This window comes from Papaver somniferum, chromosome 6, assembly GCF_003573695.1.
Source record: "Papaver somniferum cultivar HN1 chromosome 6, ASM357369v1, whole genome shotgun sequence".
In the NCBI taxonomy this organism is placed as follows: domain Eukaryota; kingdom Viridiplantae; phylum Streptophyta; class Magnoliopsida; order Ranunculales; family Papaveraceae; genus Papaver; species Papaver somniferum.
In genome coordinates, this window is record NC_039363.1 from 49,221,301 (window position 1) to 49,293,389 (window position 72,089).

Sequence of the window (72,089 nt, forward strand, 5' to 3'; positions counted from 1 at the left end):
TACAGCTCCAAAACCCAACATGCTTGATTTCCTTGGTTCTTCAAATATGCGTGTGTTTATCCTGTACTTGTTTAAGATCCATCAGAGTATTATTACATAGCATCAATATTCAATTGTATCACAACTTTGACAATAATACTACGTTGATATGTATCACTCCCCCTTAGTCAATACTTCATCTCACAATGAAAACCACCCCCCTTACATAATGATCCGTAAACCATATGTATATGTACTGTGAACTACAAAATAATTCCCCCCCTTTTTGTCAATATAAATTGGCAAAGGTACGAAGACTGGTGGGATCCTAATGAAATTTTCATAGAGGAACTTCTTAACCAAAAGGAAAACATATCAACTTTACTTTAGATGATATCACAGAGTCGAACCTTAGTGACTTCATCAAGGATTTTATTACGATATAAGTCAACCCATACATGTTCCACAACCGCTTCTCCCCTCAAAGATATGGCAATTAAGCACAAGTTCATTTAAGAACTCTCCCCCATAAGATGTCATTCCCGAAAGAACAACAAGAGCGACCTTACTCCAGAGATAAGGATTTATATATTGGATTTTAAAAACCCCACAAGGAGATACGAACTAAGAACCAATAATTGAAAGTCTCTCATGAGATCCTATTACTAAACAATAGAACTATCTTATGGTAATAATACAATATGTAATCATGAATATCAAGTATTCTAATCATCTTTTCTAAGATACAAACTTGTATAAACAAGAATTAATATGCTTAAAAGGAAGAATAACCTTTTCCATAAGGATTTACACCAAGAATGGTTACCATAAGAGTATAAAAAAGATTTTTTGACCATAAAAACCAACATCCAATGGCTTTGATTATTGCATCTAACCTGTTATACTTAAGAATTTCATTCACAAATCAAGTTAGGTAATTAAGAATCATACACGTGGTATTTAGCCATATTCATCTTAGCCACACCTAGTTCAAATGACTTAAATTAACTAGTTATAGAGTTGTTCAATTGCTTAGATCTTATAGAAGTATACAAGACACATCGAAGCAAAAACGATTTGATTCACTCGAATCGATTCATGAACTTTATAGCCACGGTTTGCAAACTTGCATTCCTTAGTTATTATAAGTATAAGTTCACGAATAATTGTTTTTAGAAATAACCAACCTAAGTACGCGTACTTAAGTACCCGGAATAAGTTTGTAAACAATTCACAAACTCCGGCAGATTTTTTCGGGACGAGAACCTCCAACAGTTCGCGGACTTTAGTTCCGGTTTCCTGAGCAGCAAAGTTCTCGGACTTTGGTTCAAGGAATAAGGACTTATACATATATGTGTTACCACACAATGCTTATATCCATCAATGGTTATATATTCTAAACTCTCATTTCAATCATTGAAACATTCTTAGAGGACGTTATATAGTTGTTATTCACAAACTATTTTTCGTCAAATCCATTTTCAAGTAATTGAAACATAACATGTAAATATGAACTTGGCCAAAGCGAAAGCTTACCAACACATATTTTGAGAAATATGTAAGCGAGTTAGACTCAACTTGAAACAATAAATTGTTCCACATAAAGAATTACCCAACACAATATGTGCCCCTAATTCTTTTGCAATCCTCACCGCATTTACTAGGGCTTCTTGGTGAGGATGCACTTTCAACACAATCAGGTTGTGTTGAGGTGAACAAAATCTTGCTCACTACAGGTATTCGAAACAAAATCATGCACGAACTCTAGGAATTTAAAAACTTCCTCGAAACTTTGAATAACTGTTCCATACCTTTTTAAGATGTTATCCCTTGTCGAACTCTTGTCTGGGAGATCCTTCTTAATAATACTTGTTGTTTTATTGATCTTCTTTGGTACCCATTTCTGAGTAGATTTTGGAGCAACATATTTATTTTTCTCCCCAATATAATTATAAAATTTCTTGGAGGGAATACTAGAAGAACTGAAATTATGAGACTCAGTTTTTCTCCAGTTTGGAACATCAGATCTTGTCATCTTAACAAAATCAGATCTGGTTTTATCTCGTTTAAGATATCTGCAATTCCTCAGCAAATGACATGGCTTTCCACAATAAAAAACAATGTTTAGTATAATGGAAAAAGTTATGTTTCGAGTTACCTGAATGTGTATGCGCTTGCTTTGGAGCTTGACAGAATTTCCTCTTTTCTTCATCGGCAGTTGGTAGAGATATTTCACTTTTGTCAACCGTGGAAGGTTTTGGTTTAGAGGAATCTTTAGCTTTGACAAATTTTACCTCTTTGAAAATACCAGGAGCGTCTATTCCTTCATATCCCAATCCTCGTGTATCACGATGAATTCTACATGCTCCCAATATCGAGGTTAATTTTTATGAGCTGCTATTTCTAGACAAACTCTCTTTTAAGCTCGAGTTTTCTTCTTCCAACCTTTTGACCTTTTCGAGTGCAATAACTAGATCATTATTGGATAATTCATATTGAACATTGAGATTTTCCCGTTCTGAATCAAATAACAAGTTCAACTCAATGTTCTCCAAGTTATCTGGCTTTGCTTAAAGAGTAATTTTCCGATCTCGACCTTTGGCAATTTCTTCTTTAAGGTTTCGTATTTCGTTGAGATAATATCTTGCACCACTAGAATCAAGTTGGTCTTGCAAGTCTTTATTACGAATACGAAGTCTGTCATATTTAACTTTCTCACTGAAAATGGTGCTTTCAGCTTCTGAGAGTTTCTGATGACATTCTTTAAGAAGATTATTAGCAACTGGATCAACATGGAACACTTCTTCGTCAGAATCAGAATCAGTATCCGAAAGAATTTTTCCAGAAGCTAATGCAACCTCGCCTGCGTACTCTTGGGGATTATAATATTCAGGTCCATCATCAAGAGTAGGCAAAGCAGCTGCATATGCCGATTGTTTACGGCTCCAGCTAGGACATACTGAAGACAAGTGTCCGAAACCATGACAGTTATAACATTGTACATCATCATTAGGAGATGTTGTAACTTTACAAAAACTCTTTTTCCTATCTCTCAAGAATTTTCTAAATTATCGTGGAGTAACATCCTTAGTATCTGGTGAACCAGATTTATCCTTAGAGGATTCAGAAGCTTTAAGAGAAATCACCTCTTTTCTAGATACGTGTTATTTATCAAATATCTTTAACTTTCCAACAAGAGTATTTCTGGAGAAAGTAGAAAGATCATTTTCTTCTTCAATGGCACGTTTCTTAGACTCGTATCTTGATGGTAGAGACCTGAGAATTTTGCACACAATAACTTTCCCCGGAATAGTTCTTCCTAACGAAAATGAGGAGTTAACTATTTGAGAAATCCTTTGGTTAAACTCATCAAAGGTTTCATCATCATACATGCGAAGGTTTTCCCAGTCAGAAGCTAGATTTTGAAGCCTTTCTTCTTTCTCTACGGCATTCCATTCGAATACGATTTTATGATATCCCAAGCATCTTTAGACTTATTACACGTAGTAACGTGGTGCTGAAGATCTGGGGTAATGTCATGGATGATAGCATTCAATCCATCAAAATTTTGCTTTGCAGCAAGAATCTCAAGATCATCGTAATTACCAATATCCTTTGCAACAGTTACACCATCTACTGTAACTAATGGAGGATTATAGCCATTAACAATACGAACCCATGATTGAAAATCTCGCGCTTGAATAAAATCACGCATAAAAAATTTCCACCATGAATAGTTCGTTCCATCGAAGGTTGGTGGTACGTGTATAGAGATAGCAGTACTGTCCATAGAATCAGATTGATACAAACACAGACTTATAAGGTCTTAGCGTGTTTGCCTGCTCTGATACCAATTGAAAAAGCAGGGGTCTAACAACCACACCCAATAATTTGTTTGGAAATATGTATGGACTAACTCTAATACTTTCAAGAGAATCAACTAGACAGTCAGACTCAATCTTAAGAAAAGTATATCAAAGAGTTATATCTCAGTTTCTCAATTCAATCCGCAATCAAACAAATAGGGATTTGCGAGCCAGATTATAAGAAATAACTTGGACGATATCAAAAACCAATATCCAAGTGTCAATCAATTTAATCAACAACCCAAAGGATTGATTGAACTTACGTACAACCTGTGATATTTCAATTATATAAACAAATATAATGCGGAAAAGAAATAACACATACACCAGAAATTTTGTTAACAAGGAAACCGTAAATGCAGAAAAACCCGGGACCTAGTCCAGAATAAACACACAATGATTAAGTTGTTACACCAATTTCCTACCACCTATTCGGACTAGATGTAATACCTGCTTCAGAAAAAACTCCTAGCACAACACCGATTGTCTTTAGAAATTCTTCTCGTAAATATTCTAGCAGAACCCAAGGATCTTTTTAGAAGATACAACAACACAATTGATATGATTCGATTTTTGTTTGCACAAAACACCGATTTGATTTCCCTTTAGATGTAAATCAAGGTTTCGGAAATCTTGTGTTTGTTTTGAGAAAAACAATTAATAAGTAAAAGTAATATCAAAACAAACTTGTAGATTTAGGGTTTTAACTTACAATCAGTATACGTACACACAAGGAGTCCGTGAACCTGATTTTCGTAAGTGAACTTGGGTGATTCCAAAGATCAATTTCCAAGTTAAGAAAACCCTAATAATTCTACAACAAAAACAACTAGATAAATCTGGAGATATCTTGTTTAAAACTTCTTAAGGAATTTTACGAGATACCTTGATCGAAGTTTTCTTTCTAGCTTCCGATTTCGACTAACAAGTGTTGGTATACGATCGGAAACTAAAATCTATCAAAACCTAGGGTTTATGATCAACAACTCTTGAATGGTTTTATATCAGAAGAGAAAACCTTAGAATAGACAAGAGGTGAAAAACCTAGATTACAAGTTGTATAATAAATTACGAAGATTAAACCCAACTTGGCTTTGTGATCCCCAAAACAAAGACTTTTATCTCACTCTTGTTCATGAAGAACAGAAGACATGGAAAACAACCTTACCAATTTTCCAAAAGGGGATAAAAACGTGTAGCACTCATGAACCCTTTATTTATAGTGAATAAGGTAGCTTGAAATCTAAGTTAGGATTTAGGCTATTTTCCTTTTTCAAGACTCTCTTAATTATGGGAGTCTTTCCTAAGTTACAACTCTTGCCAAAATAATTAAATAAATAATTAATTAGCAAATATTGTATTGATGTGAATAAATCACATTTTAACTTAGGAAGGAATCAAAAGTTATCACAAACACTTTAATATGGTAATCAAATCTGTTTGGATTAATAGCCATCTTGCCTAGATAAGGAAACATCACCAACTTGACCAAAAATGCCTTTTAGTCACATAATTGGGCCCAAGTCCGTGAACCGCCATGAATTGTTTCCTACTAACAAACTGTAATAGTTACAGCAACACTTATAACTGTTACTTTAATAAATCACTCATAACTTCATCGTTATGACTCGGAATTGAGTGATTCTTGGCTCGTTGAATTTTTAAGCTCATTCACTATAACATGAGAACCTTTCCAGGAATAAAGTTATTGTCACAAAAGTCGTGGCTCAAATAACCTCGAGTATATATACACAAATGTACATTAGCCGTCATAGGAATTGTTCCATAGAGTGAGCATTTGTTTCGACAGATTAGAAAGGTATAATTGAAAAAGAATCCAAATGAAATCAATCACCACATACCTTTGTTGATGAAGTCCTTGTTGATGTCTTCTTGTAATCTTCAGTCTTCATCCTTCAAGAATAGCTCTTCTTAGACCTAATCTAGTCCGAAACTATCTTTAGTATACTACATCAAGAATGCGTTTTGGCAAAAAAATTTGACAACTATCTTGACATACCAACGCTAGCGGGTTCAACCAAGCAATGCTCTAAAAAAACTTCATGATGTTCTTGTTTGGGCATCACAAGAAGTTGTAAAACCAAGATCATATGTTAAGACTAATCCCATTGACGTTACAGGTTGTAACTGTCCAACATTTAGGCAAAGGAATTAGTGTTGTGATAAACCTAGATTTGCCTATAAATGTCATACGAATGCTTTTCACAATCGTAATGGTTATCAAAAGGATAACTTTGTAAAGATGAAGACAAGATCCTTTGCTCCCAATTGGAGAAAGACTAACTTGCAAAAGAATAGTCAATCCAGTTTTCTTCCGAGAAATCTAGAAGAGAGTATTGGGAAGAAGGTTCATATTGTTCCTAAACGCACTCAGAAGCGGGTACCAAAGAAAGCCAATGATGCTTTGAGTGACCTCCTAGAAAATTCCATGACTATGGAGAAGGCAGTATCCATAATGTTGGAACTTAAAAGGTTCTTTGGAAAAATGGATTTGCATGTGAAAGGTTCTAAAAGTGATCACTTTCATGATAATCCAAGAGTGAACAGAATAATCCAAAAACTATAGATGGTGAAAAATCCATAGTTACGGGAAAGTTTGTTTTAGTCACTTGTGGTGAGCAAGGCATTGTTCACCTCAATACATTGTAAGTGCATCCTCACCTAGGAATGCCCTGTTAAGTATATGGTGAGGGAAGCACGAGAATTGGGGTACACATATTATGTTAGGTATGATATTGAATATTTGGTAATGTCGTAGGATTCACGACATGATCCTTCTAAAAGGTATGTCTATAAACTTGAGCAAGATTTGTGTTCTTATCATTTGCTTAGAGTACTTATAATAATCCATGTATCTTGCTTATCGTTCATCTCTACCTAACTTGATTTGTGTTTAAGGTTCTTAAATGTTCAAGGTTTGAAAATAGTAGTTCGGGATGTTTGGACTTCATGGTACACATACTAGGTATGCATATCATCATTTAAAATCAAAATATAGGGATTTCAGTACGCATACCCGTTTGCATAATGCTCCAGGACACGAAAATTCGTTTTGCAAACCGGTAGGTATACTGGCCTGTAGACGTTGATATTCGGTAAACGTGTTTTGGCCGTAACTTCTTCGTCCGAACTCGGAATGACCTCATTATTTTTGCATTCTCTTCCTATTTGAATTCTCTTCAAAATAAAGATAAGAAATCATGAATTTGGATGAGTTAAGATTGGTGTTTGTCCCGTATCTTGTTTTTTGAGTGTTTTGCTCCGTTTCGTCGCACTTTTTCCACTTCTCTTGGACTTCGACACTTGGATTCTTGGAGTACTTCTCTTCTAAGCTCATTTGTAGCTTCTGGAAGATGATTTTGCAGTGTTAATATTTATGGTTTTATATATTGCAACTTGTTATGGGATATGTGTGTTTGCGTCCGTGAACTATGATTGTCCCATATATGCTCAAAAGTTAAGCCTATTATGTCATTATGCAAATGTTGATGGAAGATAGGATGAACTTTTGTTTACAAAAATTAAGTATATTACATGTATCTATGCAAATAGTGATGAAAGATAGAATGAATCTTTGTTTATTCCGCAGTATTGGTCTTCCCTGATCCACATTTTTGTGTAAATACGGTGCGGCTCCGTAAGTTCTCTTATGTGAGAATTTCCGATTAAATTAATCATGGGTTCTCTTGTGGTTAATTTAATTGAGTACTTTGGACACAAATTCATGTTTCATGTGATTTATTAATGTCAAAAGATGATCATGTGAAAATCGCCTTGTAACATTTTACATGATTTGTGTGAGATAGTCATTTGATGTAGACTCAGAATGTTTCGTATTGATCATTCGATCACTTGAAAATTGCTTTGAAGCTAATAGTTTGTGTAAGACAGCTATTGTCGTCTTCCAAGAATGTTTCAATGATTGAAATGAGGGTTTAGAACATGTAACCATGATTGGACATAAACATAGTGTGTATTCACATTCGTGTAAAGTCCAAAACCAGGAACCATGGTATGCGTACCCATACAAATACTGGTTGGTTGTTGGAAGTCCACAAACTAAGTATGCGTGCCCGTACGTGAACTGGAGGAAGTTCAAGCTCCGTGAATTTCTTCTGGAGTTTGGAAGTGTAAAGTGGTAAGCGTACCCTTATGCGTACCTGTTTGCATACTTAAGTAGGTCATGTCCTAAAATCGGTTTGTTCATGAACTAATACATTTATATAATAAGGAATACAATCTTTTGTAAACCATGGATATAATTTTCATGAAATGATTCGAGTGAATCAAAATCGATTTTGCTTCAGTTATTTCTTGTATACTTCTATGAGAATATAAAAAATTGAACAACTCTCTAACTAGTTTCAATTGAGTCATTTGAACTAGTTATGATAAAGATGAATAAGGTTGATATGAAAGTGCTCATATGGCTAACCTTTGGTTAACTATAGTTGAACCAACTAAGTGTACACGTTTAGGTACGGTTACCTTTATCTAAATTATGCTACATTTCATTTATGTATAACAAGCTAAGTTCGATCTAATAGTTGAAAGATATTAGCTTGAATCTAATCAGATTTTCATCTAACGGTGAATATTGAATTATTTGTTACCAAGGTAACATTGATTGCAAACCCTGATTTGAAGACTATGTAAAAGATAACTCTAATAACTGGGAAACCTAATCCCCACACCTCCTGTGTGATACTAGTTGCGACTAGTGTCGATTCTCCTTTAACCTTAAGTTTTTAACGAAACCCTGTTGGTTAATGATCTAAATACTTAATTGGGATTGTTCTGATCTTGCTGTTTTCTATCATGATTGAGTACTATCTTCTTTAAGATTCGCTCGAGATTTATTCTCTGATAGGCAAGATTGAAAAGTAGTCACAAACATCTTTTTCTCATCGTTTGTGATTCCACAATATCTTGTTTTGTTAATCGATTAAGATTATTGTGAGGTGATTGATAATACTAGGTTGTTCTTAAGGAATATAAGTCTGGTTTATCAATTGGTTCCTGTTCACCTTGATTTATCAAAAGACGGAACAAAACTCATAGGTATATCTGTGGGAGGCATATTTATCTATACAATAGACTTTTCTGTGTGATACATATTTGTTTATCAAGTCTTCGACTTTGGGTTGTATCAACTCTTAGTTGTGGGTGAGATCAACTAAGGGAATCAAGTGCGTAGAGTCCTACTGGGATTCAGAGAAGTAAGGAGCGCAACTGTACCTTGATCAGTGTGAGATTGATTAGGGATCAACTACATTCCTGTCCGAAGTTAACTTGGAGTAGGCTAGTGTCTGTAGCGGCTTAATACAATGTGGTGTTCAAATCTAGACTAGGTCCCGGGGTTTCTTTGCATTTGCGGTTTCCTCGTAAACAAAACTTCTGGTATCTGTTTTATTTCTTTTCCGCATTATATTGTTTTATATAAATGAAATATCACAGGTTGTGCATTGAATCGATCAATTGGTAAATCCAACCTTTGGTTGTTGATTGAAATTGATTGATCCTTGAACATTGGTCTTTGGTACCATTCAAGTTATTTCTCTTATATTCAGTCGGGCTCGCAAATTCCTATTTGTTTGATTGCAGATTGAATTGATAAATTGAAATACAACTCTTGGATATACTTTTCTTGAGATTGAGTCTGACTGTCTAGTTGATTCTCTCGAAAGTATATTGGAGTTTGTCCATACAGATTGCTAAGCGAAATATTGGGTGTGGTTGTTAGACCCCTGCCTTTTCAGAACCGTGTACAATGACTTGTTCATGAAAGATTAGCCGAAACTATCCGGACGAACGATAAGCTTAACCATTTTTTTATAACAATTTAAGACTTTAATCTTGAGTCACAAATGTGATCAAACATGTCTAGATATTGTTAATAGAGAGTTGTTTAAATGCATATTATCTCATAAAAATAATTTTGATGATTTTGAAAATATTCGACATGGTAAGTACGTGTACTGTATTCTTGTTCGTGAGTATTTTTTTCATGGTACGTGTACCGGGTATATATACGCCTAAGACAAAAATGGATTCAGTAATCCACAGATCTTTTCCGGTTTGTATACCGGGTATGCGTACCTTTCCGGTTTAGAAACCAACAGGTCTTTTCCACTTTGCATACTAGGTATGCGTACCTTCTTGGTTCACAAGTCAACATACCTTTTATGGTATGGATACCAAAAATTCGTTGCCGAACTATAGCTACGCCGTCACGTGTACTGGGTACATGTACTGCGGCTCCCGACTTATTACAGTTGTCCCAGTATGTGAACTAGTATGCATACTGTCCTGTATCCAGATTTACGGTAGTTCTATATCTCTCTAATAATCGATTTGAAACATTCCCGAGTAATATTAATGACACATATTACTTTCCCAAGCTATTTTCAAATGATTAAATCTTGAATCATAAGTCATAAATAATAGATTGTTCTTAGAAAAATTCATCAAGTATGAAAAAATGTTCTTAAGCTTAGTTAACATATTTCGATTAACGAGACTTGACTCGAAATTTCTATTATGTATGTACTGTCTAATTTAGTCATGCGATATTTTTTCATAGATAGAAAGGTGAAAACTTGAGTAATTGGTGGTTTAGTCTTCACTTACCTTTTGTTGATGAAGTTATCCAAAAGATTCGGTTGATATTCTCCTTCAAACAGTAGAACGCACTGATGTCTAGTACTCAACTACACAATTCTGTCATAATCTGAGACTTGACTAAATGTAGACTAGAAATCAAGATATAGTTTTGATCAACTAAATTTGACAACAAGCTTGAGATAGCAACACTTGTGAGTTCGACCGAGCAATGCTCTAACAATCCCCCCCTTTGTCAATTTTAGTGACAAAACTATCACTACATATGGATTAAAAAATAAATCTTCAAAACTCCAGAATCCATCATGCTTGATTTCCTTGGTTCTCAAACTCCTTGAATTTTTCGTTACTTCAAGTTGCAATGATTCTGAACGTGTTCAACTCAGCATCGTTGTTGTTGAAGATCCATAGCGATAATAACTTTGAAACATAATATTATTATCTTCTCCAAAGTTCAATTGTATCACAACTTCGAAGTAATATTACGGTGATATGTTTCTCCCCCTTAGTAAATACTCACATTTTTTGCATAATAGGTGAAACCTATAGATTTTGTTTCACTCCCCTTTACATAATGATCTGTAAACCATATGTATGTAGTGTGAAACTACTAATTGATTTTCCCCCTTTTAGCAATAAAAATTGGCAAAGGTACGAAAACTTTGGGATCGTAATGAATTCAAACAAAAAAATGCTTCAAGGATTAAAGGAAAACATATCAACTTTAATTTAGATGCTATCACAGAGTATAAAATACTTAGCGTCTCATCTAGGAGATTTAAATACAATTATCCCCTTTATATTCCACATCCACTCTCCCCATAAAGATATAGCAATTAAGCACAAGTTCAATAAAGAACTCTCCCCCATTTGATGTCATTCCCAGGAGAACAACATGAGTGACCTTACTTTAATAAAAGTAAGTATTTTGCCGGACATTAACAAATCACATGGATTTGTATCCTAAACATCGACATAGATTAATCTCAATGCCAGTTACGAACAAGGATACAATTCTAATCGATATGACTCAACAAAAGAAAATCTTACGGAATTGATAATGCAGTAATTATACAAGAGTGTGACCACGAGTAGATCAATACTGCGAAAAATTCTCACAAATCTTGTTCTGTTTTTAGTTCATAAAACTTAATATATTTAACTTTTGAGCATATATGAGATATCAGTTCAGTTGGAAAAAAATAAAGGACATATAGATCTCATAAGACTTTACAATACATTAAACCAATAATGGTTCTCCTACCTTCCTGTATTCCAGAAACTCGGATATCTATGGTTTGTGAGATGGTTCGCCAACCCACCCTGAGTTGAAATTACAAAAGTTCTGAATTTCTTACTTTTGATGTTTGAAACATTCTAAAATGATAAAATCATTGCTTGGAAAATTTTCAAATAATCCACAAAATTCTTGAACAATAAATTGTTTCGAACTAATATTGTTAAGGACCTTTGAACATCCAATGTTTGAATCATATTTCGAGATGTTTAACAAGACAAGCTTGACTCGAAATTTCTTCTTTACTATAAATCTACTGGAAGTCATACGACATAGTCTCAAATAGATATAATGGTATGATAGTGAGTAAAATAGAATGGTTTAGTCTTCACATACCTTTTTGATGAAATTATTAAAAATGTCTTCGTCGATCTTCAGTTTTCGAGGGTGATGACTGATACTCAACTACCATATTTTAAACTTAGTCTGAGACTTGACTTAATAGACTAGAAACTAAGATATAGTTTTGTTCAACTAATATTGGCAACAAGATTAAGATAACACATCTTTAGTGTTCAACTTAGCAATTCTCTAACATTAATGACTTTTGGTAACACAAACAGGTGTGTATCTTGTGCCAATTAGTTCATAACTCCCATAATTGATTTAAAATTTTCTCAATAGCCATAGAAAGTATGTGTTATTGATTGGAAATTTCCAAATGATCAACTTGAAACAAGAATAGTCTGTAAACAATAAATTGTTCTAAACTGTAGTAGGGGAAAATTTTTGGAGAAAAGAGTAAAAGTGGGTAGGTTGATGAGAAACGAGTTTAAACCCTAAAAAAATGTACTACAATGAGTACTTTAGATTCGAGAGATCAATCTGTACAATTCTGGCATAAACTAAGAAATGGAGGTTCCAATATTGCTTCGGTCACAAAATGACGGAGAATGGTTGATCTTAGGGAGGAAAGCAGAAAAGGTGTTGAGATCAGAGAGACTTGCTCTATAAGGTGTGGTTTCTTATGACTTGTATCAAAATGTAGAGCTTTCTTGTAAAACGTAAGTTGCGTGTTCTTTATATTCTCTGGATACTTGTGTTAGTTGTTGTTTTCAATATAGATGGAAAATCTATTTTATAGTAAGTCCTAATTGAACACCCTGACCTCACAAGAAGTGGAGGTTGTTGAGTAGTGAAAAAGCGAAGATCATGTGGAAGCGACGAGAACCATGTCCCTATTTTTATGGGAAGACTAGCCGGTTCTACATACACTACCCCTCTACTTTGTCAACCGTCCGTGTTTTCCTCACACTTTCTCATAATGGGTGTGTTGCACATTACATGTTGTAAACCGCCTAACCAATACCCTGATGAACATCCCCCAGCTATGACATGTTTGACGTCTCGAGTATTTTTAGTAGAGAGTGGATCTTAGTCGTGATTTGCATGATTAAGGCGTGCCTACAAGGCTAAAGCCTACTTGCAGAACTAGGAATACCTGTATGATAAAGTCCATATGATATGGATCAAGTCGTATCACAACTAATAATATGAAGCGTGGTAGTTGCTGAGTGTGCCCACTATCATGATATGTTAGAAGTGGTCATGAAGAGTGGAGGAATGAATACATGATTATTCCAGCAACCATCATGTGTCGTGAGCCTCGTAAGTAAAATCTACAAGTAGAGAAATATTTCGAACAGTCACGTGCAAGCTATGCAGAAGTTGGTCATAAGTGACAAGTCAAGTCATAAGAATGGGACTTGCCATGAGTAGTGCTCAAAAAATAACACATGGTTCTTTAGGTTAATTAAATTAAATTATATAATCGATGCCCCAAAAGAATCGTTCATAAACGATGCATGTGAAGCATCGTTTTCATGCAAGAAGCTCAAAATATTCGATGCATGTAAAGTATCGTTGTATAGAGCCTGCCTGAATTAGTCGCAGATTTTATAGTTTAAAAAGTGACGCGACCACCCTTCTTTGGCGGTCCATTGGTGGCTGCACACGTAGGTTGTGGACGACATGATTGGTCCGTTAAGAAGAAGGATGGGAGGTGGCAATCACGGTACTTCATTGATCACCTGAGATTGCATCTAGGCTGGCGAAACCATCTGACAAAGTTGGACGGACGAGATGAATGGCGACATTTATTGGTCGTCGTTGACCAAATTAAGACCCTTATAGGCAACTCGACTAGCTTACTTTGGTCGATGATTTGAAGCAGAGCATGTAGGCTAGGAGTGATCTGATTGGCTGAAAAATAGAAACACAACATGTAGATATCATGGAGCTTGCTCGGTCATGCCAGGAGTGAGCCAAGCTTGTTAAATCGACCGGCCAAGTCATGTGGTCGTGATCATCGTGCGACCGACTTGGACGACCAAATTTAATTCTTTATATAAAGGGGCAGTTCGACTAGCCTACTTTGGATAATGATTTGGAGCGGAGCAGGTAGGCTAGGAGTAATGTGATCTGTCGAGGCAATAGGTGGGTGGTCCGTCATCACAACACCTTATTTGCCAAGCATGTAAGAGTTTAGGTTAGTTAATTGACCAGACCAAGTTGTGTGGTCATGATTAGTTTGCGACTGACTTGGGAGGATAAGATCTTTTCTTAACACCAATTTAAAGCGGAGCTTGTAAGCTAGAAGTGACGTGATTGGTCGATAGGAAAGAGGGGTGCAAGGAGGCCAATATGGAGAAATGACGGTCGGCCATGTGAGACGTAAGTTAGGACTTTCCCGGTCGTGCTCCTTCCGTGACTGACCTAATCAGTCACAATTTTCTCTTTATTTATTTTTTTCACCTATTGCCTCTATGATGGGATAGTTTCTAGCTTGCCTAGGTTTAGTCTCGACCAATAGGGATCATGATATGGGGCATGCTCCATTTTTAGGGCAAAAATCCAATTTTGTGAATTAACAAAAAACTAGGTTAAAAAACTGAATTTTGTGAATTAGCACAAAATTAATCAATTTAGGTGAATTTTGTACGTTAACACAAAATTAATTTTTGGGATACTCTTATGAGTAGCAGTTCTTGTTAGCACGACTTGCGGTGCCTTTCATGCGTGTCTTAATTTAGGCATGCATCCATGTTACTCAGCTAAGAATGAACATGAACGTCAAGTCAGTATTAAGAGTTCAGTTAAGAACATAACATTAAATAAATACTCAATTGGCTCTATACTAGTGAGGAATTCATCTAGGAACTTGAGTTTTCATGATAAAATATTAGAACACCTGGGATTATTGCAACATGCATCAATATTGTACTAAACATATTACGGTACTGCATTAAGCAGTTTATACATATACATATATTTTGAGTTAAGACAGGCGAAGCTCATAAACATAGCTACATGTATACAACAATAGAGGCACAAGCTCTCCACAGGTTTATGATATATCTCTCAAATATCTTACGGAATGTAGACATATCAAGGAACTGTATTTTAAACGTCAGAGCAGTAATATATATATATATATTGATTTTACGGTTTTCTCCCTAAGCTAAAAACCACCATCAACACTAACTAAAATTGCTATTGATATATGAACATCCATTGTTTGAATCATATTTCGAGAGTTTAACCAAGACAAGCTCGACCCGAAAATTTCTTATTTGCTTTATTAAATCCACTAAAATCATGTGACATAGTCTCATAATACAGAATGGTAAATGGTGTGAGTAAATACGATAGATCAGTCTTCATATACTTCTTTGTTGCATATGTCTTCGTTTGTTCTTCAGTCTTCAATCTTCTTCAGTGACGTGCGATACTCAACTACCGTTATCTAATCCTAGTCCCGGACTTGACTTTTTAGTAGATTAAAAATCAAGATATAGTTTTGTACATCTACCATTGACAACAAGCTTGTGATACCAAAGCTTGAAAATTCGATATGAGTGATGCACTAGCATTGCTAATCAACATTATAGCAAGATAAGAACACTATTTTAGACCAAGACTAAAATACGAAAATTCCCTCAAATATTTCTTCATAAACTATACATATTATATTGAATTAAGGATAAAATTCGAAATCACTTTTTATAATATCAAGACAATACAAGTTGTGAAGAACCAAGTGGTGAAGTTTTTATCCCACGACCATAGCAGTTTCACTGTTTACTTTATTTTATTTTATTTTATTTTCAATTTATATTTTGATTATGATTAAGAAAAGTAAAGAACGAAAAAGCAAGGATACAGAGTGCACCACCAATATTTTGAATCAAATGGGCTTCAAGCATACGAATAGGGATAATGCTTTTATAATTAAATAACTTTAATATGGAAATACTAAAAGCACACAATCACAACAGTTTTGTTAACGAGAAAAACTGAAAGGCAGAAAAACCCAGGGACCTGGTCCAATTTTGAATACTCTCGGAATTAAGCTGTTATACAAAGACTACTACAATTTCATATAGTCGAGACCAAGTAAACTAACTCCAAGTTACTCAATTCCTTCAATATCCTTATGCCTACAACCAATCTGGTCTATTCACGGGAATCTAAAGATAAAGTCCACTATCTTAAGTCGCTTCACATGTTGTGAAGACTCCAATAACTCAACTCCTTTGGATTGTAATCCGAAAAAGTAAAGGATTAATCTGTTTTAGTAACCGCTTCATCAATCTCCCACATCAACAAGTTTTAAAAAGAGGGGGGGGGGGTATAACAACCACACCCAATAATTCATTCGGCAATCTGTATGGACTAATTCCGAGAGCTCCAATATAATTCCGAGAGCATCAACTTAAAAGCGAGCTCTATCAAGAAATATATCAAAGAGCTTTATCTCTATTTCTCAATGCAATCAGCAAGTCGAACAGATACAAATCCGTGAGCCTGATTGATATGAGAAATAACTTGGACGGTACCAAAGATCAATGCCCAAGTGTCAATCAAGTTATATCCAACAAACAAGGTCAGATTTATCAACTGATTGAACTACGCACAACCTGTGATATTTCAATTATATAAACAAATATAATGCGGAAAAGAAATAACACAGACACCAGAAATTTTGTTAACGAGGAAACCGCAAATGCAAAAAAAAAACCGGAACCTAGTCCATCTTTGAACACCACACTGTATTAAGCCGCTACAGACACTAGCCTACGACAAGTTAACTTCGGAATGGAATGTAGTTTATCCCTAACCAAGTCTCACACTGATTAAAGTACAGTCGCATTCTTTACACCTCTAGAACCACGCCGGATTCTGCGCACTTGATTCCCTTAACTGATCTAACCCACAACTAAGAGTTGCTACGACCCAAAGTCGAAGACTTATAAACTCACAGATATGTCTATTCTTTATTTGGTTTTTTTTGTTTCTTCTTTAGATAAATCAAGGTGAACAATAACCAATTGATAATACGGTCTTATACTCTCAAAGAGCAGCCTAGAAATATAAATCACCTCACAATAACCCAATTGATTAACAGAAAAAGTTATTGCGGAATCACAAGAGTCTGAGACGAAGAACTGTAGTGATTACTTTTTATATCTTACCTATCGGAGATAAATATCGAGCAAATCTTAGAGAAGATAGTACTCAACACGATAGAACAAGTAACACTAGAATACGCAACTACAGATAAAATAGTTGGATCTGGCTTCATGAATCCCAAATGAAGTCTTCAAGTTTTTGACCTAATATGGTTTTGGAAAAACCTAAGTTAAAGGAGAATCGATTCTAGTTTGCAACTAGGACACAAGAAAATGTCGGGATTAGGTTTTCCAGTTGCTATAGTTCTCCCTTATATAGCCTGTCAAATCAGGGTTGCTTACAATCAAAGCTAAGATATATTAGTAACAAAGCATTTAATATTCACCGTTAGATGAAATCCTGATTTAAGATTCAAGCTAAGTCTGCTTAAAAATAAAGCAATCAATCTCCACCGTTACATGGTCTTAGCTTGTTACACACAAATGAAATATACCTTCATTTAGATATGGGAAATCGTACCTAAATGTATATATTGAGTTGGCTCAATAATAATTAACCGAAGTTAGCCATATGAACACTTTTGTTTTACCCCCCTCATTCTAACACTTCTAGATCAAATATGATGATCAATCAATCATGAAAGATAATAAAATGAATCTAATTGTGTTTCAAATAGAGTTGTTCAATGGTTCACTATTTCATAGAAATATATATGAACAAATTGAAACAAAATCGGTTTGATTCGTAATTGTACAAAGTACTTATACAAGAATCAATTCATGAACATTAAGCCACGGTTTTCAAAGATTGCATTCCTTAATTCATAAATATTTTAGTTCATGAGTATGAGAATCATACTTAACCGATTTTAGAACTTAACCACTGTGTTCGAAAAACAGGTATGCAAACAACAACTCCGGACCTTGGCCTGTGCAGCCGTTCACAAACCAGGTATGCGAACAACCGTCCCGGACCCAACTCAGGTGAAACCGTTCACATTCTAGGTACGCAAACAAGGTTTTCGTACCTTTACAGGTAAAACTGTTCGCATACTAGGTACGCAAACTAGATTCCCAGACCTGAATTATTACAATACAATTGGCATACTAGGTATGCATACCGCGTTGTATCCAGACATGGTTAATTGTTCTAAACTCTCATTTAAATAATTGAAACATCCTTGGAAGACGATAATGGCTGTCTCACACAAACCATTAGCTTCAAGTAATTTTCAAGTGATCGAATGATCAATATGAAACTTTCCAAGTCGACATCAAATGATTGTCTCACAAAAATCATGTAAGATGTTTCAAGGCAATTTTAAATCATTTTTTGACTTAATATTTAGTTTCCAAAAAATAAATTGTTTCCAACTAAACTATGATAAGTGCATGATTCATATGATTTTAATGTCAATTCCATACTTGCTTTAGTTATTATTCTTGCATATTTTCGTATTATTACTCTTATTTTCTCTAATTTATCTCCATTAGGTGAATCATCCAAAAAGGAGTTCCAAAGTGCTAAACATAGATAATAAGATAAGTATTCCAAGTATCCAAGTGCCCAAGTCAAATAGAAGTGCGACGAAAAGGAGCAAAACGCTCAAAATCAAGAAACGGGCCAAAGACCAAGCTTAACTCATTAAAGTTCAGGATTTCACATCATAATATTGAAGAGGATTGAAATAGAAAAATAATGCAAAAATAATTAGGTCATTCCGAGTTCGTACGAAGAAGTTACGGCCAAAATGAGTTTTATCGAATACCGAAGACAGGAAAGTTTGCAAACCGGTTTGCAAACTACGATTTCGTGGGTCAAAGAATTCGCATAATGTTTTGAAAACTAAAGTCCTTGGACACTTTTTTAAAAAGATGGTTTGCAAACTATTGAAGGATAAAACTCCCGAACTATTTTTAGGTCTTCTTTTACTACTTTTTAGGTCGGTTTCGGAACCGACTAGGATACTTGAAGGCCAAGCAATGTAAACTTGTATAAATAGGTATTAGGACTTTCATAAATATAACATCTCATATCATAATCTAGGGTTTATTTTACATCAAAAACCTAGGGTTTACCCCTTTAGGGGGAAACCACCATTATTCATCTTCTTTGTAATATGAGTAGCTAAATCCTTTGTTGATTAAGGATGAATTCAATGTTCTAAGCGTGAAGCTTTATTATTAATACAAATCTATTGAGTTTTTTTTATCATCATCGTTTGTCTTTACCGTATCTAGGGTTTATGAGTGATTCTTAGATTGATTTGGGATGCATACTAGATTAGTCTATTGATTGTTCTATCGCTAGTAGAAGTTATGAGATAAGTAATCGTCGATTAACTCTCTACACAAGTAGAAATATCAAGACCTTGCAGAGGGATTCTGTGGAGCAATTGCGAGTAAAGATAACATCAGCAAGTGAACCTTGATCTAAGAGTTTAACTACTGGGATCAACCCAAATATATAAATCTTAAGGTGTTCGATTGAATTACACCTTGGGTGATCTACTACTTGGTGGTTCGTTGGATAGAATCTGGTAGTCGAGAACTTCCGTATTTAGTAATAGAAGGAGTTTTGGGAATAACACTGATCTATATGTTATTCTACGGTTGGTGATGAATGGTTCTTATGAATGATAGATAAGTATACTAATACAGCCATCGCTTGGTAACGGCGAAGGATTCCTTGATCATCTCTTTTCTTTATTATTGTCTTTATATTTATCTTACCACCAAAACCCCCTTTTGTTATTTACTTTGTTTTTCTGATCAAATAACATATCAATTACTCAACTCTCTGTGGGAACGATCTCTTACTACCGCTATATTACTAGTTAATTAGTGGGAAATATCTTTATTAGTTTGTTGAGCCTAGGACATCCCATACAAACTCGTCAAGAATAATGATGAACATATTTAAAGTAAAAAGCTTCCAACACATATTTCAAGAAATAGATATGAGATATAAACTCAGCTCGAACTATCAAATATATATAATATAAAAGTATATATAGCTATACGACTTAGTCTCATTAAAAGATAAAACAGAATAGACTTCTGAGTGACAGATAAGTTTTAGTCTCCACATATCTTTTGTTGACGAAGTTCCTCCAAGCTCTCCTCATCAAATCTCCGTCTTCAATAGATTAACGTCGTGAAGTATAAATCTCAACTACACATTCTATCTTAATCCGCGACATAACTATAAGTAGACTAGAAATCAAGTATATAGTTTTGATCAACTAAACTTGACAAACAAGCTTGAGATAGCAACGCTTGCGAGTCGTACGACCAGTGCTCTAACAATCTCCCCCTTTGTCAATTTTAGTGACAAAAACTATCAATATATATGGATTACAAAATAAATAAACTTTGTAGCTTCTCATCCATCATGCTTGATATCCTTGGTCTTCGACATTCCTTGAATTCTTCGCTACTCCAAGTACTCCAGCGTTCTGAACGTGTTCAACTCAGCATCGTTGTTGTTGAAGATCCGTAGCCATAAAAATAAGAAAACATATATTATCAATCATTGTTATACAATGTCATAGTATCATTACACCAGAATCAAAGTCCAGTCGCATCACAACTTTGACAATAATACTATGGTGATATGTATCACTCCTCCTTAGTCAATACTTCATCTCACAATGAAAACCACTCCCCCTTACATAATGATCCATAAACTATATGTATGTAGTGTGAACTACCAAATAATTCTCCCCCTTTTTTTCAATATAAATTGGAAAAGGTACGAAAACCATGGGATCATAATGAAATTCTTAAATAGACAATTCATGACTAAAAGAGAACATATCAACTTTGTTTCGATGATTTCACATAGTCGAAACTTAGTGTATTCATCAAGGAGTTTGTAAAGATACAAGATAACTCCTATGATATTCCACAACTGCACTCCCCACAAAGATATGGCAATTAAGCACAAGTTCAATTAAGAAATCTCCCCCATTTTATGTCATTCCCGAAAGAACAATATGAGCGACGTTACTTTTACAAGAAAAGAAGGATTTCTTTGGACATAAACAAACCACATGGATTTGTATCCGGTAAACTCGAATAAATTAACCACAAGAAGACCTTATTAATTAATTTAGTCGTAAATGCTCAACAGAAGAAAACTTATGGAGCCATACAGTACTTTCACATAAAATTGGATCAGGGAAAGATCAATACTGCAAAGTTTTCAAAAGTTCATTCTATTTTTTTTATCAATATTTGAATAATGACACAATAGACTTAAATTTTGAGCATATATGAGATAATCATGGTTCACGGACGTAAACACAACATATCCCATAATATATTTTTGCAATATATAAAACCAATAAAGATTAATACTGCAAAATCATCTTCCAAATAACTTAGAATTTAAATAAATAAATCTAAAAACATTACAAGATGAAAATCGTTGGAAAAGCTATGTGTAATCACAATATTTGCTATTCCAAACCCTGGTTATCCTTCTTAAAACATAAGAATAAATTCTCATAAGAAGTTTTCTAGACAATATAAGAAGTTCAGACTTCTTTGATAACTTCATACCTCTCCATGACTCCATCATAAAAGGTATTATCGATATCCTAGATCCTTTTGACAGTAGAAACTCCATGTTTATGAGATAGAACATTCACCTTTCGATTAACAATCCGAGCAAGTTTCCTAGCCTTGATGCAATCAGAGATGAGCTTCTTCGGGTTCCATATCAAGACCTTTTGATTTTCAAGGATTTTGGTCTGATCATCAATAAGATGATTTATTTGCAGTCGAAGATTTGGAAAATTCCACCTTTAAGTCATTCTGATAATGAATTAAATCCTTGACATATTCAACAATCCAAGAGTTGTACTCTTTCCTTACAATCATCTTCTTCAAGACAAGTTATTGGACCGAGCTGCTTCATTTGATATCTTCTTCCATGTCAAGATTTACCACTTCTTGAGATCTTGGCAAGTTCTTCATGTTTTTTTTTCTTTTTTAATAGGGATGGAGATGAACAAATATATGGTGAAAATATATATTTGCAAACAAGAGAAAAGAGATACATCTCTTGTCATGGAACCTTTATATAAAATCTTAGGATTAAGAGTTCATGGACGTTCGTGGACCGGTTACGGAAAGTTACTGGGTCAGCAAGGATCCAAAATAAAGAAATACACTCTATTTTCAGTTGTCTCGTAGATTTTCATAGCTCGATAATTAGAAGATTCACTTTAAATTAGAACACATGAAAAACTCAACAAGATATATAAGTTACTAGGATTCAAGATATGACTCAACAATCACATATGAAGAAAACAACTTTATTTCAAAGATTCAAACACAAAATCAGATAGTGTCATACAATGAACTTGAGTATCCCACAAATATCATCCTTGTAAATCTCAAGTTAGTTTCAAGAATGAATTTACCTAGAACTAGGTAACAGAGTGAGATATAATCCCACTACGTAAATTGAGGAAAGAGTTGTAAATACCTTATGAGTGTTTGTGGCATGTATTCCTTACCTTACTTCGGTTATATCTTATTCTATAAGAATTAGACATTTACCTTTTGAACCTCCATCAGACGAACTTCTATGAGGATTAAGTCTAGGACCCGTTGAGATCTGTTTCAGGGAATAAAGATTACATGAATCCCATTTCCTAGACTTAGACCAGGCAGACTTATTCTCATAACTACTGGGGACGTGTATATTAGTGGTGTAAGAAGTTGCACCATTATGAAGAACACGATTCCTGCAAATATTTCTGGAGGAGTGACCCCGAAAACCCTTTTTATGAGATTTATGGTTTTATGCAGGAATGAAATTCATTGTTGATATCATCACACAATTTACTCTGTGAACTGTAAAAAGAAGTAGATTTTGAAGATCAGAAATTTGTTTCTTCCTAGCAAAACAATGTAGAACATTATGATTCGTTTTCCCGCAGACTGAACAGGTTCGTGGATAAGAGACATTGGTTGAAACCTGTTTTAGACTCATAGCCTTTTCGGAATTCCGTAAGTTATGCAAACGTTTCTTAGCAGACAATTCCTTAGGAGTAATTTTCTCCATGCTAGGCACTGAAGATGACTTACTCACTAAAACAGAGTTTTCCCCCTTACACAATGATCCGTAAACCATATGTATGTAGTGTGAACTACCAAATAATTGTCCCCCTTTTTGTCAATATAAATTGGCAAAGGTACGAAAATTATGGGATCGTAATGAAATTTTCAAAAAAAACTTCAGGACTAAAAGAGAAAATATCAACTTTGTATCGATGATTTCACATAATCGAAACTTAGTGTATTCATCAAGGAGTTTATAAAGATACAAGATAACTCCTGCAATATTCCGCAGTCGCACTCCCCACAATGATATACCAATTAAGCACAAGTTCAATAATGAACTCTCCCCCATTTGATGTCATTCCCAGGAGAACAACATGAGCGACCTTACTTTTACAAGAAAAGAAGGATTTCTTTGGACATTAACAAATCACATGGATTTGTATCCAGTAAACTCGAATAAATTAACCACGAGAAAAACCTTGATGATTAATTTAATCGAAAACACTTAACATAAGAAAAACTTACGGAGCCATACAATACTTTCACATAAAAGTGGATCAGGGAAAGATCAATACTGCGGAATATTTTCAAAAGTTCATTCTATCTTTCATCAATATTGGCATAATGTCACAATAGACTTAACTTTTGAGCATATATGAGATAAGCACAATTCACGATGTAAACACATATATATCTCATAAGCAATTGCAATATATGAAATATAAAAGATTAAATACTGCAAAAATCATCCTCCAAATAACTTTAGAATTTAAATAAATAATCTAAAAACATTGCAAGATGAAAATCGTTGAAATAGCTGTGTGTAATCACAAATAATGCTATTCCAAACCTTAATTATCCTTCTTAAAAATAAGAATATATTCTCATAAGAAGTTTCCTAGATATTATTTTAACAATGAACAAAAGACATTTCACTTACTTTGAAGACTCTTCTCATATTCCCTATATTCATCAACCTCATCTTCGATCAGATTATTGATTTTAGGTGTTAGGTTTTTATCTTTCTTATAAGTCTAATGTCTTATCTATGCTTATCTTTCTGAAACCATTATCAAGATGTCAATTTTTAGCGGAATGTAAAATCTCAGTACAATTAGTTTTTCGTTTTTTTAAGTTTCGAAATTTGTATTCCGTTTTCTGATGTAATTGTTCTGATCAAAATTTCATATTTATGAAATTACGACGCATTAACTTTTCCTTCCAAATAAAATATAATAATAAATAAGTAAATAAATAAATAAAATGTCAGATATAGAATATTCGATCTGAGTCCAATTTTGTGCACACTTCTTCAAAGAATATGCAAAAAAAACAAACCAATCCTATTGGTTTGCCTATCAACCGTTAAATATTTATTAAATTATTTTTCATTAACAAAAAATTATCTAAAAACGGAAATCAAGATATATCCTATCCTAAAATACAGCAACAAGAACTAGTCAAAGTATTCAAAACAAATAATAACCTCCTGTTTTCTCTCTTCTTTCTTTTAATCTGAGTACGATGATCGAGTATTGCTTGCTTAAAGATGGGTGTCTTCATAACCAGCCCTAAAAATCGTCAAATCAGAGTGTTTATTGCAAAGGAATCATATGATTTATATTTCTTCAAAAATACTGACAATACATTGTATTTGTTCTTATCAGCCCTCAACATGCAAATTAGTGTCTTCATTTAAATGTTTTCTAGACCTACTCCATCGGTTTTGATATTGCCAAGATCACCGTGATTTTCATTTGGCATCCAATCAATTGATTTTCTTATATGCAAAGGGTAGAAAAAGTACTTGAACACCAAATAATATTTCCATCACCAATCCTCTCCTTTTTAGATTTTGAGCCTCATCAATATTTGATTTAACTCAATAATTAAAGGCTATTTAGATCAATTTAAGAAATAATTTATGAGGAAAAAAGGAACACGATAATATGCATGCATTTCCCAAGCTATTTTTTTTGTAAGTTCAAATGCATTCAAAACACTAACTTAGGGAGTTAGGAACCCTTACATCAATAATAATAGAGCCTTCTAATACTTGACTAAGATCTCCGTCCCTTGCATTAGATTTATCTACTTCTAAACTTTGCAAAATACAATTAGGTGGAATACTGTTCCAATCAACAAGATTAAGGAAGGGTTTTGCCTCTTTTACAAGAATATCGGCCACCTTGTTAACTAATCCGGGAATGTAAAAAAAAAAAACCTAAAAGTTTTGGCAACGATTAAATTCTCTTTTTACTTCGTCCATAATTACCTGATTCTGCCAGGTAATTTGAGAAGGTTTCCCATTTAAGTAGTCAAAAAGGTTCTTGCAATCTCCCTCCACACTAAAGTATGACAATCCCCTTTCTGTCGCCCGTTTAGCTTGCCAAGCTAATTTCTAAAACCAGTAGTATACCAATTTGATTCGTTATACTTACCTATTTCCGCGTGGTGTAATCAATACATTTTAGGATAGAAATATTAATTTTGGAAATTAAATTTCAATTAAAATAAAATAAAAGAAAAAGAAAAAATTTTAGTAAATACTTGACTGTCCCATTAACCCGACAAATAAGATCAATTTGTTTTGTGCACACTCTTTAAAGGAAAAGAGTGTGCACAAAATTGGACTCTTCTACAACTACTAATACGGTTTTAGGATGGTTCACAAATATAGTATCCCCCTCTACTGTTATCTTTCTCTCTTTGTGCTTGCTACTAAATTTGTCCACTTTGTAGAGGACGGCACGGGACTAACCAATCAGCGCTTTGCTTTGAAAAAGAAAAGAAAAAATCAACGAACAACGGCTATCGCTGCGGCGAGTATCTGTTGCTTTAGTTACGTACTATTGACAACGGATCTTCAGACTACATTATCTCCCAGTTTGAGATCAATTGAATAAGCTTGTTTTTTTTTTTGAAGCAGGATAAGCTTGACGAAAATATCTGTTTTTTTTTTTCTTTCGGTTTTTTCGAAGAGAATTTGTAAAGAATTTTATTAGGAAGTGTGAAATAGATACAACCTGGATGAGTTCACTGAGCAAGCGAAGTTACAATGAGACAGTTTTACTGTCTAACACCTCCAGCCAATTACTGATTCGTTTAGCAAAAGCTGTAGTTACTCTCCTGGTCGAGAACCCCATTGGAATATTAAGCTTTTGACTTCGTTGATTATCGAGTGCTTGTTGTCCCTCCTCCTTTTATTAGCCATTAATTGCTCTGCAGTTTTTTTTTCTGTCCAGATTGCGCACGAAAATCTCTGTTGAAAAAGCCCTTTTGCATATATACATCCGGATCTTGGTGGTGAAGCTAGAGATGATCGTGCTACTTTTTTGGAGTTTTTTTCTTGCTTCATTTTGAATGGCTATAACTTAGAAAGTTCGTTAAACGTGTGTTACTAGTAGACCAAATACTATCTAATCCCTGTGCTCTGATGTCACGGTGCTCTCATTTTGTCGTCTGTACTTGGCTTGAAGGGTTTTTGCCGTCTGTTGTGTGCATCGTAACCTGTGATGACTGTTTCCAACTATCAAAGTTCTTCCAGAATATAGAAGTAATAAAGTCAATGGAACAAAACATTGAATGTCATGCGGTGAAAGAGGAAATTCACGCACAAATTGGTTGTAATTCGTATCCTATCAAGTCAAGGTTTCTGTTCCGCCAGTAGCTAATCACACACGTAAGACACATTTGTCTAAAGTAGAAAAATCAAGAATATGACTTTAACGAAGAAAAACATTACATTTTTCATATTATAAGCTTTGCAAAACAAACCAGTTTGAATGAAATCCATCATCATCATCAAGTAAGGAAACCCTAATATTTTTTACATAGATCATAATCTTCGGATTATCACCATGTCCGACGATGATGATAGAAGATATGGTCCTTTTGGCGGTAATCATCACGCTAAATTCAATGTCAATGGAAGAATCATGATGACAGCCATCATTTGCTTGTTCGTCGTCATTGTACTCGTTCTTATGTTACATATATATGCTCGTTGTGCCTTCCTGCGTCATGCAAGACGTCGTGCTGCTCTCCGTCAATTTGCTATTGGTGGAGGTACAGAACAAATTCGTTTGAATGAACATGAACCTAAAAGAGGATTAAATCCATCAGTTATTTCTTCTCTGCCATCATTTGTTTATAAACAAGTTGATTACCATATTGATCATACAATTGAATGTTCAGTTTGTATAAGTTCATTAGAAGATGAAGAAATTGCTAGGATTTTACCAAACTGTAATCATACTTTTCATGCCGAGTGCATCGATATGTGGTTAGTTACTCACTCTACATGTCCTATTTGTCGTATGGAAGCCGAGCCATTAGTCCAACAGGTGGAACAGGAACATACCGGCAGCGTCCCAGTTCTTCCGGTGACCACACCTACGGCTCCTCCAGAGAATTTGACTAATCCTACATCGATGCCATGTTCCGAGGGTGCGTCTGATAATATTACGGAACAATCTGCAAAAATTAGTACTGGTTCAACTTCGAGATTGAGTTCGTTTAGGAGGATGCTTAGCAGAGAAAGATCAAGCAGAAGAATGCAACCCAGGGCAGTCTGACGTTGTTGGAGATATTGGGAGGCAGTGAAATTAACGATATCATCTCCAAGTCGTCAAAATACATGTACACATTTTCTTCTTTCTCTTAGATCAATGGCTATACATCTCAATATACTGTAATTGCAATTATGCTTGTTCTAAAATTCTTGTTTTATTTTTATAATGTTCCTTTCTATTAATTGAGGGGATTAATAGCAATTTCAAATATGAGATTTAGATACTTATTGGATTTTTTTGGTATATTTTAACTTAAATTACAAGTTTAATTTGTAGTTATTTGCTTTATTGGGAGGAGCTGTAAAATGATAAAACCGTACCTAATCCACGGCATCACTAAGTATGAAATACATCAGGTCCATGAATTTGTTTTATCTGTTTCCGGAAAATGAGAAGGTGGGATTATTATGAAATACATCGGGTCCATGAGTTTGGCATCACTTTTTTTTTTTTTTTGGATCGGTAAAGAATTTGATGCTGGCGAGCTGTTTTCAAAGAAACACTAAAATTGTGTTGTTTGGCAGAAAATATATTGGTTTGGGAAATCTGACGTCCTTCAAGGCTCAGGCAGATGGAAGGTTACACTACAACTGGGCAGAAATTTGGTTTGGCAATCTGATGCCCTTCAAGGCTCAAGCAAACTGGAATTTTACTCGAGGCTTTGGAAAAGGGTGAAAAGAAGTGAGATGGTCTTGGGATTTTACGGCTTGACATTTTGGGTTCTGCTAGTTGGCGTCGCTCTCACCAGCCATAGAATTCTACTCTCCTTGCCCCCGGATGTAGATTCGTAACACGTTTTCTGCCAAGAGGTTCTTTTGGAAGACTTTAGTAGTGTCCTCATATGGAATTATGGCTTCTTTTTCAAAATTTCAAAGGAAAGACAAGTAGATTGGAATGAGTCATCTCATTCATTGATTTCATTTCATTTCATTACATAATATTACATTTCAAAGGAAGACCATTAGACTGGAATTCGTATAGCATCTCATTTGTAGATTTTCGTTTCATTACACTTCAATAGAACTAGGGGTAGAGTTTGTCCAGTCCAAGAACATAAATTACAAAATCCTAATCTGGTCTGGACATCAACTAGCAAGGGGTGCAGCATCAAAATAACAGCAGCCTATCATCTACTTAAAAATCTTACATAACAACTAGTAACAAAGGAATGGTTATGACTAAACCTTGACCGCCCCAGCTACCACCAATCTGACCGTTGCTTGTATCACCTGTAACGGGACCTGATGACATACCCTGTGCTGTTCCAGTGAAACCCCCATTTACCACTACTTGAGCACTGCAATAACAACACACCAAGTAAAGAAAATGTCAGAGAAATTTATTTTATTTTAAAAAAATTCTCTAAAATCACAACAAAAAATCAAGAAACAAACAAACCTTGTTGGAAATTTGCAGTTCCCGTAACCTGTTATTGACAGAAGGAGATCAAATTAACATTACATAGAAATTGATCAAGAACAAAGTGGGTTTTTGAATGTGATAGTCAAATTCAAAGACTGTATGAAAGCAATATCTCACTTACTTGGGTCTAAGGAAGTTAGGGCAGCAGTGTTACCAAAATCACAAGTTGGTTCACTTTTGTTGTTCTTCTGAAAGTAATCATTGAAAGCAAAAGAAGCAGTAGATTGAAAATTAGAAGGATCATAACAAGGACCACCTTGTTGAATTGGTCCACAATTAGCACCACCAGGACCACAAGCCCAATCTAATGATGTTTGAAGAGCTAAATCTTCTGCGTTGTTCTTCGCAACGCACCATAACATCTTCTGTGAATCATCACCATTGTTGTTTGATTTTGAGTATGAATTGAGATATGGGTTTTCGTTGTGATCGGGTTTTGATGCTGAATATTGAAGAGAAAAACAGTGAAGAGATGAATGAGTTACGAAGAGGAAGAGAAAGAGGAAATAGGAGGAAGAGGAAAGTGTTAAAGCCATTTTCAGATTTCTTTTAGATAAAAGCCATTTTCAGATTTCTTTTAGATAAGGAAAAAGCGAAACTGAATACAAACTGAGGGCTTTCGAATGAGTTTTAAGTTTGGCAGTTAGGGTTCTCGGAATTAGAGATGTAAATGACCGTTGGAAGTGGAGATCGAGAGTAAATCTAGTGTGAGAAGTCGGTGCAGAAACTCCAAACATAACTCAGCAGTCTGTCATCCAAGGATGTCGTACATACGAATCAATTGTGGTTGTAGGAATTACCAATAGTTACTGTTATAGTGGTTTTAGTTAGTGGGAGGTCCACTCATTAAAGCCGAGTAACCGGAGATCCATAATAAAAAATAAAAATGGACCCAATTTCTTATCACTTGGTCCTGTATGCGTGCGGGACCAAAGCTGTGTATTTCAAAAATTCCTAAAACAACCTTCACCTAACAAATAACGTTTTCAATTTTCTATATTCTCGATCAAAATTTCAGATCTGTTTTCTTCTCTCCTTTCACTTTCTTCTGCTGTTGTTGGTGTTAGTGAATTTCGACGTAGGGTTTCTGAAAGTTGTGTCTCTTTTTGCAGGTATGTTATCTAATCTTCTCTATCATGTTCGTTTTTGTTTTCTGTTATGTTTACAACTGAATCATGAAGATTAGATCGATTTTATGATTGGTATCTCGATTTATAATGATGTTCTCTCTATTAGTGATTTCTGTGATTTACATTGTTTATATTTCTGTTAGTTAGTTGTTTTTTGTTTTTGTTTTTATAAATCTTCTTTATGATTGTTCGATTTTATGTTAGATTATTATGTTTTCAGCTCAGTTTAACTTTTGATTTGTTTTTTTTTTCTCTCGAAATATGCTTGTTATTGTTTCAGATGGTATTATCTGGCAGTACATATATGATATACTGAAAAAAAAATGCTTTGAATTTGTTGTATTCATAGTTTTATCAATTTTTTTTGTTTGATCCAGAAGTATAGATATGCAATACTGAAATAAAACTGTTTTAATTCTGCCAAATTCATATATTCATTACTCTTTGGCGCACTGACCAAATCAGTTCGTATACTTGAGGATTCAAACGCGTCCAAGAACATTTTAAAATCAAAGAATTCGCAAATCAGTTTGTGTAATGATTTAATAAGAGATTTCTCGTCAAGTATATTATCAATAACCTCAAAATTTGTCTACTGACCAAATATATTTGTAAACATTAATATAACTTGATCTCTCTTATGAACTTCTTCCGCAATTATGATATATTGAGCGATATAATTCTCAACTTATTATGTGATAAGTTCCTTAAAACTTCCATTGCTTGAAATATAATTTGAGATTTATCAAGTACTAGCTTGAACTTGAAATTCTCTTTGTATATTTCATCAAATGACTGTCTCACACAAATCATGTAAGATGTTACCAGGCGATTTTCACATGATCATCTTTTAATTTTCGTCAAGAATAAAAGATGAACTTGGTTAAAGCGAAAGCTTACCAACACATATTTCGAGAAATATGTAAACGAGTTAAACTCAGCCCGAAATATTAAATGTGTATAATGTAAAGTCTATATAGCTATACGACTTTTGTATCAGTATGAGATATAATAGAAATAGACTTCTGAGTGATAGATGAGCTCAAGTCTCCACATACCTTTTGTTGATGAAGTTCCACAAGCTCCCCTTAATAGTTATTCGTCTTCGATCGATGAACACCGTGAAGTCTAAAGCTCAACTAAACATTTTATCCTAATCCAAGACATACCTATAACTAGACTAGAAATCAAGACTTATAATGTTGACAACTGAACTTGACAAACAAGTTTGAGATAGCAACGCTTGTGAGTTCGGCCGAACAGTGCTCTGACATATTGATAACCCAAGTATCGAACCATAAGCTTACTCTTTTTCCATCACCAAATTTGAAGAAACAATTAGATCTAAAGGATTTATATTGTTTGTGAATTCCTCTCCTTATGTTGCACCCATATGGATGACTGATTGAATTGGTAGATCAAGCTGATTGTGAAAAACCATAGTTTTGAGCAAAAAGGTTTATGCGTTAAATGGCTGTACCAAATGGACTTCAATTATGCATGATTCCTTTAAGCTTATGAATGACATTCATGGGAGCTTCAAAGATAGAGATATAATAATTAAATGGGAATAACTTAGAGTACTGAATTTATCATGGTTAGATTACATCCATTCGTTAACCTTTTCGCTTCCCAGACGAAACTCAAATCTTTTATTTAATTCGTATTACTTAAGATTGGATCTACAAGTGTTACCAAGTGGCAGACCTAGATAAAGGTAGGAAAAGGTTGCACTTTGCATCCCAAAAAATATCAAAAGTGTTGATATTGTGGACTTCCTTTGGACTACTCATATGGTATGGATGTATAAGCATCCACATGCCAAAGATAATCCATACAAATAGGGATAATCAGAATTTTGTAGATATTTTTTCCACTATGGAAATTTTTGATAAGTATCTAAAATTTGGACTCACATTATCTTTTTCAGTTTTAGATATATTAAAAAAAAAGGTAAAAAAGTTTTCTTCGGGTAAAAATATAGCCAGATTTTTTCTTCAAATAATAAACTTTTTTTTTAAAAAAAAAAGTTGTTCCGGTCATTGAGTGACCGGATAAAGAAAAAAATAATTTTTTTTTCATTCGGACACTGGATGACCATAAATCCTATCCGGTCATTCAATGTTCGGATGGATACTCCACATTGACCTCTTCAAATTTGAGGGGTACCTAATGGACTTCACTGATTTATGGAGTGTTTTCCTTTCCATAGTAGCAATTTTGATCTATATCTTGTAGGACATCAGAGACTTCTGAATGAAATTTTCCCTCATAGGAGCTTCTCTTACTACCATAATCGAAATTTTATGAAAGTTCACCTTAAGGCCTAAAATCGTATCAAAATATTGGGTAAGTTGGAAATGCGGTGCCGATCATTTTGGAGGAAGACAAGGGTATCCTTAGCGAACTGAAGATGTGTTATTTTAGTTTCGTATGGTAAAATTTTGAAGCCTTTGAGTCAACAAACTTGTTCTTTATTTTCGAGGAATAAATTTAGAGCTTTAACAATAAGCAAAAATAAGAATAAAAAGAGAGGTTATCCATGTTGAAGACCTTTTGAGCTTTTAAACCACCTGTAGGAACCATTTCAAAAAAGTTTACATGAGAGATAGTTGTTTTGTCCATTTTTCTATATTTGATTCCAAAACTCATTCCCCGCATCACGTAATTCAGGAAAAAAAACTACATTTTTATAAGCTTTCTGAAAACCAATTTTTATGATAACACCTATTTGCTAAGACCTTTGAGTAGGGTTGATGAATTCATTCGCAATGATGGATTCATTCATGATTTGCCTTCATTCCACATATGCAAATTATTTTTCTTTGATCGAAAAACAATTGGTGTTGTCGAGTTCCGAACTCAGGTTACTGGTATCATCACCTAATGACTTTTCCACTGTACTACAGTAACATTGACCACATATGCAGATTATTAGCGGCCTATAATGTTGAGAAGGAGATTTTTTATTCTGGTGGAAATAACTTCGATATAATCTTGTTAATACTACTAATTAAGCTAATTAGACGAAAGTCCACAATTAACTCCAAGTCTTGCACTTTGGGTATGAGAAAAAAGTCGACTTGCAATCTCTAGTTAATCGATTTATTTTAGTAAGGATCTTCCATGAATTTGAGGATGTCATGGTTCATGAAATCCCAAGAATTTTTAAGGACGAACATAGGGGATGCCATCATGAGCAGGTGCTTTCTCGGGTGCTAAATCAATTAAAACATTATGAACTTTTTTTTTTGCTAGTGACACTGATTTCAATCTTATGAAATGAAAGGAAAAATGAGACCGTCAAGAGGGGGTCTAGAGAAAATGTTTTCTTCAAAACTTACCAATCTCCTTTTGATGGTATCTTTGTCACTAATTAAACACCACTTATATTAAGGTGTTAAAAGATTTTTCCTCTTTGTTTTGACGAGGCATACTTGTGAATAAAATGAGTGTTATTTCATGGTCTCAACCCAATTTATAGTAGCTATTTGTTTCCAAATATCTTGATATCTCTTCGTCTTAGACATTGAAAATGTGGGGGTACCAAAATACGCCACCAACTTTTTCTTAGGAAACCTGTACGGACTAATCTCGAATATAATTTCGAGAGTTCAACTTAATGAATCTCAATCAGGAATTATATGAAGAGCTAGCTTATATCTCTTTCTCTCACAATCAGAATGTAAAGAGGCTAGTCCGTGAACCTAATTATACCATGAGAGTACTTGGACGATTCCAAAGATAAAAATCCAAGAATCAATCAAGTCGTATCCAACAATTGCGGTGGACTTATCTACTTGAATTGATTTTAACGTACAACCTGTGATATTTCAATTATAAAGATAAACAATATAATGCGGAAAAGAAATAACACAGACACCAGAAATTATGTTAACGAGGAAACCCCAAATGCAGAAAAACCACGGGACCTAGTCCAGACTTGAAAACCAAACTATATTAAACCGCTACAAACACTAGCTAACTATCAGAACTTCGGACTGGAATGCAGTTGAGATCGAATTAAACTGTCACGGCAACTCAGTTACAGTCGCGTTCCTTACGCCTCTTCAATTCGAGCAGAACTCCGCGCAATTAATTCCCTTAGCTGATGTCCTTTACAACCTAAGAGTTGATTCAACTTAATTGAAGACTTTAAACCAATCTTCCTCCCATAGATAAGCCTGTATGTGATTTCCATTCTTATCAAATATCAAGGTGAGATAGGAAACCGATTGCAATAGACAAAGTCTAGTAAACCTCAAAATCCGGTCTTATGACTCCCGAAGAGCAACCTAGATTATTATTCACCTCACAAGTATAAACTTTTGGAATCATAAAATCTGAGACGAAGAACTTTGCGATTTCTATCTATCTTATTTATTGGAGCAAGGATCGACAATCAAAACAATATCAGGGTACAAAAACTATCAAGATAATGATAGTTAGACCTGGCTTCATGAATCCCCAGGTGAAGACTTTTTAGTCGCTAAACTCTAGAAGGGTTTAAAGAAGATGACGACTCTAGTTTACAATTAGGACACACAAGAATAGTGTCAGGGATTCAGATATTTTGTTTGAGGTTCTCCTTATATAGAATTTCAAAATCAAGGTTTTTTAAGTTTAAGCTAAGGTAGCTTTGGAATTAAACAATCAATAATCATGTTAGATGAAAAACTTGACTATAGATTAACATAACAGAATATACACTTTATTTAGAATGAACCGTAACCGAACCGTGTATAATGCTTGGTTCATAAAAGTTAGCTGAAACTAGCCAATTGAACAATAAGCTTAACCATTTTCATATAACAATTTAAAACTTTAATCTTGAGTCAAAAATGTGATTAATCATGTCTAGATGTGTTCTTAGAGAGTTATTCAAATGACGATTATCTCATATAAATAATTCTGATGCATATGAAAGCAATCGACGGGGTAAGTACGTGTACTTTACCTGTTCGTGAACATTCTTGTCATAATACATGTACCGGGTATGTGTACCCTTAATACAAAAACAAGTTCAGGAACTCACAAATCTTTTATGGTATGTGTACCTTTCCGGTTTTGAAACCAACAGATCTTTTTCGGCTTGCATACTAGGTATAGGTACCTTCCTAGTTCACGAGTCAACAGACTTTTTATGGCATGGATACCGGGTATGCGTACCAAAAAGTCGTTGTCGAACTATAGGTACGCCGGTACGTGTACCGGGTACATATACTGCGGCTCTGGATTTAAAACAGTTCTCCCAGTATGTGAACTGATGTGCATACTATCTTGTATCCAGATTTACAATTTTTGTATATCTCTCTAATAATCGGTTTGAAACATTCCCGAATAACATCAATGACACATATAATTGTTCCAGGTTATTTTCAAATGATTAAATATTGAATCATAATTAGGTCATAAACTATAAATTGTTCTTAACCAAATTCATCAAGTATGAATAAATGTTCTTAAGCTTACAAATTTCGAGAACGATATTCAAGATAAACTTGACTCAAAATTTCTATTATGCATGTACTGTATAATTTAGTCATGCGACAATGTCTCATAGATAGAAAGGTGAAAATTTGAGAAATAGGTAGTTCAGTCTTCACTTACCTTTGTTGAAGAAGTTCTCCAGAGCTCCTGTTGATCTTCACCTTCAAATGATAGAACGCAGTGTTATCCGATTATCAACTACACGCTTTTATCCTAATATGAGACTTGACTAAATATAAACTAGAAATCAAGATATAGTTTTAACAATTAAATTTGATAACAAGCTTGAGATAGCAACACTTGTGAGTTTGACCGAGCAATACTCCAACAGACATACTAACGAAGTAATCAAAACTTTCTCAGACCCATGAAATTACACGAATAACAATCAAAATGTGAGCAAATCGAATTAATAAGTTTTTACACCTTTTTACATTTTAAAAAAGGTTTAATTTTTTGGGATGCGTATTTATTCTCAGAATAATAACAAACTTAAGTACACACATTGGCATAAAATCATTCTCAAAATTTAAATGTTTTTCGTAGGAATATTTTAAACTTCTCAATGCTCACTAGAGACTTGAAACATCAACTGTTATTTCGACATTTCTAGTTTTCAGCAGCTATAATTTGGTTCCATTTTTCACTAAAGAAATGGTAATTTATTGGAAAAAAATTCAACTCACGTTGGTTCATTAATGAAACGAAAAAAGAAACACCAAAAGTCTTAGCTCAATTATAATAGAGCCACAGAAAAACGAAAACAAAAAAACCAATAACAATTATTTGACGACTACTTCTCAATTGTTGAGAACTTTATCCAAAGAGTAATCCAAAAAAATATCAGTTCCAACACATGAAGTATACATGAGAATCTTCACACTACCAGTGATTGAATCAACATATTTATACTTTCCGTTAAAAATTCTTGCATTTCTTTCAGCCCACACAATCCACTGAATAACTCTGAAATCCGTTTAATAGAAAGCAAATAATTATCGAATTTGACCATTGTAGGAATCTTCACAAGATCGCAGTAAACCTTAAACTTGCAAGTTGCAACAGTTCAATTTAGAGAGGATCATAGTGTCTGAATGAATTTCTTTTAAAATACCCCAAGATGAACAAATCCTCGTAAAATTGGATTTCTCTTATACATAAAACGGTCAATGGAAGAGCTCCAATACCAATCCAGTGACCAGACTTACTAGAAGACACTGGAGCAAAACAAGAATCAGAAATATTCCATCGTTTTAACAACACTTTAAATTTGCTCACATAAATGATCAAAGGTTGGTGTAACAAATTAAAATATTCAACTGCATGTGATAGAAAGAAAGCCTTCTCCCCATCAATAGGAAGAATTCCAAATCACCAGTCCAGCTAAAGTGATTTCCAATAGTCTTTTTAGTTATACTGAGAAATTTCCCATAAAAATTGATAATTTCTACAACAACACATTTATGATAAGGATTATAAACAGAAGTACGTGGAACATCAAATAGTGAAGGAAAATCCTTACCCTGAAACTTCATTAGATTTTATTTTTGAGGTGATGAGCTTAAACGATCACTAAACTTCTACCAAATTGAACTGCCATCACCACATATGATATAAACGAACCTAGATTTTGAATCCATGAAAGGTTTCCACCAGAGTTCGAAAGCACGCCAATAAGAAAACTGCTTGTTAAATCTTTTTGTCCATTTTTTTCCCAGTATTAGATGAAACTTCCATAGCTGCTGTCAATATAGATTCTTCCGTAAAAAAACACCCAATTTGAAATATCCTTGAATCTCTAGGAAATTTTGTGGTTCCTTTGAAAACCCAAGTAACTCAAAAGTTTTAGATGTTAAAGTAACACCATCACTTAACCATGGCCTTGAAATTAGTGAAAAAAAGAAAATATAATAAGATAAGGAAAAGGAGAAGAAAGATATATATATATATATATGAAAAGATCAAAGAAGAGAAGAGATGAAAAAAATTTGTCATGGTCACGAGGAAGATCGCCTTAGTCATAATTACCCGTTCCATAATATCCATGGTGTTATTGCTACAAGGAAAAAATGGTCAAAATTTCCCAGTTTCGGGGGTATGGTTTGAGAGATGCTCCGAGTTTTTGAAAAAAGTTAAAATCACCCCACTCCATTAATATTTCCATCCAATGCAGTTAAGTAGTGAATTTGGCACACGTGTTTTCACGTGTGAAAAAAATACACTAATAACATTTCGGGGTTAAGGGTTTATAATCTAGGGTTTATGGTTCAATATTTAGGGTTTAGGGTTTAAGAGGTGGTGGTGGTTCGGGGTTCAGGTGGCATCGATGACGATGGTTCAGGTGGTAGCGGAGGTGGTGGTGGTCACTACGAATGGGGTGGTGGCAGCAGACGTAGTGGTGGTGGTGGTTCAGTTGGTAGAGGAGGTGAAATTGGTGGTGGTGGTGGTGGTTCAGGCAGTGGTGTTGGTGGCGGAGATGACGATTTATGTGGAGGTAGTGGTTCAGGGTTAAAGTGGCGGCAACGAACAGTAGTTTCGGTAGTCGTGGTGTCAGGGGTGGTAGTTCATGTGGTGGCAGAGGTGACGATGATTCATATAGTGGTTATTGTGGTGCAGACAATAGTGTGGTGGAGATGGTGGTTTTGGTGGTGGCGCGTAAAACCTACTTGGGGTTCCGTAACCCTCACATTTTTATCATGTGTCGTAATCTCAAAGCATAAGACATGCTAGTCAGTTCTATTAATCTTGGGGGGTTAGAAATGTCGTTTTCATACTCGAGACGTCATGTGTGTATCGTTGTTTTGACCGGAGCAATGCCGTTAACTTTCTTCCAAAAACTCAAGGCATTTTAAAAAAAGAACCCCAAAATTGGGACATTTCAGCTTTTAACCCTTGCCATAAAGATGTTCATAAACGATAAGAATCACTTACTATAATATCATATCAAATGCCCCTTGGTGTCCTTCCTCGTTCTCCCAATTTCGAACACACCCATTTTGATTCAATGAACATACCTCAATAATATCAAAGAAGACAAATAAAAACAAAAAAAATATCAAAAACATCTTTACCATGAAAGGTATTCTAAGAGCAAGTCTTATGGTGGAAGAGTTCCATCTTCCATCTTCCACGCTACCTCAGCATTTGGAATTGTGGAGGGAAGAGTAAGTGTGGTGGTGGAACAACAAAAACGCTAATCTTAATAGCGTTGAGCGCTAATTAAAATAGTGCTAAAAAATGCTAATCAGAATAGCACAAAACGCTATTAAGATTAGCGCTTTTTTCTCAGACATTAGATTTCCAATGGCTCGTTTTAAATCTACGGATAAAAAAAAGCGCTATTCTGATTAGCGTTGAGCGCTATTCTGATTAACGCTTTCCGTCTTCTAGTGCGCTATTCTGAATAGCATTTTATGCTAATCTGCTTAGCACTACCATGGATTCCACAGACCATTACACGAAACCATGAAACACTGCTTGGATTTTTTATGAAAAGCACCAATTTAAAAGCCACTAGACTTGATATTCCATGATTTTTCCACACTTGGAATAGGATGAATTCCACCATAAGACTAGCTCTAATGCAAGCACTAGAGTTTAGTGTTCTTTTGGGGGACCTACCAGGCTACGATACATATCAAATATGATGGTTATGGGATCAAATGTTGTGATTTTACAGGGAATGGACCCATGATTGTAGAGTCGTTGGTTTCAGCTTTAAGTCGGTAAAAGTTAGACCCACATGCATGCGTAGGCTAGGCCGCTAGGTTTCTACTTACTTATATGGTGTTCAATTGTGTTTATTAAGCATTCCGCCAAGTAATAAAGAAAGAGATACCTATCAGGGTTCATTATTGGAAAATTGTGGTGCCTATCTGTTTTCTCAAGTCATTAATCTTCTGCTTTGCTTCTTTCCCGAGGTATTCCTTATGTAGAGAAATCCACAGAGCGTTGCAAACTTCAGTATGGAGGACGTGAATTAACATCTCTTCCAAGAGCTACAAACTAAAAATCTCCTCCGAGTTTCAACTCGCTATCTTCCAAGAGTACCTCATAAACAACAGTGTCATAAAGAACTGAAGTTGACACCATCACGGGAACATATATCCATGACCTCCCACTCCCAGCAAATGAATAGGTCATATATGGAGTTCTACCTAGGTCCCTGACGAAACTTGCGTCCACAAAACCCCTGCTAATAGAATCGTCACTTCTATAACCCAAGATACAGTAAGGTTACAAGCAACTCCAACTGCATCAAGATTCATGTATCAGACCTTGGGCTTGTGATAATCCACACAAGCTCATGTAAGCGGTCCAAATTTCAGTTACCTCGGGTTCGAATTTTAACCGTTCATAATAAGTAGTTAAAATTCAAGCTGTTACAAGGTAAAGTTATAAGTACTAGATCATTATGCCAAAAGATTAGCTTCTAATAAGCTTTTTATTTGTGGCACATTCGAAAATGTTAAATCATGTTATTCAAACAATGACATCGGATCCTCCCCTGTTAATCGTATCAGTGCGAAAAATAACAGCAAAGTAAGTGACTCTGTTACCGTCTCTTACCATCCCATGATTGGATTACATGTTCCATGTCATTATGATTGGATTACCGTCTCTTTAGAAGAGATAGGCGCCAATCTAGTCGTAGAGAAGAGAGTTACTTCAAAATCCAAGTTGCATAAACAAGAAAGGCAAACCTTAGGTCACCAGGGACCAATATAATTTCTCGATCTATATTACGGTGCTGACGTTGGCTAAGATTTAAGGTAGTGGCAGGATCTGTTTGAATTTTGTAATTCTCTATCTTTCTCATTCACAAGTTTACAAACAGATTTCGTTTTGGGGTGATGAGTGGGACCAATCCAGAAAGCTAAATGGATACGGGTACTAATACGACAGATTTTGGTGTTTATTCAAGTATCCCACTCTCACGGCCTTTAGGTTCTGTCTGAGTACGTCAACTCTCTATCCCTTTACCCAATTTCCTGCATTCATTTTGTTACAAATTCTCCCGTGCTATGGAAAAATAAGTATGACCTGAGTGTGCATCTAACATGCCTAATTTCCAATCTTTTTTGCTGACAAAATAGCCATTCCATTACCATAACCACATTAAAAAATTTACACAAAGAAACAACGTATGTTCTCCCTACTCCCGCTGATCTCGAAGCAGTATTATATGGCCAATTACGCTCAGAATGTGCACGATATAGAGCACAAAGTACATGTCTTTCTTGTATTAATACTAACTGAAATCCCAAATTATAGCTTGAGTTTTTCTTTTTTTCGTTTGATTTGATGAAATCCTTAAAGTTCTGCAGGGTTGTAATGTGAAGTTGATCTGCCTAGGATAGTACATCTATCTATCTCTTTCCCATCCTTCCTTACATTGTCTCCTAGACGTTACACAAATTCAGCATCTTCTTCACTCAGTCACTAGGATTTATTTAACGTCACACCCGAGTATACCAGATCTTATAAATTTGCTTACATAATGGATATTACCGTTTTAGAGCCGAAATGAAATCAAAGGGCTTCTAATCACTATAAACATGTTACAAAAATATTGCCGTTGCTTTCACGATGTCATGTGCAGCAGCTTCATAGTCATAGTCATGTGCTACAAACTAATGGAAGGCTCATCCACATGAAAAGAAATAATTACAATTTGCATTTATAGCATCAATTTTGTTGTTCTAATTGTGTTTCAGACCAGTTTAAAGTCTTCTTTTTTTTTTGCACACTCACATCACAAGACAAGCAAATGTCATTTTCTAGTTGATTTTTATGTAAACTCTTTAATATCAAATGTAATTACAAAATCCTTTTTATGCATGTAAAAAGAATCTTTATATTAAGATAACCACATGGAGGAACGGGAAGGTGTAACTTAGAGGTTTGATGTGTCCAAGTTTTCTTTTTTCAGGTCTCTTTTCTTGTTTCGGCTGGTTCTAATGAAAATGGCAACAATAGGGTATATTTCAGTTAACCAGTACTAAGTTCCTCAAGAAAAAGTAGCAGAAAATGGGTCATTTGTCCAAATACTTTTAAAACATGATTCAAATGGACGAGTGAAAATTAGTATGGGTGAAATGGACATCAAAAAAATAGCAAAGATGAAACTGGATTCATCCTAAATTAAACTTAAAAATAACAAGGATGAAACTGGATGCATCCTGATGTAAATTGAAAATAAGAAAAAGTATTTGAAAATGGGTAGAATGAAACTGTTTACATCCCGCCTATTTTTATATTTCTGTCCATTTAAACAGTATCAAAATCTAAATGTCCTTTTCACACAGAAATTGTAGATTTTGATCTTTTTAACCAATTTTGTGAAAAAGTAAAGAGTTCATGTAGACGTATAATATGAATCTTGACCAAGCAAAATTGGATTTTCCTATGGATGATCTGTTTTTTATTTATGTCATGTGGTTTCACGACGGAAAACTTACTCATGGTTTTCCAGATACAAGGTTTCCAAAATGATGAGTGCCACAATAGCCGTATGTTTCTCTAACCATTAGCCGCTTAGCCTGTGCATAAACTTAAAATGATACTATAACGACGCTTGGAATGGAAACTGTACCTCCAATCTGTCTACCAAACCAAAGTGGTTTCCATTGGCTCATAGACATCGTGAATTATGAATGGTGGTGAATCAAATGCATGGAACTGTATATATTTATAAGGGCCCCATATGATTACCGATCAAAAAGAATACTAAAATTTAAAAAATGGGTCCCACGTGATTGATCAATGCCCAATCCTATTCCAGTAATGCTAAGAAAAGAGCTGCAAATTGTTCTCTAATTTTGGCAACGTTATGAGTGAGTCTGGTACAAAGAGATGCCCAATAACTTGGCTATTTTAGTTCGTTTGATAGGAAATAAAGGAAGAAAAAAATGGAGTCTTTATAGTGACAGCACTTTGGTGTGTGTTTATTGTGTCTCTATATATGAAAGCTTTTGCATTTATGTAGGAGAACAGAGGAAGGAGACCTTGATAGAGAAAAGATTGGTGAGTTCAATCTTGAGAGTCGGTCTAGGAGGAGGAGAGAGTGGAGCGAGAAGTTGGGCGCAAAATGAGATGAAATTAAGATTCGTGAAGAAGAGCTAATTTTGTGTTCTGTTGGATTGATGATGGTCTCTCCGACAAATTTATAGGAACACCAAGATCCGGAGTTCTCAAGATACTCTGTTTCTTTCTTTCTAAAAATTCTGCTAAAAAACTGCGTGGGCTTCTAAGATTATCTAAATCTAGCCGATTTTCTCTCCTTGACAATAGAGATTTTTCATGTCCACATGGCCTTTTTCAGTTTCTCTCCATGACCAAAGTCTCTTTCAAAATTTTATAAGAAAATTCAAAATTTCTCTCCATTGATTACGTTTCTTCTTAGATTTCATTTCTGGGGTTTCTTCATTTTCAATTTTCTGATCTGGGTTTTGCTCCTTTTTCCATTTGCTCTACAATCTCTCTGTTCTGTTTTGTGTAGGATTGTTTTTATTGTTTCCCTGTTCTGAGTTTTGGTTTTATGGGAAGAAAGGAGAAATGGCACAAGAAGAAGAACAACAGAGGTGTAGTAATAGTGGTGGAGGAAAAAATTCTAAAAAAGTAAAAACAAAAAAGATCCCACAAAGAGGACTAGGTGTTGCTCAACTGGAGAAAATAAGGTTAGAAGAACAACAAAAGAAAGATACTTCAGTTTTTGTTCCATCTCTTCTTCCTCAGAACCATCAATCTTCTTCTTCTTCTGTTTCTTCAATTTCCTTTTCACAATCTTCTTCTACTATAAATAATGTTTCTACATCGTCATCAACTTCTTTGTTTAGATCACAACCATCAATTCCTTTCACTAATTTTGATTTATATATTCCACCACCTCCTCCTCCTCCACAACCTACATCTCTTCCAAAAACCAACACTTTTTATGGATACCCACTCCCAGAAGGTAGTGAAAATGGTGGGTCTAGTTATTCCTCTTCAGCCATGGGAGTTTCATGCGAGTTTGATGTAGATGGGAGAAATGTTGATCCAAATAGGTTCACAATTGGCTCTCATACTAACACAATATGGCCTCCTTCTATCAACATACAACAACAGAGTAAATATCAACAGCACCAACCACCTTTTTCAAGGGTAATATACCAGTTTTAAAAATTTTGTTTGAACTCATGAGTTTGAGTTTCAACTGAAGACAATCTCTAATACGAAAGAGTGTTGCAGGTGAACGTTTCATTGCCAACTTCGTCATCCTCTGGACTAAACATTCCGATGGAGCCCCCTTCAAACCAAAGCTTCTATAACAACTACGCTGCATCGCAATTGTGGCCAGAGGAAGATAAGGTAATGCTACTTTTTCCTTGCATAGCTATATTTCTTTGGTGAAGCTTTTATGTACATACTTTCGTTTATTCAAAGGACTAGAATCTTGGGATTCGTCTCGTTTAGAATGTAATCAAACTTATGTGCTAACATAGAATTTATGATAATGTACTTGTACTGATGCGGAATTTGGTTGAACTGTAGCATAGATGGTTGGCATGAAGCGGCCCTGGCCTTTCGCTATGGACAACCCACCATTATCTTCCTTTCCTTGCAAACTACCCAATTTCGGGCCTCAGATTTACAGATTAGACGAATCATCTTCATGTGTTAGTGGTAACATGTTCAATTTCGAACCAGGAAACACAATTTTCAGGTTAGTCTTGTGATTTTGATATGAAGTACTGTGGCTGGTTATTGGACTACATTGGGTAGTATGATGATGACTTTTCGAATATGTGTGCAGAGAGGGTCCTTCTAATTCAGCTCCACCACTTCTTGTTGAAAGGAGAAGAAGTTTATTTGAGATGAATCCAGCGAAGGGTCCTAAAGAAGGAGGGGTACTAGAGAGAGATTTTCTTTCTTTAGGACCCCCTCCAACGAATTCATCTTTGACGAGTTTTAAAGCTAAGCATCCGTTAGTTTTTCCAGTTCCTCCTCCACACCAGGATTTTGCAGAATTTGATATTCCTCCATTTCGAGTAAGATTCCACTGATATAAATTGATTAGACATTTTTTCCAACTAATAGTTATTAATTCAAGTACTCATTTTGATTGATTTTATGTTTTGATTGAATATGAAGATGTATAATGAAGAAGAACATCATCAGCCACCTTACAGCTTCTTCCCTCCCAAAGGACAGCATGTTAGCAATATAGCGTCGAAATCAAAAGATCAAAGAGGCGAAGTTGGAGACAGCTTGGATCTAAGTCTAAGACTATAATAAGTAGGTAGTATCATGAATACACATGACATGAAAACCCTGCTCCTAAATTCTTCTAGTGGCATCGACATACTTTTCTTCAGTGAGGAAAATAGAATTGGCTAACGACAAATTTGACCCAAGTAACAGAAGAAACTGAATTGTCTGCTCCCTTGCGATAAGAAAGGAGATGTTGAAACAAGAAAGAGATAGGGAGAAGAAACATAAAGAAAGCGCCTGTAAGGTTCTTTTTGCATGATGTAGTTTTTTTTTAATGTGGTTTTAAGTGTAATGGTGTTCTTTTCTTTCCCAGTTTTGTATGGGTGAGGTTGAAAGACTAGGCACACTAACTAAGATGGTAAAATGAAAACTTACTGTGCTAGAAATTGCTGGGATTCTCTCTATACACACTAGTGATAACACATCAGTACACAAAGAAGACAGACACACCAAAACAAAGACTAAGAAATACCAACCAACATACACATTACTCATCCTCCTCATATCTAATATCTAAAGCATTTTTGTCTCCGAGAAGATGTGGATTAAGGAAATCTGGTGGATCAGAACACCAAACTTCTCTGCAATCCTTGGCTCTAGCAATCTTAGCTAACACATCAGCTACTTTATTACAATGTCTGGGTTTAAACTGAACTCTAACCTCAAATAGACTTCAAAAGCAAACTTAAAGATTCAAATTACAAAGACCGGTCCTCCCATCTATCATCCTCCATCTGATTTTTTTTGAACAACTTCCATTAAAGTTTTGTTATCCCCTTTCAAAATAAGCTTACCTAAGCCCTTATTTTGCACCCATTGAACAAGATCAAAAATGCTAGAGCTTCAGCCTGATGAATATCTCTGGCTTTCATTGTGTACGCCATGGCTTCCTAGAAAGTTCCTGAATTATTACGAATGACAATAGACAACCAGCTTTGTTAGAATGAGTAAGAATAGAGGCATCAAAGTTTAGCTTTAACCATGCATAAGGTGGTGGAGTCCGGTGGCTACTAGGTATTCTACTAAGCTGATTATGAGAAAACCTAAAACTATCATGGATGCAAGTATGATTACTATAGAAGAATTTAAAAATGTGTTGAATAATGGTGTTAGGATGTTGATGTTTTTTTTTTGTTTTGACACATTCCGCGGCTAAGAGCCCAAAAAAGAGAAAACACACTGAAAGAAACTAAAAATAACAAAACAGAAAAACAAACTAACTTCTCTTCTTCTTCCTCCTATGATAAACCTGTTGTGCCTTATCTGTAGCCAAAATTTCTCTAAAGTCGGCAGTGAACTCCTCATGACGAATTTCAGCCCAAGGTCTTCTCAAATATAGCCCAACTAAAAGATCAGTATCTTTATTAGTTTCTTTGTAGCAGAATGTAACTCTCCATCTAGCAAACTTCTTATTCAACTCCAGAATTCTCCTCCAAATTTGAAGCACAGTCCATGGTGGCTCAAGATCATTACAAGTTAGCAAGTTGTAGACAACCATGGAATCAATTCCTAAGTGAACATGAAAACAATGTTTCTGCAGAGCCAAAGTTAGACCCAATTCAACTCCCTGAAGTTCATGTGCAAACACAGAAATAACTGGCCCTTCTCCACTGACAGCTCCTATCACGCCAGCTTCATGATCTCTGATTATGGCTCCAAAACCTCCTGCAGAATTAGTTTTTGAGCCATTTGTGTTTATCATCACTTCATCAAACTGGGGATACATCCAGGTACAAAAAATGATCTCTGGAAGAACAAAAGCATAATCAATACTCCATCTTCTCATAAACACTCTAGCATTAAGGTTATCATTCTCCTTGAGAGGGGTGGCAAGCATCTTGAATCTGACATCTTTAATAATGAGCAAGCTAACTTGGTCCTGAGAACCATTTTGAGCTCTAAATATTCTATTGTTGCGCTCTCTCCAAATATGGTAAACAAAATTATTTAGGACTAGTTTCTTAATCAGAGTAACGTTACTAGTGCCTGTAAGAGCTTGAACACACCAAATGATTTCTTCATCCCAAGTGCTCTCCAGTTCCTTACTTATCCCTATCTTTAAAAGAAGGCCTTTCCAAATTGCAGAAGAGAAAATGCACTCATGAAATAAATGGTCTTCAGTTTCTTCAGCATTCCTACATAAAATGCAAGTAGCATCAACTATGGTACCCTATTTATACAATTTACTTCTAGTTTTAAGTCTTTTGAGGAGAGCTAACCAAGTGATGAAAGAGTGTCTAGGGATGTGTTTTTTAAACCACACTAAGGTCTTCCAACTAGGACTAGACACATGTTCATAGATTTACATATAAGTATGTTTCATAGAGAACTTACCAGTAACTCCAGATTTCCAGAAGATTTGATCAGTTTCTTGTAAGTTAAACTTTGTGAAAGAAATTTCCTTCACTATCTCTTGGACATCATCTTCCATATAATCAGGAAAGTTCCAGCCTTCAGGAGATATAAAATCAGCCACTTTAGAATTATCATTTGCTCCAAGAGTATCCAAAATATGAGGTGCTATCCAGTTTATAAGAGCTCCATTAGAACGCCAGTTCTCATGTAAGAAACTAGTGGAAGTACCATTTCCCAGAAGAACTCATATATGTTCCTTTGTTACCTCTCTATGATCCAAAATTCTTCTCCAACACCAAGAAGTATCTTGAGGGACCTTCATGGTCGAGAAATCTTTATCTTTAATAAGGTTGCTTTTAACCCAAGAAGTCCAAATAGTTTCTTTACCAGAAACTAAATCCCATATATGTCTGAGAATAGCAGCCACATTGGTATTTTCTAGGTCTTTAATGCCGAGTCCACCTTCTTCATAAGAATGACAAGCAAAGCTCCACTTAATAGGATTATAACTTTTCTTCAACTCAGGCCCTGCCCATAAGAATCTTCTAAATTTGGTATTCAGCTCCTTAATGACTCTTTTAGGAAGACAAAGCAAGAGAACCAGAAAAATAACATGCCACTTAAAACTGCTTTGATGAGAAGAGCTCTCCCAGGGTAAGCCAAAAAAATAGACTTCTATGAATAAATTCTTTCATCAACTATTTCAAGCAGAGGAAGACAATCTTTATAAGAGAGTTTAGTAGATAGAAAAGGCACACCGAAATATTTGACAGGCAGTTCTCCAACTGAGCACTCTAGGATTTGAACACTATGTTGCTTAATAGGCTCATCTATAGCTGAATAGTAGAGAGAAGCTTTCTGATTAGATTGTTAGCCCAGTATAGTTGTTGAATTCATCTAGAGCTTCTTTTAGGCTAATAGCAGCAGCAATGGTGCCTTTGAAGAATATCAACACATCATCAGCAAAACATAAATGGGTTAACCCAGTTAACTTACATCTAGGGTGAAAACCAAAGTTTCGTATCTAAACCTGTTTGAGAAGTGTAGCACTAAGCATTTCCATAGCTTGAAAAAATAAGTAAGAAGAGATTGGGCAGCCCTGTCTTAAACCTCTCTTTTCTCCAAAAAACCCATAAGGGGACCCATTGATTAAAACTGAGAATTTAGCAGTTGTACTACACATAGATATCCATTTAATGAAAGTATCAGGAAATCCTAGGTTTTTAGGCATGTAAAAAATAGCATCCCACTTAACAGTGTCATAAGCTTTCCTTAAATCTATTTTCAAAGAGCATCTAGGAGTACCTTTTGATCTGTGATAATTCCTCACCAACTCATGAGCCACCATGATGTTGTCTTGTTTAGATATTCCAGAGATAAAAGCAGATTGATTCTGGATGATGAGACCTCCCAAAATTTTCTTCACTCTAAGAGAGATAATTTTAGTAATGCACTTATAAGTAACATTGCAGCATGATATTGGTCTATAATCAGAAACACATGAAGGATTCTTCTTCTTTGCTATAAGAGTGATAAAAGTACAATTAACTTCTTTAAGAAGCTTTGACTTATGAAAGAAATTTTGGACTACAACAACCAAATCATATCCCACCAAAGGCCAACAAGACTTGAAGAAATGACTAGAAAACCCATCAGGTCCTGGAGCCTTGCTATATCCAATAGAATGTAAAGAAGCCACTATTTCTTCTCTGGTAACAAGCTTAATTAGCTCACCAACATCATCCCGCTGAATACAAGCATTGAAGCTAAGATTGCACAAAGAAGTATTAGAACTCTCCTCAGGTAAATTGCTGCAAAAAAGGTCAGAATAATAATTGATACATTCCTTTTCAATATCCAGATCATCAACAAGTTTAACATTCTCATTATTATACAAATTTAAGATATTATTTCTTGATCTTCTCTCTTTAGTAGAATTATGAAAAAAAGAGGTATTTGAATCTACCAGATCCAACCATTTAATTCTGGATTGTTGTTTAGCAGCAGATTCTTCATATTTTGCTAATTTAACATATTCAGCTACATAAGATCTTTCCCTTCTGGCCAACTCATGATCTAAAGGATGAGATTGAAGAAGTAATTGAGTAGAATCCATTCTTTCTTTATCTTGTAAAACTTGTTTAGACATATTTTTGAACCTAGAATTTTTCCATTTAATAATTTCTAGCTTCACATTCTTCATTTTAGTGACTAAACTTATCATAGGATTACCTCTAACCACAATGTTCCACCCTCTCTTAACCACTTCCATAAAATCTTTTTCTTCAGAAAGAAAGTTAAAAAATCTAAAAGAGGAGGACCATGTTTTCTTTTCTCAAAAATTGAAACAATACTTGGGGAATGGTCAGAAATACCTGGAAGTAAGAATTCGGCTTTAGAAATTTGGAACTGTTGAATCCATTCCACATTAACCATCACTCTATCCAATTTTGGTCTAATCATTGTACCATCTTGTTGAAAATTAGACCAAGTGTAAAAACAGCCAGAAAACTGAAGATCCATAATTTTGAACCCTGAACCTAGATAATGATGGGGAAGGACAGAAGCACCACCCACTTTGTCAGATGGAACCAATAAGGAATTAAAATCACCTAATAAGACCCAAGGTCTATGATTGAAAGAGGCAAAATCAGTGATAGAATCCCATAAAAGGTTCCTAGTAATATAATAATTGTCCTCATAGATGAAGGTGACAACAAAATTTATCATAGAAGAGAAAGACACATCTAGAAAAATGTCTTGAGGAGAAGAACTCAACACACTGACTTGGACCACTCCAGGGTCCCAAGCAACCCAAATTCTACCAGAACTATGAGTACTATCATTGTCTAAAAAACACCATGAAGGATTTATATTATTTCTAATTCTAGATTTATTTTGAACCTGAACATGAGTTTCCATTAGTCCAATCATGGAAAGTTTATTCAGTCTAATTAAATTTTTAACCTCCAATTGCTTCATAGGATCATTTAGACCTCTGATGTTCCAACCTCCTATGTTGAAACTCATGTTAAATTATTAGGGAGGGAGATGGTACCTCTAGCAGACCTCTTCAAGTCTGCAATCTTGGGAAAAAGGTTAATAGCTTGAGGAGAAATCATGTACCTCTTTTTAAAATGAGCTCTAGACCCAGCAATAGAAGAATCAGGTTCATTAATCTTCAACTGAGTTGCCTTCAAAACTGCTTGAAAATTTTCCTTATTATTTCCAGAGAGAGCCTTTTGAGTATTATTCAAGGACTTGTCCAAGACAGAAAAGGATTAGAAGAAATCAAAACATTCACATTATTATCTTCTCTGATACCCACTTCCTGCAGGACTAAACTGACATTACTTGAAGCATTTTCCTGAGGTGCAATAAAAGCTGGTTGAGCAGTAACTGCAGGTTCAATATCAATATAAATAGGTGAAGGATTATTTAGAGCTGCAGTAACCTCTTTATGAGGTTTATCTCCATTCTTTGATTTAGTAATCCAACCTTCCTCATCTTTGTTCATAACAATCTTTTTTGGAACCCATTTCTGTACTATTTTCTGAACTGGTTTAGCTTGTTTTGGACAATGAGCAAAAGCATGACCAAAAACAGCACAATCACTGCATTTTGGGGGCTTCCAAGAATATCCATCTTTATCTCAACTGTGTCCTTTCCTCCCAATGTGACATTAAAGGATTCTATAAATTCATAGTTAATATCCACTTAAACACAAATTCGTGCATAACTCATTATACTTTTATTCAGAGTTTGAGTATCCATCATTAAAGGTTTTCCCAAATAGCTCTCTATCATACTGAAAACCTTATTATTCCACATGAATAATGGCACATTTCTAAAGTTCATCCAAACTGGAAGAGATTTTAACTCAACTATTTCTTGTTCTACAGTTCTGAACCATGGCTTAATAATAAACAATCTGTTAGATATGAACATTGACCCATTTCTAATGCTCGAGTCCTATCTTCAGGAGATTGGAAATCAAATAAGAACATACTATCACCATGAATAGTCATATTGAGATTACCTTTCGGTTTCCAAGCTCGATTGACAACACTTTTAACCCAATTAAAATTTAATCTGCTACCCACAAAAGCACCAACTACTTTATCTTCACATTGTCGAATATCCTCATCAAAAACCTCATAAGGTATATCCATAGATTTCTTACCATCAATAATAGGATAAGAAAAAAATTCCATATCAGCTGAGGTAATTGATTCCTTCTTTCTATCAAATAACGAAGACCAAGAAGCTTTAGGATCTGTGGATCCAGAAGGAAAAACAAATTGATTTCCTGAAGAAGAATTACTCACAGGAACCAGAGAACCAGGAGGATTGGTAACATCCTCCATGGGATGATCCTCTAGAGGGGGGGAAGATGAAGATTGCATCTCTCTAGAGGAGATGCTCGAAAATGGAGAAAACCCTACACCAAAAAATTGGTTTCTAAATCGCCTTTGACTTTGGCCATTAGGATGTTGATGTTTATGATCACAAATCCTGACACATTACTCTTCCAAATGAACCACATAGTGATGATAGCTAGGTTGATCAAATTCCTTCTAGCCGTAGAGACTAAATTATCTCTATTTGTCCAAGAGAGAATCCATCTTGCATAGACTGATATCTATAAGAGTTTTGAAGTATATCATTAGAAACTCCAAATCAGATGTCTCTAGCATATGAGCAATGCAGCAGATGATGGTCTTTTGATTCCAGATAGACTGATATCTGTAAGCACTAGTGGTAACACATGTACGATTTACATGCTTGAATTCGACTCATTCATCAATATTAAATTTGAAAGTAATGAATTTTTTTTCGTAGCGTAAAAATTTCTTATTCTTATTTATATTTGTAATGTAGATAGTTCAAAGGGCTTTTCAAGTATATAAAATTTTATAAAAGTCCGGTGTATATTTTAAAAGATATTAAGTTTTTTAAAATTTTGATTTATTTTTAAAACAATGGCATTTATGTAAATGTACGTTTCTAATGGATTTTTTAATCCGGTGTTATTTAATATACGTCTCTACTCTTTGTTTTTATTGAAATTACATAAAATAGTAGAGCTTGGTAATTTAAATAAGAGCAACTTAGTAATTTAGGGGTCTCCTACCAAAAATAACTATATTCTTTATATTAGTATAATAATAAGATAAGATAAGATTGTCTTTTTTGTGTCCGTATAGCTCCAGTATTCATCTTTATGGTTGGCTTACTATTTGTATGAAAATTGGATGAATACATGCTCGCACGCATTTGGTACCACTACCTAAACTCGAAGGTTCCTCCACACAAGAAAACAAAACCTCTCTCCTTGTTAGCTTCTTCTCAAAACTTAAAAAACCTTCACCACCATTAAAGCTCACTGCTTAGATCTACTCCATTTTGGGCTATATCTCAACAGGTTTCTTTCCTTTTTCTTGTTTTCTTAGATAGCTAGTAGTTTAGGTTAGATTTATTTAAGTTTTTGTTTCAGTCTCTATTGTTTTTAGGAGATTTTTATGGTGCTCTTGTGGGTGTTTTTCCTTTTTCTTTATGTCTTCTCCATTATGGAAATTCTCTATGCGCTCTCATGGTGTTTCTTTGTGATTTTAATGGAGATTTTGGGTGGAAGTTCAAGTGTGGTGATCAAGATTCAAGACTTTGGACATATTACTCTCATATTTTTATAATTCCATTTTGGGTGGAAGATCTCTTTTTCAAGAAGAAAAAACCATATCAAAATGGTCGGATTACAATTCCAAAACCATTCTTCGGATTGCTTGGTACTCTTGTTGGAAGTTCGTTATTTCTCTTCACGAATTACTCTTTGTTAGTACCTTTTAATTTTATTTCAATCTTTGATCTTGATGGTCTTGAAGTCCATGTAATCTTTATTTTATCATGAATAAAATTTTATGAGATTTATCAAAAAAGAAAAAGAAAAGAAAAAAAGAACTCAACGATAAAAGATTTTTGGTGAAGTTACAACTTGATGGTTATTGTTGGGTTCAGTATCGCTAAAAAATTGTGCTAGTGTTTGCTTTATCAATGTTTTTTTAGAAGGGACTAGGGAGTACAATAAAAGAATGTAAGATTCTACAAGAAGTAGATATAACGAGACTCGGTCCCGAAAGGATAAATAAACTGATTACGCGAACGAATTTTCCCAACTCAACACTAATGAACGTGTAATCTAATACATCATCAACCCAGTCTAACATAAAAGAAGGAGCTTGAAGTCCCAAGTACAAATCAGTCTGGAACACATATTATATACTTTCTCAAAGGTCTTATTGTTATTATATATGTTCTGTCCATATTACTTTTCTACGACAGGGATACACTTCCATACAAAGTCAGGTTTCATGTACCTCTTAGTCTGCGCTGCACTTATCTTAGTTATTTACATTATTAGAGTTTCAGGTGCCTTTAGTATCTGTTTGTCTGCCTTAATCATGTTGTGTAGTTTCACTATTTTGGGACTATTGACTAGTAGATACTCGACATATGTCCATCTGGGATTAGTTTGCTTGATGAGGGTTTTCGTTTACTTTCAATTGCATTTAAGTTGTAAGATATCACTATGTTTTTGGTTATCAAATTAAATGAAGTTGTAAGTTGAGGCTGCTACGGAAGATTTACCATTACCAGGTCTTTTTTCGTTCATTCCATATTGTTTTGTACGAGAATAGTATAAGTGACATCATAGTCGTTCTTTCCTATATTCACTGTGGTTGGACCTGCTCCTTCCTGTAAAGATTTAGCAGACACAAATGTTAAACAACAATCACATAACAGTTCTCTAAGTGATAAGTATGAAACTAATGCTGTACAAGTCAGTACGATGTTGACAAAGGACGATTTCGAAAATAGTATTGATTATAGATTGCAATCTCAGTTGGACATTATTTTTTCCAATAAAAGCCATAACAATAGAGATCCGGATAGAGCACAAGGATATCATACTAGATTTACTAATGAAGTAGGTGGATCCCTTTTCCAATCGTACTCTGGAGATCGATACCTTTATCACTATAATCATATGCCAAAGCTTGATTTCCGCGATTTGAAGGTGGACATCCAAAGGGTTAGGTGCATAAGTGTGACTACTACCTCCAGATATACAATATACCAGAGTACATTAAGACGACGATGGACGCGATACATCTTGATGGTAAAGTACATCAATGGTATAAAAATATTCATTTAAATAAAACACATATTACTTGACATCAATGGTATAAAAATATTCGTTTAAATAAAACACATATTACTTGGCAAGAGCTATGTGAAAATATTTTTTTAAGATTTGAAATCCTGCTCATGAGAATATTGCTGGGTTATTTAATAAATTAGCTCAAACTACAAATGTTGATGATTATTTTGAAGAATTTGAGTACTTAAAAGCTCCATCGTTGAGTAAACACAAAGATTTTGCTGAAGAGTATTTCATAAAAAAATTTATTGGTGGGTTAAAAGGAAGAACTCAAAGGGTTTGTAAACATGTTTAATCCCCACTACTATGCTTCTTACCTTTTCACTTGTTAGGATGCAAGAAAAAACCGTTTTTATCCAACACAAGTCCGTTAAACCAATTCAAAATGCTTTCACTAACTCATTTTCCATCACCAGACCATTTCAACAACAAAATTTTCCTCCCAAATCAGTGCAACCACAACCATCTACCTCACAAGATCTCCTAAAACTATCCCAACATTACCCATAAAGAGACTCACTCCATGGAAAGTTCAAGTGAGGAAAACTAAAGGGTTTTGCTACAATTGTGATGAAGTGTGCAAAAAATGCCTTGTTTGCAGAAAGCAACACTTTCTCTTAAACACTGGCAGTACACACAGTTTCACTAACTATGAAATAACCAAGAGTTTACATTATTCATTAGAACCTATAGTAATATGATGGTTACTATGGCAAATAGAAAGAAAACAATTAGTTCTGGGGTTTTCTCTCAACTCAATTGGACTATGCAGAGTCACAAATTTTGTGGTGACTTAAGACTCCTTACTCTAGGAGGGTGTGATCTGGTTTTGGGTGCATATTGGTTAAGAAAACTGGGTTATGTCATGTTCAAAACTATCCAAGTTGTATATCTCCTTCAAGCACAAAGGTAGGAAGATAACATTGACTGTGTTCAACAAAATTCATCTCTCAGCATGAGGGGTACCGCGCTTAAGAAGTTGTTTCACAAGCACACTTATGGGATGGTTGGTCAACTCTTCTCAATATCCACCACCATAATTCACACAACAACCCCACCACAAATTTCTACCTTGCTCAACCTGTTAATGGTGGTTTTTAGTTCAGGGCTAAAATTATAAAACCTTGTATTTTAATGTGCTTTCATTCTGCAAAGAAACAGAGCCATTTAAAAGTGATGAGTGCTCAGGCCTCTTTACTTACATGTGTATTCAGCAATTCGGTATATTTATATGAAATTTATCCAGAATGGTGCATGTAGGAACAATCCCAAATATTTTGTAAATTTCTGAGTATTTATTCAATTCCATGTTCCCCAGTTGAACTCTTAATACTGACATGACATAACGACTAGTGTTCACTCCCAGCTTAGTAGCATGAATCTCCCGCAGTGTCAGGATTAAGATGTGTGTGGAAGTACTCAATCAGAGGCACGTAAATTTATGCTTCTCTTTGATATTAAATTAATGATTTTTTGTATCACTATGCAAAATTCACCAAAAATTGATTGATTTTGCGGCAACCCGCAAAATTCAGTTCTTTAACTTAATTTTATCAATTTGCAAAAATTAGGTTTTTTACGCCCTGCGCAATATCTCAAACCCTATTGGTCAAGGCCAAACCTAGGCAAGCTAGGAAATTGATCCGCCATGGACTAGTAGGAGCAAAATCCTACCAAGAAATAAAGAGAAACTGCGGAAAATAAAGGTAACAGCAAAAAAGAGGCGCGACCACATTACTTTGCCGGCCAGTTTGCCCAAGCAGGCGCTGCCCTGTGGCCGATCGGCCATATTAATGCCTACTGTCCCCTCTTTCTTATTAACTAATTAGATCACTTTAAATGCGCGACACACACTTTTGAGTAAAAGTGGAAGTTGGCTAGGCGCACATTTAATTCCTTAAAGAATTGAACATAGGATGCCCATGTCAGTCTTAAAACAATCATAGCCACACGATTTAGCCGGCCAACTCAATGAGCTTGGTTTCCTCCCAACAAGACCAAGCAAACTTCATGATGTCTACCGGAAGGCTTATCCCCATCCCAGCCAATCAGAATCCTATTAGCCCGCTAGCAACATCCCTGACCGCAAGCCAGAGCTAGGCCAGTCGCGTTGTTGAAAAGAAGTTCAACGAGTTGAGACTAGCCATGACAGTCTTAAACTCATCGCATCCGTACAACTTAGCCATCCTAGTTGGATGGCTTAGATTTTATTTCGAACGAACAATGAGGTGCCGATGTGCTCGCCGACAACCCATCTCCATCCCTGGCCAGTCGAATTGCCCACGACATGTCAGGAGAACATCAAACCGATTGTTCAAAGTAGGCTGGCCGCACGAGTTACAAAACCCTAATTTATGTTAGAAGCAGTATATTGCTGCCGTAAAACGATCTTGGCCACTCAACTTCGCTAGCAGGATTGACCGGCCTAGATTCAATCTCAATCAACGAGCAAGATGCGGATACACTCACCAGCGGCCCGGATATTGTGTTGACTGGACGAAAAAGCTCCCAGCACGCGCTAACGCCAAAAACCGTTAGCCCAAAGGAGGCTGGCCACACGGCTATTAAACCCTAAAACTCAATTGTAGCAGAGCAGAACTGTCACAAATCATCTCGTCCGTCCAGCTTCGCTAGCCTAATCGGACGTCCTAGATCTATTTTCAGGCGGCCAGTAGGGTGACGCCGTGATCACCGACCACCTCTTTTCCGTGTGGAACGGTCGTCCAATCCACGACCTGCCCATATGGCTCTCAGACGATCGCCCAAAAAGGGTTGGTCGCGCATCTTACATGAATTTTAAGGGAGTATGTAACTTTCGCAAATCATCTCGGTCGTCCAACTTCGCTAGCCAATTTAACCGGTCTATATCTAACTTGGGCCAACCAATAGGATGTCAAAATGGATACCAGCCATCGCTCTCCTATAAGGACCGACCGGCTTTCCTTTGGCGTGCGTGAATGGCTCCTGGCAGCTTCCCGAAAATGGCGGGTCACACTCCTTTTTAAGACATTAAGCTCCGCGACTAACTTAAATGATCTTTATAAAGCGATGCTTTATATGCATCGATTGCAAACGAGATCGATTTTCACAAATAATTAATTGTTTAACCTAAAAGCATTAGACGCTATTTCTTATAGCAAGTCTCATGACTTAACTTACAACATATGACCGCCCGCCGCCTAGCTTGCGCGTGACTGGTCAAAATAATTAGGTCTTGCAAGCAAGACTCATTCAACAACGTGCTGCATATTTTCCACGAAAATAATGGAGACAACAAACATGTCACAAATTAGGGGATTTTAATCAGGGTATTGGTCTGGCGGTTTACAGGTGCGGCATGCGATACGCCCATTATAATAAAGTGTCAGGAAAGGCGGAAAATTAGTGGCGGTAGAGAAATAGTGGGTGTGAACCAACCGGTCTTCTCTCATAGCAAGACGTGGTTTTCAACATCTTTACACGACTCCACTTCTCCATCACTCAACTACTTCCACTTCCTATGAGATCAAGGTACTTCCAATTATGACTTATATAAATAGGTTTTCAACCTATTTAAACCGAAAACGGTTATCAACACAAGCATCCAGAAAAATACCAAACAATTCATAACTTGCATTCCACAAGCCAATTCCACATTCTGATACAAGTCATAAAACAACCACACCTTCAAAGTTAACCATTCTGATCTCAACACCTTCTTCACTTCCCTCCCTAAGATCAACCCTTCTCCTTCACTTTGTGAACGAAGCAAGACTGGAACGACCATTTCTTGGTTTAGGACAGAATTGTACAGATTGATCTCTCGAATCTAAAGTACTCCCTGCAGTGCATTTGTTTAGGGTTTAGATTCGTTTCTCGGTGATACACCCAAATTTACCATTTCCAGAAGAATCAGTTTTTATCCCAAAATAACTGGCGACCAAAGTGGGAGATTAATACCTCTTGGTTCCAAAATCAGTTCAAAACCTCATTCTATTTTTCATAACTTCAAGAGGGTGGATCTTAAATCTATTTTAATCATTAACCAAAATTCGCTTCAATCACCAATTCCAACTTTCCATTTTATGATGTGCTCGGGTCATCCAAACTCTTCCAGAACCACGAATGCTCGAAATCCAATCACCATAGAAGGTATGCCGAAAATGTTGGATAACGTTGTCGCAAATCAGGCCAATATCATCAAACTGCAAAATGAGACGTTTTGTCTCCTAAAGAGTATGTAAAACCGGTTGTGGCAAGAATCAGCAAACATTCGCTCAAAGAACGCCACCAAATTTAGAAGTGAAGCAAAAAATGTTGAATCCTTTTCTGAACTCTATGCCTCCGCCAACGAAAATGCAGACAGAGTACGTAACCGCATCGGACGGAAACAGAAAGGAAATGACTAACTAAGCTCTCCAACGACAGAGAGCTGAGACAGTTTCACAAGGCTAAGGGGAGAGACCTGCCAGGTGCGTCACAATATCTGCCAGATAAAGGTAAGGAGACGGCCTATGAAGCTTTGTTGGAAAACCTGTATCTCCAGACCCTCGCGGAAGTTCAGAGAGTTGTCCAATAGTCCGCATACACGACCGCTCTAACCCGACTAAAGAGAGAAGCTCCCGAAGAAGGGGAATCTACCAACGCACCTATGAAGACGAGAACCGCGCCAATGAGAAGTATTCAGTCCAACCAATTAACATTGTTGTCATCGATGCAGGGCCGTCAAGAGAAGTTGCATCCCGACAAAATTTCTGAACTAAGCGATCCACAACTGAGCCAACACTCACTCGAGTCTCAACTCCGCCCTCGAAACGAGCTTCGTGTCAAAACTTACAAGAGTTTCCACCACAACAGCCGCTAACGCGAGAGAAGCCAGACTCAAACTACCCGCGCTTCCCGCTCCCATAAGAATAATTCTTGAGTTACCGTAAGTTTGGGTACGAGACGGGGTGGTTCAATTGCCTCCCGTATGGCATCCACCAACTGATCAAGAGATGTTAGATTCGAGATATTTCCACTATCACAGGTTCATCCATCATCCTACCGGTGAATGCAAGGGTCTGATTCCAGAGATTGCAAGAGCAATAAAAAAAATCGATTGGGGACTTCTCATCTCTAGGAATGCGTCACACAATGAATTTGGACTTGAAGCAATTATCCGTGAAAATTCAGTTTTGTTGGAGGCCTCGTGAAAAGGTAAGTCTCATCAAACAATTTTTACACAACCAATTTCGATTCTGGTGTTCCATTCGTTAAGAAGCTTCACAAAAATGCTTCTTCAAGCAATGCTACTGAGAATACCTTGGATAGCCGAGCATCAGTAAATCTCCCAGATCAAAGGACCAGAAATCCTCGTGGAGACACAAGATGACGTGACTAATACTTAGAAGGGAACAATGGCTTATCTCGAGATCCGTATGGATAAATCGCCCTTCCTGCAACACCATAAGTGTTATATGGAGAAAGACGGAAATGCCTCAAAGTTATCACTGATATTAATGTCGCCAAGGTCCACACAAGGGAAGATTCAATCAACTTCTATTCTAGTATGGAGATAGTTGACAACAAATCTCAATACCAGTGGAAGATCACGAAAGCAAAGGCCTATCTCTATTCCACCACTTCTACCATTTTATGGTCAGGAGTATCCGCTGTCAATTCATCAACAAAACGTGTAGATCCAGACCATGGCGTAATTCTGGGAATTCATACATCTGCAATAACAAAGGAGACTTGACACATCTTCAAATCATCATAAAGGGGTTCGCCTATTATGCCAACCCAAGCAAGAGAAAGCCCGGGAAATATTCAGATATACTGGAGCCGACACGTCAAGAGAGCATCCTCAAGAATATAACGATGCCCACGTCATCATGCCAGGAAAGAATACACAGCCGATATAACCTCACCAGGGGAGATCCGAGAAGTTGCTGCACCAAAAGGACCCACGTTTCACATATACCCAGGGAAACGGAAGAACTTACACCGGGTACAACAACAATGCGCCGAACAACACCTCCGATTGGTTAGAGATGATGATGCTCCCTACCATAAATATATTTTCATTCCCAAGCCGATCACTCTCAATACTTGAACAAGATGTTCCAGCAAAATAAGAAACATCTCGGTGAATACGTCAAGAGATCCAGAAGTGAAGCCCTCGACTTCCAAGTCTACTGCTGGTGCTAACACATCAAGAGATAACTCACAAAGAGAGACACCTCATCAGAAAAGTCACCCACGAAATGTTTTTACACTTCCCTCTGGAAGAACTGAAGCTGGCGCAAATTGGTGCAGAATCTGGAGCCGAAACTCTTTTCTACGTGACAGCTGGAAATCTACATCGGATGAAGATTTTGTGGCCGTTCTGGCAAGGAGACACAAATCTGAAATTTTCATCAAGTCAATACACCAAGGTCACACTTACAATTAGGAAAGCAACAATAGGAAAGCTTACGCACACATGGAATCAGGGAGAATCTGCTTCACCGAAAATTGATAGGTGTTTAAAAACACCTCCCTTTCTAAGTATCGATTGATTATGATTTCTTAGCTAGTTTTCTTGTGAAATTGTATTATTCTCTTTCTTTTATATTTTATGGGAATTTTGGAGCTTATTCCCGAAAAGAACAAGAAATCGTCCAATTGTCACACAAGAGGTAGAATTGTCACTGCATGAAATTTACTAAGGGCAGTCGCGTAGGCATATTGGACGCTAGAAGCTCGGGTCAGCGAATGCACGCATTTGAAAGCCAAGACAAGATGGATGCTCCAATGGAGTTAAAAGACAATTCTTATTTTCCTGATGTTGGTGGACTATAGGAGTTTGAAACCAGTTCAAGATGATCAGCTAATGGGCCTTAGCTCAGCAATTTACACCACAAGTTTGTGCGTGGATTTCTACCCAGCATATCGTATTCCTGTGTCGATGGTGTTGAGAATGATTACTAAGGACGTAGATAGCTTGGTGGTTGATCGTCACTGTAATGGAACTGGAAGATAGGTGATCAGTGATGTTGTTCGATAGAACGAGATGGACGAAGGCAGTGTTGCTTCTGTTGATGGGAAATGATGCAAGCTCGATATTATTTGGCAGTAGATGAATAATGGCAGTAAACAAAAAACGATGGAGCTCGAGTCTGTGGTGGTACTAAAATGGTGGAGGAGTTAAGGTTCTGAGATGGAGAATACATGATAGTGGATGAGCTTGGACTCTGGAGATGTTGTGACTACTCGAGATTGAGCAGGGAAGAAAAAATGCATGGGATGTTGCTGTTGTTGATAATGGTGTTGCTGCCATGATCAATAAAGGAGGCGCTGGGAGTTGTTGATGGTTGTAATGGTCGATGCTCGTCGCTGTTGCATGATGGATCGTGATGAACATGGAGGAACTGAGGTAGATATGAGTTGTTTCCAATATCGGCAATAATGAATGACAAGAGTGGGAGGTAATTGTGGTGAAGTTAGTGATTTCAGGGACAAGAAGATACCAAGCTGGATAACACATGAAAGGAGCTGTAGGTACTGTCATTGGCAATGACTAATGGCAACTGCAAGATGAAACTTAGCTTATATAAAGACAACTCTCTTTATTGATGTTTATAAAATCTCTCAAAACTAAACACAAGCTCTAATCTTGCTCATATGATCAACCACAACTTTGGTGATCATATATATATAGAACTATGAATTCCTTTTCCTAGTCCTATTACCTTATTACATGTCTTTCCTTTTCTTAGAACTAGATGACTTCTAATTCCCTTAGGATTGCATCAATTTCCTAATCTTGTCCTAACCAACTTGTTAGTGACTTCTATGTTGGAGTTAATCCAACAATCTCCCCCTTAAGCTTCAACTGTGCTTGTGAAAAATCTTGTACGTATGATGGTGCTCTCGTCTCCCATGGCTCGGTGTAGACAAGCTCTGATACCAATTAATGGCAACTGCAAGATGAAACTTAGCTTATATAAAGACAACTCTCTTTATTGATGTTTATAAAATCTCTCAAAACTAAACACAAGCTCTAATCTTGCTCATATGATCAACCACAACTTTCGTGATCATATATATATAGAACTATGAATTCCTTTTCCTAGTCCTATTACCTTATTACATGTCTTTCCTTTTATTAGAACTAGGTGACTTCTAATTCCCTTAGGATTGCATCAATTTCCTAATCTTGTCCTAACCAACTTGTTAGTGACTTATATGTTGAAGTTAATCCAACAATGACGTGAATAAGAAAGAGATGGTCTAAACTGTGGTTTGCTGGCAAAGATGGGCTGACGCTGAAGAATGATGTCTGGGTTCATTTTGTAGAGCTCGTGGTGATGATTCATTGAGAAGCGAGATTGAATCATGGATCGAATGCAGTATGGCAATGGAGTTGGTGGTTCTGATTCTATTATCATTGGCATAGAGAAGCTTATGTTCGAGCCTAGACTTGAGAAGATATGACTGAGCTCAGCTAAATCACGTATACAGGGAGGAGTTTGAATAGAAAAACGATGGAGATAATGGAGTCTTGGTCCTTGCTATCGGTAATGACGACTGTATGTTGGAGGTTAAGCTCGAGGGAGTAACCACAGAGTTGAACTAGAGAATCTAGAGTATCAGGGTTGAGTCTGGTGGATGATGATGGATGCTGCCATTAACAGGGACCGAGAAGTTCATGAAATGCCCGACAGAGTGACTAAAGGTTTAGCTACTAAGTGGTCTAGAACAATGCAAGCCCATATTCATTCCTTGGCAACTTGTGTTACTTAGGGGTGAGTATTTTATCCGTAATGCGTGGATTTAACTGGGACCAACCGTTCTTTTGCGGATGGATGCCCGGACCGTTCGTTAATAGATTGGATACATACGTAATTTTTGAAATCTAACAGATCAAGGAACCGTTCCGGATGCAACCTTGAAAATCCGTTGGACATCCATATCCGTTAAATTAAAGGCATTTATATAGTTTTAGAAAATACTTATGAATCATTTAGGAATTTTTAAGGTGTTTGATTGGGATGTTGTACATGAAATTTTTTATATTTGTATATATTTGTATATATATATATATATATATATATATATATATATATATATATATATATATATGTAGATTTTATAAGGAGTTACTTGTGTTAGCTTTATTTTCTTTACTATAAATTTTAACTAAAACAAATCCATTGGATTATCCGCATCCAATCCGTCCATCCGTGCATCCATTGGATCTGGATTGGATGTGGATGCCAAATTTAGAATCCGTAGTGCATTGGATTGGATGCGGATGAGGTGAAAACAGGTCCATACCGGTCCATGCTCACCCCTACTTGTGTACACACCAGCTGCGCGGCCCATTGGCTGAAGACTTCGCGGCCAGACTGTGGTCATGATTTATTTTGGAATTTGGCCGGAGTTTGGAATCTACTTTGGAACGGGGGTGTGATGCACGGGACACAACTAGGTTTCCTAGTTTTCTTAAAGAAGATGTTACAAAACTCTATATATAGGGAAGCTTAGAGACAATTTAGGATATCTTCTTTTCACCTTTTTCCCCCCTACGGGGGGAGAACTATCTCTTTTCTATATTATTTTTATTATTAAGGATGAATTCAAAGTTCTAATCGTGAAACTCAATTATTTACAAGTTTGTTTCAAGTTTTAAAGTTAATCATTGTGGATTGGTTTTACTATATAGAATGATTACAATTGATTCTTAGATTGGTTTGGGTCCGCAACTAGATTAGTCTATTAATCATTCTAATGCTAGTAGAGAGTTGAGTCGATCAGTAATTGTCGCTTATCTCCTACACAAGTAGAAATCACAAGACCTTGCGGAGGGATTCTGTTGAGCAATTGCGAGTAAAAAAAACACCAGTAAGTGGACCGAGCATACCGAGTTTAGCTGCTGGGATCAAACCTAAATTCACAAACCTTAATGCGTTCGGGGAATTACATCTTGTAAGCGAACCTCAAGGTGGTTCTTTTGAATAGAATCCGGTAGTCGAACGCTTACGTATCCGATGATACAAGGAGTTTTCGGGATAGCTAAGCGTACCTGCTTTCCTACGGTTGGTGACAATTGATTCTAACAAGAGATAAACGGGTACAATGTTGAGTTAAAGTTTAGTAACGGCGAAGGATTTCTTCATCATCTTTATCTTTTTATCCTTTTTATCCTTCTTTTATATTCTCGATGATTTAGATAACATATCAATTGCATTACTCTTCGTGGGAACGATCCTTACTACCTCTTTATTACTTGTTAATTAGTGGGAAACATCTAATTATTTTGTTGAGTAAACGACGCTCACCAAAATTAAAAAGGGGAAAGAAAAGAATGTTCATGGTCGTGGTCATCCAAGTTTCATGCTCGTAGATGCTGCTCCTCCCTGCCAAGATCCATGGTCGTAGCTCGTCCCTACCAAGATTTGTGCCCGTAATCACCACTCCTCCCCGTCAAGGATCGTGATAGTAGCAATCCAAGATCCAGCCAACCTGTTTTGTTCCCACGAAAACACAGTCTCTTCTAATCACAGTTGCTCCCAAGAACCGTTTCCGCTCGTTTGTTGATACCATACAGAGCTTCATCATAGCAACAACCACTACAGACAAAGGTAATCCGAACTTGTGTATATTTTAGTTCCCCATGGAGGAAATAATAGGGTCACCAGTATGGACGCAAGATGGTGATATCTTTACCATGGTAGAACCACGTAAACCTCACTTGGGGACTGAGGCTCAACATGGAATTCCTTCACTGTCGATCAAGGACCTCTTTAACTCAGGAGAGACGGTCAATCAAGAAGCTATTATCGTGACAAGGTCACCAATTTTCAAAGATGCAGCGTAAGGATATTATCACTTCCCTTCCTGGAAGGCGCCTGACCGACAAGTAGTATTTGGTCCAACCATCCATAAGCAATGTTATCAATGAAGAATCAAAGAGGAAAGTCGCGCCTCAGCAATCCATACAGACCAACCGAATCATGTCTGCCACATCACCTACTTAGAACTCAGTACCTCTTAACCAAGGTCTGCACGAAGCTGCGCATCGACAACTATCAGTCGACAAAGTTGGATTTGGTGTTTATAGATTTCCAATTTTCTATGGAAGAGGTGCATAGGCTGCCAAAAGTTTGGTTACAATACCGGCCTATCAAGTGAGACTCACGCCCATTGGTTAACAAATGATGAATCCAAAAGATTTCCGCTTTGGTCAATTCGTCAACCGCCTTACCAACAAATGCAATGGAAATACATCTTTCAGGAGAAAATAGACTCAAGATGATTACACCTGGGGACTTCCAGCACAGGATGCCTTCACGTCCCTCAATCAGGTTATTTCTGTATTAGCATCATCACTGTCAAAGATTTACGATCCTCAGGAATTTCTCAACATGAAGACTTACACTGCATCAAAGACTCCAAAAGTACGCCGAAGAGATATTTTCACATATCCGGCCATGCCATCGGATCTGAAGTGTAACTGGGGACTGCTCATCGCATCCCATTCCATACAACAATCCAAGATTCAGAAGGCAATTCAAAGGGTGTTCCTTGGAACGAAGTCCTTGAAGACCTGATAGCAGCACGTCAGCAACGGAACGCCCTCAGCTTGTCTACTTCACCTAACGGCTCCGGAAGATTTTTCCCATACAAGCATCCCCAACATATCATCATCGCAATCAGAAGGGACAGAGAAAGCCTATGAGATAAAGATCCAGAACAAAAACAATCTCATTCCGGTCAATGCTCAGGAGTTTAAAGAGCGTTTTAATTGTGGCTCAGCAGTCCAGACACCAAATAACTTAAAGTCAAGGACGGATCAACAACGCAGCTACACTCTCCAAGATTAGCCCTGACATGGTCATTGCCGGACATATATCTCATCCATCCATACATCCCAGGAATACAATGGAGTTTGGAAAATTTTGAAATCACTGGAGAGGCTAGGTATTCAGTCCTCTGGAGATAAATGCTTATTACACATTCCGGAGAGGATCGATGGAGTTCATTCAGGATTTGATGAAATTTCAAAGTCGTGGAAGTTATACGTACAACTAAGGTTCATACTTTCAAAAAGAATAAGAAATAACAAGATGCACTTAACTTACCGCTGACGATTGCATGCTCGTGACGGAGCTGCTGACAGTGACGAAGAGGAGCCGACTGCTACAAACGAAAGCGCAGATCCGGACGAGCAACAAAAAACTTAAGAGGGTCGATACCCCTTTTTATACGAACGAAGTTTTCATAAGAAAGATTCCTTATTGCTCCATGAACGGGAATAGATGGCTGGACCCACCGCACTCATACCCCATAGCCGAGCTAGCAACACGCTACTACAAAGGCCACTGGCCGCGCAATCCCGCTGCTGAAGGCCGATTAGAATTTCCCTGTTAATATCTACAAACTTCGTATTTTCAATTTTATTTTTCATCTGTCACCATCTAGTGCTTACCCCGCAACAATGTCATTGTTACGTACTAAGCAGGGGAATTAATGTTGATGTTGGTTTTTAGTTCAGGGCTAAAATTATGAAACCCTGTGTTTTAATGTACTTTCATGCTGCAAAGAAACAGAGCCATTTAAAATTGATGACTGCCCGAGCCTTTTTACTTACATGTGTATTGAGCAATTCAGTACATTTATATGAAATTTATCCAGAATGGTGCATGTAGCAACAATCCCAAATTTTCTGTAAATTTCTGAGTATTTATTCTATACCATGTTCCCCAGTTGAACTCTTAATACTGACATGACATGACGACTAATGCTCACTCCCAGCCTAGTAGCAAGAATCTCCCGAAGTGTCGGGATTAAGATGCGTGTGGAAGTACTCAATCAGAGGCACGCAAAGTTATGCCGCCCTTTGATATTAAATTAGTGATTTTTTGTATCAGTATGCAAAATTCACCAAAAATTGATTGATTTTGCGGCAGCCCGCAAAATTCAGTTCTTTAACCTAATTTTATCAATTTGCAAAAATTAGGTTTTTTGCGCTCTGCGCAATATCTCGAACCCTATTGGTCGAGGACAAACCTAGGCAAGCTAGGAAATTGATCCGCCATGGACTAGTAGGAGCAAAATCCTACCAAGAAATAAAGAGAAACTGCGGCAAATAAAGGCAACAACAAAAAAGAGGTGCGACCACAATACTTGGCCAGCCAGTTTGCCCTAGCAGGCGCTGCCCTGTGGCCGATCGGCCATATTATTGCCTACAGGCCCCTCTTTATCATCAACCAATCAGAACGCTATAAATGCGAAACACACACTTTTGAGTAAAAGTGGAAGTTGGCTAGGCGCACATTTAATTCCTTAAGAATTGAACATTGGCTGCCCATGTCAATCTTAAAAAAATCACGGCCACACGATTTGGCCGACCAACTCAATGAGCTTAGCTTCCTCCCAACGATACCAAGCAAACTTCATGATATCCACCGGCGGGCCCATCGCCATCCCAGCCAGTCGGAATCCTATTAGCCCGCAAGCAACATCCCTGACCGCAAGCCAGAGCTAGGATAATCGCGATGTTGAAAAGAAGTTCAACGGGTTGATATTGGCCATGACAGTCTTAAACTCATCGCATCCGTCCAACTTATCCAGCCTAGTTGGATGGCTTAAATTTTTTTCCGAATGACCAATGAGGTGTCGGTCTGCTCGCCGGAAACCCATCTCCATCCCTGGACAGTCGAACTGCCCACGACATGTCAGGAGCATATCAAACTGATTGCTCATAGTTGGCTGGATGCACGAGTTACAAAACCCTAATTTATGTTAGCAGCAGTATATTGCTGCCGGAAAACGATCTTGGCCACTCAACTTCACCAGCAGGATTGACCGGCCTTGATTCAATCTGAATCAACGAGCAAGGTGCGGATACACTCACCAGCGGCCCGACCATTATGTTGTCCGGACGAACAAGCTTCTAGCACGCGCTAACGCCAAAAATCGTTAGCCCAAAGGAGGATGGACACACGACTATTAAACCCTAAAATTGAATTGCGGCATATGACAACTTTCACAAATCATCTCGGTTGTCCAGATTCGCTAGCCTAATCGGACGACCTATATCTATTTTCAGGCGTCCAGTAGGGTGACGTTGTGATCACCAGCCACCTCTATTCCACGGGGAACGATCGTCCAAGCCACGGTCTGCCCATATGGATCTCAGACAATCGCCCAAAAGGGGTTGATCGCGTCGCTTACATAATTTTAAGGCAGTATATAACTGCCGCAAATCATCTCGGCCGTCCAACTTCGCTAGCCAATTTAATCGGTCTAGATCTAACTTGGGCCAACCAATAGGATGTCAAAATGGCTACCATCCATCACTCTCCTATAAGGAACTACCGGCCTTCCTTTGGCGTGCGTGAATGGCTCCTGACAGCTTCCCGGAAATGGTCACGCTCCATTTTAATACATTAAGCTCCTTGACTAACTTAAACGAGCTTTATAAAGTGATGCTTTATATGCATCGATTGCAAATGATGTTTTACAAACATCGATTTACACAAATAATTTAATTATTTAACCTAAAAGCATTGCACGCTATTTCTTATAGCAAGTCTCATGACTTAACTTACAACATATGACCGCCCGCCACCTAGCTTGCGCATGATTTGTCAAAATAATTAGGTCTTGCAAGCAAGACCCATTCAAAAACTTTTTACATATTTTCCACGAAAATAATCGAGACATCAAACATGACACAAACTGGGGTATGTTCATCAGGGTATTGGTCTGGAGGTTTACAGCGTGCGGCGTGCAACACGCCCATTATAAGAAAGTGTCAGGAAAGGCGGACAGTTAGTGTTGGTAGAGAAGTAGTGGGTGTGAACCAACCGGTGTTTTCTCATACCAATACGTGGTTTTCAACATCTTTACACGACCCCACTTCTACGTCAGTCAACTATTCCCACTTCTTATGAGATCAGGGTGCGTTCAACTATGACTTATATAAATAGGTTTTCAACCTATTTCAACCGACAACGGTTATCAACACAAGCATCCAGAAAAACACCAAAGAATTCATAACTTGCATTACGCAAGCGAATTCAACATTCTGATTGAAATCATAAAACAACCACACCTTCAGAGTTAACCATTCCGATCTCAACACCTTCTTCGCTTCCCTCCCTAAGATCAACCCTTCTCCTTCACTTTGTAACCGAAGCAAGACTGGAACGGCCATTTCTTGGTTTGACCATAATTGTACAGATTGATCTCTCGAATCTAAATTACTCCTATGCAGTGCATTTGTTTAGGGTTTAGATTCGATTCTCGGCGACACACCCAAATTTACCATTCCCAGCAGAATCAGTTTTTACCCCAAATCACAACCAATTTTCTGATTTATTTTATGAACCAAAAACACTACCATCACAAAGGAGCTTGGACCATTAAATTCCTCTTAAACCAAATATCGAACCTATAAACCTCAGACCCTACACAATTTTGGACTCAACAAAAAAAATCAGACACTACAAATTCACCTGCATCCAGAAGTAAATGGTTGAAAATTTAGTCAAAAAAATGTTAAACTCTGGCATCATTCAAAAAAGTCACGGCCCTTTCGATTACCAATACTGCTTATCAATAAGAAATACAATTTATGAAGGTGTTGTGAGTACTATATGAAACTGAACAACCTCACAATCGAGGACAAGTTTCCAATACCAGTGATATTAGAGTTGTTGGATGAATTACATGGGTCATAAATTTTCTCCAGGATTGATCTTAGGTCAGGATACCATCAAATTAGAGTCTATACTTTTGACATACATAAAACAACATTTAGAACTCATCATGGAAATTTTGAGTTTAAGGTAATACCATTTGTACTTACAAATGCACCTGCTACTTTTCAAGCTCTTAGAATGATGTTTTTGAAAAACATCTTAAGAAATCCATTTTTGTATTCTTTAATGATATATTGGTTTACATCTCTTCCTTGGATGAACATATTATACACTCACAAACCACTCTGGAGATATTGAGACAACATCATCTCTATGATTTTTTTTTCTTCTAAATGTTGCTTTGGTACTGAACTAGAGTATTTGGGACACATCATTATAGATAATGAAGTTATAGCTGATCCTAAGAAGGTTCCTTCAATGATAAAGTTGCCTATACCTACTACAATTAAAGGACTCAGGGGATTTTTGGGTCTCACACGATATTACAGGAAATTTGTTAAGGATTATGGATTCATCAGTAGGCCATTAACTGAATTCTTGAAGAATGATGCTTTTTCCTGGTCACCTGCTGCAACTGAAGCTTTTAGTAAGCTTAAAATAGCCATGTCTACTCCATATTTCAACAAGAAATTTATCTTTGAAACTGATGCTTGTGACTTTGGGATTGGAGTTATCCTCATGCAAGAAGGCAGAGCTATTGCCTTTTATAGCAAACCACTTGGACCAAGAGCTGTTGATTTATCTATATATGAAAAGAAATTACTAACCATTGTACAAGCAGTAACACGATGGAGACACTATATACAGAGCCAACACTTCATAATTAAAACAGACCATCAAAGTATCATATACTTCTTAGAACAGAGAATTTCTACTATCTTACAACAAAAGTGTCTTATGAAGCTACTAGTATTTGATTATGAGATCACTTACAAAAAGGGTTCAGAGAATAAACTAGATGATGCTCTCTCTAAAAGGCCTCATAAAAATGGTGATTGCAGCACAATCTCCTTGTCACATCCTGCTTGGGCTAAAAGAGCTTGTTGATAGTTATACTAAATATATTAAAGTACAAAACCTTATTGCTCAACTTTTACTCACTCCTGATATGATTCCAGATTATTCTTACAAGGATGACATTCTAAGATACAAAAAAGGCTATATGTGGGAAGTACCTCCAACATCAAAACAAAAATCTTGGATTTCCTTCACTCTTCAGTTGTATGGGGACACTCTGGGATGCAGGAAACACATGTCAGGTCCAAGAATTAATTCTTCTGCCATGCAATGGAGAAGGAGATACTACTATATGTTTTTGCATGTGATATTTACCAAAGAAATAAGGTGAGCCCAATTTTCATGTTGGTTTACTTCAACCATTACCAACTCCAGACTATGCTCGGGAGCACATATCGATGAACTTTGTAGAGGGTATACCAATGAGTGAAACGATATCTGTAGTTTTAGTTGTGGTAGACACATTGACCAGGTATATCCACTTCATTGGACTGCATCACCCTTATACTACATCTTTTGTGGATAGAGAATTTATCACTCTGTTGATGGTGTATTTTTGACAAAGGTTAAAATCGCAAAATCATAATTTTAAATATTTCTGACGTAGCTTCAAACACGTATGTGAAATTCGTATTTTAGGATTAGACGTGAAAGCTCATGTCACAATCTCCGACTGA

General features: G+C 36.2%; 4 protein-coding genes across 6 annotated transcripts; 2 read left to right on the forward strand and 2 right to left on the reverse strand.

Annotated features, from left to right (window-relative positions):
• Nucleotides 1-26,888: 26,888 nt before the first annotated feature.
• Nucleotides 26,889-28,637, forward strand: LOC113287507 (E3 ubiquitin-protein ligase ATL41-like). 3 transcript variants are annotated; one of them, XR_003330122.1, is made up of 2 exons: nt 26,889-27,914; nt 28,372-28,637. XR_003330122.1 is itself a non-coding variant. In XM_026536285.1 (1 exon), the coding sequence occupies exon 1, from the start codon at nt 27,134-27,136 to the stop codon at nt 27,848-27,850; it is 717 nt and encodes a 238-aa protein (XP_026392070.1). In that variant the 5' UTR covers nt 26,892-27,133; the 3' UTR covers nt 27,851-27,993. The 3 variants fall into 3 exon arrangements, 1 of the variants encoding a protein (XP_026392070.1); XR_003330121.1 differs by lacking the exon at nt 28,372-28,637 and adding an exon at nt 28,124-28,299; XM_026536285.1 differs by lacking the exon at nt 28,372-28,637 and having other exon boundaries at nt 26,892-27,993.
• Nucleotides 28,638-28,736: 99 nt separating this feature from the next.
• On the reverse strand, nt 28,737-30,028 carry LOC113287508 (PLASMODESMATA CALLOSE-BINDING PROTEIN 5-like). The gene is made up of 3 exons (XM_026536286.1): nt 29,391-30,028; nt 29,246-29,273; nt 28,737-29,144 (listed from the first exon to the last, which is right to left on the reverse strand). The coding sequence occupies exons 1-3, from the start codon at nt 29,803-29,805 to the stop codon at nt 28,991-28,993; spliced, it is 597 nt and encodes a 198-aa protein (XP_026392071.1). The 5' UTR covers nt 29,806-30,028; the 3' UTR covers nt 28,737-28,990.
• A 12,727-nt stretch (nt 30,029-42,755) lies between these two features.
• LOC113287510 lies at nt 42,756-45,530 on the forward strand. Its single transcript, XM_026536287.1, has 5 exons — nt 42,756-44,034; nt 44,122-44,241; nt 44,430-44,596; nt 44,687-44,921; nt 45,025-45,530. Exons 1-5 carry the CDS (start codon nt 43,447-43,449, stop codon nt 45,163-45,165), a joined length of 1,251 nt encoding a protein of 416 aa, XP_026392072.1. The 5' UTR covers nt 42,756-43,446; the 3' UTR covers nt 45,166-45,530.
• An 830-nt stretch (nt 45,531-46,360) lies between these two features.
• Nucleotides 46,361-51,905, reverse strand: LOC113290791. The gene is made up of 9 exons (XM_026540379.1): nt 51,539-51,905; nt 50,849-51,066; nt 50,558-50,759; nt 49,875-50,348; nt 48,530-49,782; nt 48,258-48,357; nt 47,796-48,027; nt 47,451-47,714; nt 46,361-47,279 (listed from the first exon to the last, which is right to left on the reverse strand). The coding sequence occupies exons 1-9, from the start codon at nt 51,903-51,905 to the stop codon at nt 46,361-46,363; spliced, it is 4,029 nt and encodes a 1,342-aa protein (XP_026396164.1).
• Nucleotides 51,906-72,089: the final 20,184 nt, after the last annotated feature.

Coding starts and splice junctions, on each gene's coding strand:
- LOC113287510 (XM_026536287.1), top strand. CDS start 43,447: ATGGCACAAGAAGAAGAACAACAGAGGTGTAGTAATAGTGGTGGAGGA. Junction 44,035..44,121: donor ACCAACCACCTTTTTCAAGG/GTAATATACCAG, acceptor AGAGTGTTGCAG/GTGAACGTTTCATTGCCAAC. Junction 44,597..44,686: donor CCAGGAAACACAATTTTCAG/GTTAGTCTTGTG, acceptor ATATGTGTGCAG/AGAGGGTCCTTCTAATTCAG.
- LOC113287508 (XM_026536286.1), bottom strand. CDS start 29,805: ATGGCTTTAACACTTTCCTCTTCCTCCTATTTCCTCTTTCTCTTCCTC. Junction 29,274..29,390: donor CCTAACTTCCTTAGACCCAA/GTAAGTGAGATA, acceptor TGTCAATAACAG/GTTACGGGAACTGCAAATTT. Junction 29,145..29,245: donor AACTGCAAATTTCCAACAAG/GTTTGTTTGTTT, acceptor TTGTTATTGCAG/TGCTCAAGTAGTGGTAAATG.
- LOC113287507 (XM_026536285.1), top strand. CDS start 27,134: ATGTCCGACGATGATGATAGAAGATATGGTCCTTTTGGCGGTAATCAT.
- LOC113290791 (XM_026540379.1), bottom strand. CDS start 51,905: ATGCAATCTTCATCTTCCCCCCCTCTAGAGGATCATCCCATGGAGGAT. Junction 50,760..50,848: donor AGGAAAATGCTTCAAGTAAT/GTCAGTTTAGTC, acceptor GTCTTGGACAAG/TCCTTGAATAATACTCAAAA. Junction 50,349..50,557: donor CTTGAAGAGGTCTGCTAGAG/GTACCATCTCCC, acceptor GGTGTTTTTTAG/ACAATGATAGTACTCATAGT.